Raw genomic sequence first — 72,089 nt, forward strand, 5'->3', positions numbered from 1 at the left:
TATCTTAGATTAGATATGGTGGGACAGATGCATGTAGCTAAACTGAGTTACACCAGCTGAAGATCTTGCCTGGTATTCTGTCCTCCCCTGCTCCTTTTGGAACTCCCCACTGCCAGACTTGGGCAGTATTTTTAACAAATGGTATTTCATCAAAAATATCTTGCTTGAGTTCACAGAACATTCATGAATAGTAAGAAATCAAAAACATCTGAGGTTTTCTGAAGCTTTCATTGTACCTGTTATATTAACTTTGAAAATGCTTTTTCAGGACAGGTTTTGGTTTATTTTTGCATTTGAGATGGATGGACTGTTGCAGTTTTTAACGAAGTCTTATTTTATTTGCTAGTCTCTTGATTATTTGAACCTACACCAAGTGGTCAGGAGGGTTGACAGAAACCACTCAGACTGTTTCTCAGCTCAGAGATGGCACACGCAACCCAGTGAGAATAAAACTACCACTAGCAGGGAGCGCTCATTGTACTTCTTCCCGCTGTGGTGAGAGGGGCTGTCAAGGTTCCTTCCCCACTCTGAACTCTAGGGTACAGATGCGGGGACCTGCATGAAAACCCCCTAAGCTTATTTTTACCAACTTAGGTTAAAACTTCCCCAAGGTACAAACTATTTTACCTTTTTTCCCTTGGACTTTATTGCTGCCACTACCAAGCGTCTGACAGATAGATATATAACAGGGAAAGAGCCCGCTTGGAAACGTCTTTCCCCCCAAAATCCGCCCCAAACCCTATACCCCCTTTCCTGGGGAAGGCTTGATAAAAATCCTCACCAATTTGCATAGGTGAACACAGACCCAAACCTTTGGATCTTAAGAACAATGAAAAAGCAATCAGGTTCTTAAAAGAAGAATTTTAATTGAAGAAAAAAATAAAACTATCACTTCTGTAAAATCAGGATGGTAAATACCTTACAGGGTAATCAGATTCAAAACATAGAGAATCCCTCTAGGCAAAACCTTAAGTTACAAAAAGACACAAAAATTGGAATATATACATTCCATTCAACACAGCTATTTTATCAGCCATTTAAACAAAACAGAATGTAACACATATCTAACTAGATTCCTTACTAAGTTCTAAGACTCCATTCCTTTTCTGTTCCCGGCAAAAGCATCACACAGACAGACACAGACCCTTTGTTTTTCTCCCTCCTCCCACCTTTTGAAAGTATCTTGTCTCCTCATTGGTCATTTTGGTCAGGTGCCAGCGAGGTTATCCTAGCTTCTTAACCCTTTACAAGTGAAAGGGTTTTTCCTCTGGCCAGGAGGGATTTTAAAGGTGTTTACACTTCCCTTTATATTTATGACCGAGGCAGACACATTTTTGTTCTGTATTCTCAAGACTTTCTAGGATTTTAAAGGGATAGTGGCCTTGCCTGGAAGTCTCAACGCCACTTAAGATGTTGGAGGCAAGAATAGACTATCCAAAGATGCTGTTCTTACACGCCTGTTGGTGCAGATGAAATAACTCTTCATGCAGTAGAACTGCATCAGTTCTTCTGTGTTCACAGCTCTGAAAGATCAGAGAAGTGGAAAGACATGGTGGTGAGTGTGACACTCTGAACCTCAAAGTAGTACCCTGGAACCCCCCCATATTCACCACGGTAATATTATTATGATATGTTTTGTACAACGTATGACTTGTCAGGTATCATTTTGTAAGTCTTGATCTGTTGAACAACAATAATCCTTTGGATTGTATGTACTGTCATTGTATATGAAGTTATGAAGTATTACTATATGTGCTACTGAAATATGTTGTAAGATTTGGAACACCCACAGCCAGCCTTTTAGTTTCAGCAAAGGAATAGCCATCAACAGCCAGACGGTAGGATAGAAAGTGGTCCCAGCCTGTACACTGAGGAACTGTAACCTGCTTGTACTATCTGCCAGGGTGAGAAAAGCTGTTTGATTCAACTCTTGATTCGACTAAAAGTTTAGGATTTAGAATGCATGTTTACTTTTCGTAAGGTAACGATCTCTGACCTATATGCCTACCACATATAATCACTTAATATCTATCTTTCTGAAGTTGTTAAACTTATTTTAATGTTTTATCCTTACTAGTGAGTTTGTCAAAGGTGCTTGGGAAATCTGCTCAGGTTATAAAGTCTGTTGCATGTTCACTTTCCTATGAAGAAGTGGCAAACTAGGTAATGAACTGTCCAGGCTTCTGACCAGTGCAAGACAGTAGAGTTCTGGGGTGCTGGGGGGAATTGGCTGGAGCCTCTCTATTGCTGGTTCATGAATAGCTGGGAGATCATTCATGTAGCACACTTGTATGTGTCCCTACCTGTGTATGTCTATGTAAGTGAAGTGCCTGTCAGAGGCTTGGAGTTTGATATCAGCCTCACTGTGTGAGAGGCAGCTCAGGTTGGTGGGTTTGGAGGCTCAGTGGTCCCCCAGCCTAGGTTGCACCCCAGGGACCCAGTCACAGTGGGCACATGCCCCATGCCTTAAGTAAATGACTAAGATACTTCTGGACTGTTTTAAATGTTATAACAACATTTTAGGTTTCCCGACTTTACTTTTCATTCTCATCATCCTTAAAGAATGGGGTGGCCAGAATTTTCAGTAGCGCTTCATCTTTGGCCATGCTACTTTTACAAGGTTCTAGGTGGTAGGTGGAACTACTGTTTGGAATCTTATTTCTAATAAACTAAGCTGCAGCAACTGTGTCCTGTTAATACAAACCTCATATTCTATGTCTCTTTAAGCCAAACTTTTGCTGTTCAACATTTTAAAAAATCTTTTGAGTATAATTTATCAACACCCGAAATGCTAGTGCAGGACAAATAATTGTGGGTGAATATTCAGATAGTTTTATATAGCTACATTTTTTTCCAGCAAATAGAAATTTTTCACATTACTGTGAAACTATTATTAATACTGAAAAAATTTCAACTTTAGTTTAAGGGCTAGAAAATAGATATTATTTTAAACCTTTAAGAAGACAGTCTTTGAGACAGAGATAATTCATTTGGCCATAGGAAAAGAACTGTGGAGAAAATCTGGGTAAGATATACACAATTTCTTCCTAAATGCTAAAGTTTTAAATAAAGGTCTGTGAATTATTTACAATTGGAATTTACTCTACACAAATTATTTTAAAATAATGCTTGCAATATTGCTATTAACAGTTTCTGCATGGTGTTATAGACATTATCTGAAATATTTTCATCTTATGCTGTATAAACTTTGTTCTCATCTGTGTTCATTAGTTGTTTCCCAAATATCAGGAAGATTACAGTCCTGACAGTGATATGTTTTATGGAAGCGGTCCCTGTTAGTTTACATCCTTTTTGCTCTGGGATCTTGAGCAGGGTTTATTCCAGATATCCTTCCTTCATTTCTTCTTTACAAATGTTGATAGTTGCTTCACTTATCTTGGATAGGTTGTTAAATTCCCAAACAGTAGCTAAAACCGATAGGGCTCATGCAGCGGGGAAAGTAAAATGCAGATCTTACCAATATGAGGATGCTCTGTCTCCCCCGGAAGGGGGGGTGGCCTCGGGCGGAAGGGGAGGGGCTGGGGGGCTCAGCATCCCACGGCCAGTCCATCTGCGCTCCCTGGCCCACACCGCCCGGGGCTCCAGTGGCGATTTAAAGGGCCCAGGGCTCTGGCTGGCGCTGCCGCCGTAGCGGCAGTGGCAGCCAGAGCCCCGGGCCCTTTTAAATCGCGGCCCCAGGGCAGCTACTTCTTTTGCCACCACCACCACCCCCCACCGTCAGCGGCCAGGGGGAGCAAAAGGGGCTGCGATATTAAATATATAAATACTTTTTTTTTGAGGGGGAGAGGGATAGCTCAGTGGTTTGGGCATTGGCCTGCTAAACCCAGAGTTGTGAGTTCAATCATTGAGGGGACCATTGAGGGATCTGGGGCAAAAATTGGGGATTGGTCCAGGTTTGAGCAGGGGGTTGGACTAGATGACCTCCTGAGGTCCCTTTCAACCCTGATAGTCTATGATTAAAGTGCTGCCACAGCAGCACTTTAACGTCGCTGCCCCTTTTGTGCCCCCCATCAGCAGCCCTGTGGGTAGGGACCCGGCGGGGCCGCCGATCGGGGGCGCAAAAGGGGCAGCGACGTTAAAGTGCTTTTACCGGCCCTTACCCCCTTACTTTCACCCCGGGCTCATGTTAAAACCAACACAAAATGGTATATACCATTCCACACAAGTGACTGTAACGTCGATACCTGTGCATGTAGGTAACTGCAGTGATGAAGGAAAAATCTCACACTTCTAGACAGTGCATCCTCTTCTGTTTTTTTTTCTTCCTGTCCTTGCGCACATTAGCCAAGCTGTGTGTCTGTGGTCTCAAAGTAGGTGTCCTGATCCACAGCACTGTGTTTATACTTTTCAGGTTCATGGTTAGTTATTCTACCAGCTAGTCCCATTGTTTTGTGTCCCCTTTAAATAATATTTCCAAGGAAGCATCCCATGCTTTCAGGGCCATCTGCTCTTTATTCTAGCCAGTAACTCTGCTTTTATATGTTAATTGCCCTGGCTGAAATGCCAGCCAGAATCTAGCTCCCTGTCCACCTTACATCTGAATTTAACTACATGAGGGTGATGAATAAGATTTTTCAGTAATCCTCATCATATTTGAATTGGGTGTCTAAGGCTGGGTTGCCTTAAGGGAACTGTGTTGTTGGCTTCTGGGTAACCAGTAAGGTATTATAGAAGCTGTTTTGTGCTGGCTTGGTAAACCTAAGTATTGGAATATTGACCAGCTTTGGGGGCTGTTTGCCCCATTCTTTGCAGTTGACCCTAATTAAGTAACCTCAGTGTGGTTACACCTATATAGAATAAGGTAGAAGGGTTAGTATTTTGAAGTCCCTCCTCTCCCTCCCACCCCCGGCTGCATCATTCCTGGCTCTCTAATTACATGTCAGATGGTTTCTGCCTCAAAAACTTACAATACAAAGAGACATGTCTAAGGATGGGAGAAAAGAAGTAGTAATATCCCCTTATTTATAGTTGGGGAAACCGAAGATCACAAAGATTGACTCGTTGAAAATTGTAGTTTGTGGGTTAGCTGGAGCTAGATTGCAGACTGCGAGACTCAATCCGATGTTTTAGCCATAAGGTTATCCTCCATGTCAGACTACTGCAGTCTGTAAATATTAATAAATTTTGTTATGAAAGCAAGGGTTAAAGCTGAATGAGGTACTGATAGCTAGAGTTGGGAAATTGAATCTTTATGTAGAGAGGGTCTTGAGAGTTAACATCATTGGCTTCTGACATTTAAAAATGTCAGTTTCTTTTCTTTAAAAGTTTGGAGACTACATTTAGGATTTATCTTTTGTTCTTGCCTAACAAATAAATAAGTTTATAGGAGAGCCCTTGGGGCCTCTGGTTTAACCACTTTTTTTTAAGTGTTCCTATTAAAGTACTTTAAAGGGCTGTTTTATTTATAGGAGCTAAATTAAAAATCATTAATGCTATTGATTGTCATGGCAATAGGGTGGAACCCTAAGGGCTTTATCCAGCTCAATGTGGCTGAAGTTTTCTGAGTTCTGCAGCCTATCGAAGGCTCTGAATACTGGCTCTGCGGCACACTGATCTATTCATGGGGGAGCTTCAGCATTCTGAAAGTCAAAGGGACAAATAATTCACTCCTATGAATATACTCAAGGAGGGGGAGAGTTTTCTCCAGCTCTTCCCCTATGAGAGCAGGGACTTGAGAGAGTTGGGGTGTGTCTGCCTCCTTTTGCCTACCTTGTGATGCTTCTCAGGGTACCCAGGACCAAAAGTCAGCTTGTTACCCCCTGCCTCTAATGAGAGGGGATCTTTCGTATGGTAGCTGGGTATCAGCTTCCAGGCCGTCAGCCCCTGAAACACTCTCCTCTGGGCTTGTACCAGCCCTTCCTTTACCTCACAGGTTAACAGGTGCACCCCAGTCCCTGAATCCCTTGACCACTTGATAAAGGGACCCCTGTTTTTAGCAAACAGGGCCTGAAATGAGTCTTGTTTCTATTAACAAGCAGGGCGAATCCCTGCCTTGTTGTAGAGTTTCTTGTTTACCACTGAGTGGTTTTTAAATGTTTGTCATTTTCTCTGTTAGTTTTCTGTGCACTGTGGCAAAGGTAGCCAATGAGCCTCACATTACCTTGCTGGCTGACTAGGGAGCAGTGACACCTCCCTCTTGCTTGAATGGGTCATCACTGGAACACATGACCCCAGTGACCAACTTCTACTCTATGTCCCTACAGAATGCTTTCAATATGAATACATTCCTTATATATTACCCATACATCCATCTCTCAATGACTGAGTTTTGAAAAGTTACAAGATTCCTGTTTCAGAGTAACAGCCGTGTTAGTCTGTGTTCTCAAAAAGAAAAGGAGTACTTGTGGCACCTTAGAGACTAACCAATTTATTTGAGCATAAGCTTTCGTGAGCTCAGCTCACTTCATTGGATGCATACTGTGGAAAGTGTAGAAGATCTTTTTATATACACACAAAGCATGAAAAAATACCTCCTCCCACCCCACTCTCCTGCTGGTAATAGCTTATCTAGAATGGGGTGGGAGGAGGTATTTTTTCATGCTTTGTGTGTATATAAAAAGATTCCTGTGGATACCTTACATTTTACTCCTTGAGGATAACTGTACTCTAAGACATGTGTTTGATGTAGTGAGTTTGTCTTAGGTTTTAGGTGGAACAGGGGACCCTTTGTCAAACGGTCTCTGTTATGTTTCAGAGTAACAGCCGTGTTAGTCTGTATTCGCAAAAAGAAAAGGAGTACTTGTGGCACCTTAGAGACTAACCAATTTATTTGAGCATAAGCTTTCGTGAGCTCAGCTCACTTCATTGGATGCATACTGTGGAAAGTGTAGAAGATCTTTTTATACACACAAAGCATGAAAAAATACTTCCTTCCACCCCACTCTCCTGCTGGTAATAGCTTATCCAAAGTGACCACTCTCCTTACATTGTGTATGATAATCAAGGTGGGCCATTTCCAGCACAAATCCAGGGTTTAACAAGAACGTCTGGGGGGGGGGTAGGAAAAAACAAGGGGAAATAGGCTACCTTGCGTAATGACTTAGCCACTCCCAGTCTCTATTCAAGCCTAAGTTAATTGTATCCAATTTGCAAATGAATTCCAATTCAGCAGTTTCTCGCTGGAGTCTGGATTTGAAGTTTTTTTGTTGTAAAATAGTGACTTTCATGTCTGTAATCGCGTGACCAGAGAGATTGAAGTGTTCTCCGACTGGTTTATGAATGTTATAATTCTTGACATCTGATTTGTGTCCATTTACTCTTTTACATAGAGACTGTCCAGTTTGACCAATGTACATGGCAGAGGGGCATTGCTGGCACATGATGGCATATATCACATTGGTGGATGTGCAGGTGAACGAGCCTCTGATAGTGTGGCTGATGTTATTAGGCCCTGTGATGGTGTCCCCTGAATAGATATGTGGGCACAGTTGGCAACGGGCTTTGTTGCAAGGATAGGTTCCTGGGTTAGTGGTTCTGTTGTGTGGTATATGGTTGCTGGTGAATATTTGCTTCAGGTTGTGGGGCTGTCTGTAGGCAAGGACTGGCCTGTCTCCCAAGAGTTGTGAGAGTGTTGGGTCATCCTTCAGGATAGGTTGTAGATCCTTAATAATGCGTTGGAGGGGTTTTAGTTAGGGGCTGAAGGTGACGGCTAGTGGCGTTCTGTTATTTTCTTTGTTAGGCCTATCCTGTAGTAGGTGACTTCTGGGAACTCTTCTGGCTCTATCAATCTGTTTCTTCACTTCCGCAGGTGGGTATTGTAGTTGTAAGAATGCTTGATAGAGATCTTGTAGGTGTTTGTCTCTGTCTGAGGGGTTGGAGCAAATGCGGTTGTATCGCAGAGCTTGGCTGTACACGATGGATCATGTGGTGTGGTCAGGGTGAAAGCTGGAGGCATGTAGGTAGGAATAGCGGTCAGTAGGTTTTCGGTATAGGATGGTGTTTATGTGACCATCGTTTATTAGCACTGTAGTGTCCAGGAAGTGGATCTCTTGTGTGGACTGGACCAGGCTGAGGCTGATGGTGGGATGGAAATTGTTGAAATCATGGTGGAATTCCTCAAGGGCTTCTTTTCCATGGGTCCAGATGATGAAGATGTCATCAATATAGCACAAGTAGAGTAGGGGTGTTAGGGGACGAGAGCTGAGGAAGCGTTGTTTTAAATCAGCCATAAAAATGTTGGCATACTGTGGGGCCATGCGGGTACCCATAGCAGTGCCGCTGATCTGAAGGTATACATTGTCCCCAAATGTAAAATAGTTATGGGTAAGGACAAAGTTCAGCCACCAGGTTAGCCGTGACATTATCGGGGATAATGTTCTTGACGGCTTGTAGTCCATCTTTGTGTGGAATGTTGGTGTAGAGGGCTTCTACATCCATAGTGGCCAGGATGGTGTTATCAGGAAGATCACCGATGGATTGTAGTTTCCTCAGGAAGTCAGTGGTGTCTCAAAGGTAACTGGGAGTGCTGGTAGCGTAGGACCTGAAGAGGGAGTCTACATAGCCAGACAATCCTGCTGTCAGGGTGCCAATGCCTGAGATGATGGGGCACCCAGGATTTCCAGGTTTATGGATCTTGGGTACTAGATAGAATATCCCAGGTCGGGGTTCCAGGGGTGTGTCTGTGCGGATTTGATCTTGTGCTTTTTCAGGGAGTTTCTTGAGCAAATGCTGTAGTTGCTTTTGGTAACTCTCAGTGGGATCAGAGGGTAATGGCTTGTAGAAAGTGGTGTTGGAGAGCTGCCGAGCAGCCTCTTGTTCATATTCCTACCTATTCATGATGACAACAGCACCTCCTTTGTCAGCCTTTTTTATTATGATGTCAGAGTTGTTTCTGAGGCTGTGGATGGCATTGTGTTCCACACGGCTGAGGTTATGGGGCAAGTGATGCTGCTTTTCCACAATTTCAGCCCGTGAACATCGGCGGAAGCACTCTATGTAGAAGTCCAGTCTGCTGTTTCGACCTTCAGGAGGAGTCCACCTAGAATCCTTCTTTTTGTAGTGTTGGTAGGGAGGTCTCTGTATTAGTATGTTGTTCAGAGGTGTGTTGGAAATATTCCTTGAGTCGGAGACATCGAAAATAGGATTCCAGGTCACCACAGAACTGTATCATGTTCGTGGGGGTGGAGGGGCAGAAGGAGAGGCCCCGAGATAGGACAGCTGCTTCTGCTGGGCTGAGAGTATAGTTGGATAGGTTAACAATATTGCTGGGTGGGTTGAGAGAACCATTGCTGTAGCCCCTTGTGGCATGTAGTAGTTTAGAAAGTTTAGTGTCCTTTTTCTTTTGTAGAGAAGCAAAGTGTGTGTTGTAAATGGCTTGTCTAGTTCTAGTAAAGTCCAGCCACGAGGAAGTTTGTGTGGAAGGTTGGTTTTTTATGAGAGTATCCGTCTCTGTTATATAACCCAATCTCATAAATCCATGAGATCCCAGGGTAAAGGGAGACTCAGTTCTATGGGAGGAGCTTTTCCTCTATTCTGGCAGGGCTAATGCATAAGCTAGATTCCCTGAGCTGAGGGATCCTAGACTCTCAGTTCCCTCCATTCAGGAAAGCAAAATGGACAATTGGGTCTCTAAATAACCTGTTCACTAGGGATCTGCAGAGAGCAACTTCTGTGAGGGTCGGTTGGAGGATGCCTCATGAAGTTGCATTCCCTGCCTGATTCCACAACTCTCCATTATCTGTGCTTACCTCCTCCCAACACACTCGGGACAAGTCTACACTTCCTTGCTATACATCAGTGCAGCTGCATCGGTGGACCTGTGCCGCTGTAGCTTGTCTGGTGAAGACAGGCTATGTTGACCGGAGTGGAGAGCACTCTCCGGTCCATATAATTACTCCACCTCCACAAGAGGTGGAAGCTGTGTTGGGAGGAGAGCATCTCCCACAGACATAGTGCAGTGTGGAAAGTGCTTAGGTCACGGTAACTTACTTCACTCAGCATGTAAAAATGACCCCTTTCCCCCCCTGAGCTACGTAAGTTAAATTGACTTAGTGATATTGTAGACCAGCCCTCAGGTAGTGAATTCATTGGAAGGTTTACATCAACTCTTTCTCTGGACAGGGAAGTGTCCCAGAAGGCATACAGCCTTTTTAAAGTAACTGCTTCTGACGGGGTATATCTTCCACCCTAAATCACCAGAGCCCCCCCACCCCCAGTTATTATTTCTTCAGATTTATGTGTCGGGGGAGGGGGGAGAAAATGAATGTGACAGGCATAGTGCTGTACAGACCAGGGAGAATCAGTTCATTTCTTAGAGGGTAATTTACTGAATGCTTGGCATCTCTTCAGAATATTCCCTTGAGCTCAACTGATACGTAACTCTGGCCCCAAAAGGGGTCAGTCATACTGTCTACAGCTATGTTACGAGCCTAAATGAGGATTACAAGGCAGTTTCTGAGGAGTTGCTACCCCTCAGCAACAAGAGTAGTCTTTGTCACTGTGTAAAGTATGTCAGGCTAGTGGAGATTCCCTGGGTCACCAAACATAGAAGATGGTTTTTGGCTGGATAAAGTTGAGAATGGTTCCTAAAATCTACAAAGAAAGAGGAATGATTTTCTTAGGATATGTCTTTGATTTCCCCCCACCTCCTTCTCTCCCCCTCCCGCCGACCCCCCCCCTTATTATTTCTGCGTTAGTTTGAAATTCCTGTTTAGACAAAATGTTTTAATTCCCTTGGTATCTCAGTTTCTTTCCAACCAAGTGAATTTGAGTTCCCTCCTCTCCACATGCACACAAATAAGTTCAGTTACAAAAGCAGTTCAGAGGCAGTAAGCATGGTTCAGTGTGAGTATTATCCCCAAGTTTCTCTAAAAACATAGGCGATAAATAACATCACAAAAACCTTCCTGTGGAAAGTGAGAGAGGAAGACGATTGTGGATCAAGGTTGGGAAAGGATATAAAGGAAAGACTATGGCATACTTTTCTTTGAATTTCCTGGCAAACTGAATCGAAGTCTCAGGGTTGGTGCTTTACAAGGGGCAAATGTTGCAGGGGATCATTAACAGCTCATATATAGACGGTGTGGGGCGCCATTCCCCATCCTCCCAAGTAAAACGAACACAGGAGGAGGTGGTAAATGTGTGTCACTAAATACAAATTGTGAACACAATAAATCAGTAGCAGCCTGCTATAGATTTGCAGTGTTCAGAATTCATATAGTAGCAGGGCATTCTTTTCCATAGTCGCAGTGGCACATGTGCAGACTGCATAGTGAATATCTGACAAGAGGCAAGCTGTAGAAATTTTGAGCGGCGTTTGGGGTGCTGGCTTCACTACCCAAGCCACAGGCTGCAGTACCTGTGGATCACTAACTTCTCCATATATAGATCCAGCTGACGTGCTCCAGAAGGTAGCTAGAGCCAATTAACATAGTCCAGCAGGATTTCCAGAGGACAGGTACAGTGCTCTACAGTCATCATTGCCTGTGGCTTGAGTGGTGAATCCAGTGCCCCAAACCCCACTCAAAATTGCCGCTGCTCACCTCCTATCAGACATTCAGTGTGCAGTCTGTGGGGGAGGAGAAGCTGGAGGGGCAGGAGGCAGCAGTGGAGGGGAGAGGGAATATGGCAGAGGTGGAGGAGGAGGATGATCCTCCCAGGAAGAAGGTCCAGGCCTGGTGCTGGCCAAGATAAGTAAGGGCCCTAGGCAGTAGAGGAGGGCAACTTTCCTAGGGCAGATTTCTCTTTCTCCATGTTTGGAGGTGGATGGTGGCAAGTAGGCATGCTTTTTTTCTGCTATGCCCCAATTGCCTGAAATTTCACAAGTTGCCACTGGCAGGGGTGGGTTTATACCACTTTTCCACCTGTAGGAATTCTGGGACTGCCCCATAATTGATGCAGCTCTTAGCATAAACCAAAGCATCCTTAGGGCTGCTCTAATTTATACCTTTCAGAATGGGTCCTTATGATCCAATCCACTCTCTGAGCATCAGCCAGAGCACTGTGCACTCCAGCTCTGTCCCTTCCATCCCTGGCACATTTCCTCTCATCCCTTCTCTTATCATCCATACTCCAGCAGCACTAAGTGCCCATAATCATTTGAGGATTAGGCACCCAGAGCCTACTTAATGCACTAGCTAAGTGTGCACATGCCTAGGGTACACCAGTATTTCAGTGCAAAGGTGCTGAAGCAAGCAATATTTTGTATATCCACCCAAAAAAGGTTTCAACATCCCCTTCCTACAAACTATACTTCATATAAGGTATTTCTTTCTTGAAGAAAATATTCCATAGTAATCTCACAAAGCACTTTTCAAATAAAGTTATTTTCTTTCCTAGTATCTAAGGGTAAATGCTCTTTAGTATCCTGTTTTGCTACAACTTCTTGTAGAATCAAGAAGCCAAGTCTCTTTAATTTAAACATTCTCTAAGAAGTCCATTTTATCATCTTTTATTATACAAAATGGTCGTCTACTTCTGAAATTTATCTTTAACTATTAAAAAGAGCTCTTCAGTTTAATCAAAATGACTCTTCTACGTGTCTTAAGAACCAATTGGTCTCTTCACAGTTTTGCACATCTGCTACAACACTGAAAACAAATAAAGCTGTTTTCTATAAATTAAGTTTCAGACTAGATCTGTATGAATATTTTTTTTTAAAAAATGAATTCACAAATATTTCTGCAGAAAAGGAGCCATTTTTGTGTTTTTCTGTGTAAGGTGTTTCCATCTGCCAGTTAGTGAACCAAAAAACAAACAAACAAACAAAAAATATGACTTTAATTGGTCTCCTAACAATTCATAGCTAATATTGCAATTGAAGAGTTCCTGAATAACCCTTATCCTGAAAATTATTCATTCCAACCATTTGGCAAATACAAATAGCAAACACATTAGAACAAACTCAGGATGAGTGTGCGAACAACTTGCTAACTAAAAAAAGGACTAATTTGTGACTAATATTATTTGTAACAAGTATTTTAACTCCCTTTAGTCAAAGCTCATGTTCTTCCATATGCTCAGAATTCTGGGATATCATTCTCATCTCATTTACAATAGTGTAAATTAGGAGTAACTCTACTGAAATCAGTGAAGCTACACTAGTGAAAACATTGTCTTCACTCTGCCAATGCCAGCCTTCATTGCCCACTTGTTACATTTTCTAATAAGCATCTTTTCACTTTCTACCAAGTCATCTCTCACATATATGACAAGCTTCCTGTTAAAACCTTAAAATCAGATCAGAGTCCTCCTTCAAATCCCTACTTAAAACTCTTTGTTGTGATGGCTACAAAAAACTTGACACTAGGTAGGCCACTAATGAGCTAAAACCTCTGCCTGTCATGCTAACCAATAAAGTCTTATTGTTTCCTTCTGCTCTGTCATGTGTCTTTCTGCATATACTTGTTGTCTCTTGTCTTATACTTGTAAACTCCTGGGCCAGGGACTATCTTTGTTCTTTGTACAGTGCTTCATGCAATTGGGTTCTGGTCCATGCCTGGGGTTCGTAGGTCACATCACAATAAAAATAATAATAAATAATAAAACTGAGGTGAAAGGAAACTCAGGTCCACTGTTTCTAGAAATACGTATGTAGTCACCTAAGTAGAAATCAGCAGCATTTGGCCTCATTATAAATAATAATTCAATTTGTATAGTTACTTTCCAAGTAGCATATTAAAATGTCATCATCTCATTCCCTTGACTTCATAAAGCAGATGGAGACTAGTAAACAAGGGACTAAGGTGTCAGAACTCCTCATTATCCTTAATTCAAACTATGCCATGGGCTCACTTTGAAGCCCTGGGCAAGTCTAGAAGTCCCAGTTTAGCACATTGCTTAACCGCATGCATACATTTAAGTTGGAGAATAGTCCCACTGAAGTCATTGGAACTACTCATTAGCTTGAAGTTATGTATATGCTATTATGCTTTGCTGGGTAAGGACCTTAATTTCACGGCATTGTTTGCCTCATCCATAAACTGGTGTTAAAAGCTGCCTCATACTGATATTGTGAGGGTTGATTAGTAAATATTTATATAAACACTTTGTGTCTAGTGCTATATGGCCTGAGTATTATTACTGATTTGAATTGTGACACATTTCCCATCAATGGAAAGCTAATATTGTGTATAAATGTTATTTGTGATAGTATGCAATGTTGTTGTAGCCACATCAATCCCAGGATATTAGAGAGACAAGCAGGATGAGGTAATATGACCTGAAGAAGAGCTCTGTATAAGCTTCAAAACGTGTCTCTCTCACCAACAGAAGTTGGTCCAGTGAAAGATATTGCCTCACCCACCTTATCTCTCTAATTTGCGATGATAGCACCCAGAGGAGTCTATCAGGCGTGGGACTCCATTGTGCCTTGGGACTGTCCAAGCACATAGGAGCTTGCAGTTGAAGGACTATTATGCTCCTTAAAATCTCACCATGTGTGAGGGGTAGCACATAGCTATGCTACATCAGGAAGTGCTCCTCCAAGCTTAGGAAAGGAGAGGGAAATCATATTTTACATTTAGCAGAAAGGAGGGAGACTCACTCCCACATGTCTCCCATTACAGCAGCCATTGCTACCATGCAGGGCTAGCACCGTGGCACACGACTCTGTGAAGTTACTGGCTCAGTACCTCTGTTTGCTGGGATGATTTCAAGGGATCTATTTGTGAGATTTCTGGTTGAATATCTGTATTTTGGTGGGGTGAAGTCAAGGCACAGGCCATGGAGATATTATTGGCTCTCACAGGCGCTGACTTTTACTTTTCCCAGTGTGTGCTCTACCTCCACTCTACCCTGAGGCTCCTCTCCCACTCTGCCCCTTCCTCCGAGGCCCCACCCTTGCTCCGCCTCTTTCTGCCCCTGCTCTGCCCCCTCTTTCGAGGCCCCCTACTGACTCACTACTCGCTGCGCTCTCCACCCTCCCCTGAGCACCTCCCGCCAGCTGCTGAACAGCTGATCAACAGGGCTGCCGAACAGCTGTGGCTGCTGGGTGCTGAGCACCCCTCCTTCTTTTTCCGTGGGTACTTGAGCCCCAGAGCATCCACAGAGTTGATGCCTATACTGGCTCTGTACAAACATGCAGTCTGAAACAGTCTCTGCCTCAAATTGCTTGAAGTGGTGGGTTGGAAGGAAACCAGCAGGCACTTCAGTGAGATCATTGGGGTTATTGGGAACCATCCACATCCAAGGACAGAACTTGGTGTTGAGATATTTCACAATTAGATGGATAAGGAATTGGATACTTGGTTCTGGGGAAGGGGAAGCAATGGAGATTAAGGATGAAGACTGGCTCTGTCATGGAGATATTCTGGAAGGGGAGATCTTACAGAAAGCTGGGAAATGGAGGGCAGGAAAGAGAAAGCATGATTGATATCAGGCATTTTTACATAAAGTTTTCAAAGGAGTCTACAGATTAGAGGATGAGAGTAGTGGTAGTTAAATACATGCAGATGCTAAGATCGTCAAGTATATTATTGAGAAAATTCTTCTCCAATGCACAGGATTTTTTACATGGACCGTTATAGAGTCTGATTCAAAGCGCATTGAAAGCAGGTATTCCATTGGTTTCAATGTGTTCTGGATCACACGCATAATGCCTAACTGTTCCAGGCTTCATATGTTTCAGACAGGAGAGGATGAACAGCTAGATATAGTTTCACACAGACCACTTAGACATAAGTACCTTGTGAAAGGTGAGTGTGTGATGAAACAATGAAAGCAGGGCTATGAGGCTACTTAAATAAATGAGACTGACTTTGCAATAGCTCTTGGGGTTACAAATGAAGCCATCAAGAAATGACTGGCCTTATTTGAGAACATACTGAAGACCTGGAGCAGCTCCTTTTTGACTGCAGTAGGAGTTGTGGGTGCTAAATACATCAGAAAATCAGACTTTACACTTGTTTTGAACTACTACATGAAAGGCCATGCCATTATACGAAGGTGTAATTTGTAAAACGTAAAAAAGCAGAAAATGGCTGAGAACTTAAAAATTGGATGGTCGTAGCCCACAAATCCTAGTGATGACTGAACCTGGTGACATTCTGAACCAAAAGAGCTCTCAACCATGCTTGTAGCTGGAGCTAGCGAACGGGAGCAGTAAACAGGTGAGTTTTGTGAGGGAGTTCTCCAGTTGGAGGAGGCGCAATTATGTGACTCTTGGGGTGAGTTTTTTTGTTTGTGTGCTTGCTGCTTTCCATGTGCCCACTTGACTGAAGTTTATAGTGTGGTCTGTTTGGGGGGCCGTGTGCTGAGCCTAGTGGCCTGCTAGGCAAGGATGAGAGCTTCTTAATGAGGCATTGATCCCTAATCCATTTAGGAGCCCTTAACCAGGGGCTGAGGTTACTCAGGGAGAATGGGGGTTTAAAAAGCCAGCTCCAAAGCAAAAAGAGGAGCTAGCAAATGGGAGTTTTGCAAGGGAGTTTATATAGCACAGTTAAGTTCATGGAGTGGTTTGGCCAATGTACATGGTAGAGGGACATTGCTGGCACATGTTGGCATATATCACATTGGTAGATGTGCAGGTGAACAAGCCCCTGATGGCGTGGCTGATGTGATTAGGTCCTATGATGGCGTCCCTTGAATATATATGTGGACAGAGCTGGCAACGGGGTTTGTTGCAAGGATAGGTTCCTGGGTTAGTGGTTTTGTTAGTGTGGTGTGTGGTTGCTGGTGAGTATTTGCTTCAGGTTGGGGGGCTGTCTGTAAGCGAAAACTGGCCTGTCTCCCAAGGTCTGTGAGAGTGAGGGATCATCCTTCTGGATAGGTGGTAGATCCTTGATGATGCACTGGAGAGGTTTTAGTTGGGGCTGAAGGTGACAGCTAGTGGCGTTTTGTTACTTTCTTTGCTGGGCCTGTCCTGTAATAGGTGACTTCTGGGTACTCTTCTGGCTGTCAATCTGTTTCTTCACTTCAGCAGGTGGGTATTGCAGTTTTAAGAGTGCTTGATAGAGATCTTGTAGGTGTCTGTCTCCATTTGAGGGATTGGAGCAAATGTGGTGGTATCTTAGGGCTTGGCTGTAGACAATGGATCATGTAATGTGGTCTGGATGAAAGCTGGAGGCATGTAGGTAAGTATAGCGGTCAGTAGGTTTCCGGTATAGGGTGGTGTTTATGTGATCATCGCTTATTAGCACTGTAGAGTCCAGGAAGTGGATCTCTTGCGTGGACTGGTCCAGGCTGTGGTTGATGGTGGGATGGAAATTGTTGAAATCATGGTGGAATTCCTCAAGGGCTTCTTTTCCACGGGTCCAGATGATGAAGATGTCATCAGTGTAGCGCAAGTAGAGTAGGGGCATTAGGGGAAGAGAGCCAAGGAAGCGTTGTTCTAAGTCAGCCACAAAAATGTTGGCATACTGTGGGGCCATGCGGGTACCCATAGCAGTGTCACTGACTTGAAGGTATACATCGTCCCTAAATGTAAAATAGTTGTGGGTGAGGACAAAGTCACAAGGTTCAGCCACCAGGTTTGCCGTGACGTTATCGGGGATATGGTTCCTGATAACTTGTAGTCCATCTTTGTGTGGAATGTTGGTGTAGAAGGCTTCTACATCCATAGTGGCTAGGATGGTGTTTTCTGGAAGATCACCAATGGATTGTAGTTTCCTCAGGAAATCAGTGGTGTCTCGAAGATAGCTGGGAGTGCTGGTAGCATAGGGCCTGAGGAGAGAGTCCGCATAGCCAGACAATCCTGCTGTCAGGGTGCCGATGCCTGAGATGATGGAGCGTCCAGGATTTCCAGGTTTATGGATCTTGGGTAGCAGATAAAATACCTGTGGTCGGAGTTCTAGGGGTGTGTCTGTGCAGATTTGTTCCTGTGCTTTGTCCGGGAGTTTCTTGAGCAGATGGTGTAGTTTCTTTTGGTAGCCCTCAGTGGGATCAGAGGATAATGGCCTGTAGAATGTGGTGTTTGAGAGCTGCCTAGCAGCCTCTTGTTCATATTCCAACCTATTCATGATGACGATAGCACCTCCTTTGTCAGCCTTTTTGATTCTGATGTCAGAGTTGTTCCTGAGGCTGTGGATGGTGTTGTGTTCTCCATGGCTGAGGTTATGGGGCAAGTGATGCTGCTTTTCCACAATTTCAGCCCGTGCACGTCAGCAGAAGCACTCTATGTAGAAGTCCAGTCTGTTGTTTCGACCTTCAGGAGGAGTCCACCCAGAATCCTTCTTTTTGTAATGTTGGTAAGAAGGTCTCTGTGGGTTAGTATGCTGTTCAGAGGTGTGTTGGAAATATTCCTTGAGTCGGAGACATCAGAGACGTCGAAAGTAGGATTCTAGGTCACCAGAGAACTGTATCATTTCGTGGGGGTGGAGAGGCAGAAGGAGAGGCGCCGAGATAGGACAGATTCTTCTGCCGGGCTAAGGGTATAGCTGGATAGATTAACAATATTGTTGGGTGGGTTAAGGGAACCATTGTTGTAACCCCTTATGGCATGTAGTAGTTTTGTTGATTTAGTGTCCTTTTTCCTTTGTAGAGAAGCAAAGTGTGTGTTGTAAATGGCTTGTCTAGTTTTTATAAAGTCCAGCCATGAGGAAGTTTGTGTGGAAGGTTGTTTTTTTATGAGAGTATTCAGTTTTGAGAGCTCATTCTTAATCTTTCCCTGTTTGCTGTATAGGATGTTGATCAGGTTGTTCTGCAGTTTCTTTGAGAGTGTGTGGCACAATCTCTCAGCACAGTCTGTGTGGTATGTAGATTGCAATGGATTTTTTACCTTCAGTCCTTTTGGTATGATGTCCATCTGTTTGCATTTGGAAAGGAAGATGATGTCTGTATCTGTACGAGTTTTTTTCATTAAGTTGATGGATTTCCACTTCATACTGCTAAATTCAGTGCTGGCTGCTGGGGAAAGCCATGTGCTGTCTCTTTAAGACACTCACTGGAAGTGCCCCTGCTCTGTCTTGAGCCCTGTTGTCTGCCCTACCCTGCTCTGAGGAGATGGGGGCACATGGCAGGGGGAGGGAGAGAGAGAGTGTGTGTGTGAAAGAGAGAGACAGACTGGCTGCTGGGGAACTCTCAGAAACAGTGCACTGTCTCCTTAAGAAAGGCACTCAGACACTCACCATTCAGACTTCAGATCACAGCATCTCTGAGTTCTCCTGAGTCAGGCTGTCCCCTCTGCCCTGCTCTGTGGAGATGGGGTACAAGGGCGGTGGCAGGGAGACACCCTGCCATGGGCACCCTCCCCCACCCCACCCTCCAGCAGGAGGATCTCGGGAGCACCTGCAGGATGGAGCAACATGGGGGGAAGGGCACTTGAACACATGCTGCTGGCTGTGCGCTTTTGCGTGCTCTGCTGTCAGCTGGGTGGCACTTAAATCTCTCCTGCACGGCCGCCCAGCAGCTTACAGGGAACAAAGGGTATGGAACAATGGAGAGATTTGAAAAGACTGCGACTTGTCAGGTTGGAAAAGAGACCACTAAGAGGGGATATGACATAGGTCTATAAAATCATGACTGGTGTGGAGAAAGTGAATAAGGAATTGTTATTTAGACCTCCACATAACACCTGGGGTTACCCAATTACATTAACAGGCAGCAGGTTTAAAAAAACAAAAGGAAGTACTTTTCCACACGGCACAGTGTCAGTCTGTGGAACTCATTGCCAGGGGATATTGTCATGACCAAAAGTAATAATTGGGTTCAAAAAATAATTTGATAAGTTTATGGAGGATAGATCTATCAATGTCTATTAGCCAAGATTGTCAGGGATACAGCCCCATGTTCTGGGTCTTCCTCACCTTCTGACTTCCAGATGTTGGGACTTGATGACAAGGGATGGATCACTTGATAATTGTCCTGTTCTGTTCATTCCCTCTGAAGCATCTGGCATTGGCCATTGTTAGAAGATAGGATACTAGACTAGATGGACCATTGATCTGAGACAATATGTCTGTTCTTGTGTTCCATTGCTTCATGCTGACTCAACAGACATTTTAGACTTAAGAGTTACATGCAGACAGAATGAGAACCAAGGGATCTTATTATATAGATAATAAATGTTAGAATTGCTATATGTCCTATAGGCTAATTTTACTCTGTGAAGGGTGAAAAAGCCAGAATCTCCTTCTGTGTGAATTTGTTACCTTAATTATATCATTCAGTTAGTCGATGGTTTAATCATATAAGATATTTTTAATTCACTAAATTCATAGTGTGTAAGTGTAACAATAAGAATTCCCCACCACCACCACTACTATTTAGGGTCTGACACTCCATGTTCCCCCTCATTGTCTCATCCCCAAGCTAAGATCCTACTTGAGACTTCCAATCCCTCCACCAAATTAATAGAGCGTGACCTGGAATGGGAATGGTGATGCTGAGGCAGATGTGTGCCACCAGGTCCCTTGTGTTCATCAGTGACATGCCCATATCTATAGGAGAGCAGAAAAAAAACAGCAGTCAGCTGTGCCAGAGTATTCCATCCTGATGGGTTCCAAGCAGAACAGGGTTATGAAAAGTTTTTTTTCCTCAAAGGTGAGTGGATGGGGTACAGATGAGGGAACAACTTTTATGCCTACTCCAGGCAAGTGGTTTCCATATGTGTAATGATTTTTCTTCCCATGCTAATTTTTTTACTGAGGTATAAGATTATGTGGACAATACGACACACACAGGTCAAATATTCAAGCAGGATTTTTTTTTTAAATTCTTTCTCATGAAAGACACCAGATTCACCATCCTGGAGATGGAAATTTTCTAGGTGTCCACAGAGCATCAGCAACAGAGGCAGCGGCAGGACATGTTTCTCAATATTAACCTGGCAACATCGCTCAAGCATGACCGGTAGAGCCATTATCTGTTCCTTCAAATTCTTTGCTGAAACTGTCAGTGTGGGTTCCTGTTTTTTCTGTTGACATGGATGCTTTTTCACTAAGTGAAGAATAACAATTCATTTCACATTGGGTGTTGAACAGCTGACAGATAGTAATAATTGTCAACTAGTTTTTAGTGAAGCTTAATTCATACCACAACCTAAAAGTGAAAGTATATCTTGTGAAAGTTAAAGTGAAAGTTACCTGTCTCTGTGCCATCCACTGCCAAGTAGGAATTAATGCCTCATTCATTTCTTTTAACATACTTTTTTGTCTTTTCCTGGAAAACACAAACTAATACAAAGCATAAACAAAATGGGATAGACATTAAATCAGACTAATAAAACACAAAAACTGGATCCCATCTTGATAGCCATAATATATATATATTATATTATATATATATATATATAATGGCTATCATTTATAATCCAATCAGGGTTTTAAATATCATGCAGATGTAGTTTTAGAAGGATAGTTGCATTATATATTTAGATTTTTCAACTGTGCCAGTCATTTGCTATCAGCATGTGTACATTATTCATGTAGAAATCATATAATAAAATGGGACCTATGTCCCCAATTAAAAATCTCCCAATTAAGTAACACTTAAATGTTCCCCCCCACTTCCCCACTTATCTCCCCTCACCCCCCAGTCTCAAACAAACACAAAGCTTCAGAGGATAGATAGGATTTATAACATGCTCTGAAAGTCAGCAGATTCAAGCTCTGACAGGCCAAGGGGAAAAACAGTTTATCATCTGGTCTTTTAAATGTGAATTGTTCTTTTATATGCAATAACACCTACCATCGATTGTAGCTGCTCTGTGCATATTGCCGGTGCATTGGCTTTCAGTGAAAATGATGGTTTTGTTTTTTTTTTCGAACAACCATCTGTTTTGCAAAGATTTGTAGTCTCTTGTTACCCTGAAATATAACTGAGTAAGCCTAATACGGGTTCTAAAAGAATAGTGTATATCAGGGGTGACCAAACTGGCTCACAAGCCACATGCGGCTCTTTTACCGTTAAAAGTATGGCTTGCAGAGCCCTCAACACCCTCCCCCATTCCCCACCTATCGGACTGGCGGTGGAGATTAGGACCTCTGCCTTGCAGCATGGTGGGGGTAGGGGCTTCTGTACAGTGGAGAGGGGGTTCTCAGGGCTTGTGCCCAGCAGGGAAGAGGGACTCAGGGCTTCAGCTCCATGGGCGCACCTGCCAGGGTTCGGGGCTTCCGCAGAAGCGAGGCTGAAGCCCTGAACCCCATCATGTGCCTCCGACAGGGCTGAAACCCTGAGCCCTGGCAAGTGTGTCCCGGCTCTCCAACTTTTGAAGACTGTCGTATGTGGCTGGATGGATTAGTAAATTTGGGCACCCCTGCTGTATATCCTGACTTGTGGTGATTTCCCAATAAATAATTGCTGTGTAAATTTAGTTTTTACTTGCTCTTTATTTTTATGTTGAAAATGTGCCACACAACTAGGAATGGGATGGAAAAAAAAAAAAGACTGCCACTAGATCCTGAAATAATTAATTTGTGACCCATGTATTCCCTTCTCCTCTCCCTCAAAATAAGGATTTTTTATTTGGTGGGGAGCAGGGTGCAAGTGAAAGGGTTGAAATTTGTTAGAAATGAGAAATTTGCTTTTATTTATTAGTTTCTAACTCCTTATTTAACTGGATAGAACAATGTGTATTCTTGCTCCCAGTCCCCATGGCTCCCCCACTCACACATATTGAGTTGCAACAGAATGTATAGATACAGAAATATCACAGAACTACATTAAACTGCTACATTTGCTTGAACAGAAATATCCTAGTGTAGTGTAACTTGAAGTGGAAGGCTAAAGTGTGATTTAAAGGACATGGAGAACTCACTGAGACCACACGTAACATTTGTTGCTGTATGATTTGGACTAGTAACCCTGGGTCCTGAGCCGTAGCCATCAAAATCAATTTCTTTACCAAAGGCTTTGAGCTCACTGCTGTTTCAGGAATGGAATGTTAAAGGACCATAGCTTTATCAAATAACCAGCTCCATTTTAATTATCACTTCTCTAAACCTCCCCCCTCCCCTACATGATGCATGTGCAAATCAGGTTAACTACATGACAGCTGATATTTTCTAATTCTAGAGATGAACTTTAGAACTTTGACTTGGAGCAAACATTTAATTGTTAATTAGGAGACCTTGAACAGTATTAGTTATGCTAATTTTATCCAAACTCCTTTCTCCAGTTAGTCTCCCCAGAAAATCAAATGGCTAATTCTCCTCTGCTTGCTTCCATGTAACTCATTTTAGCAGAGATGGGAGTTACAATCATGCACAGACGGGAGAGCAGTAAGTGCGAGCAGAATAAGCATAAGAGGCTGTGAAGCTGCAGGGATTCACTTTGACAATCCCACTGGAGGGGTTAGAGTAATCTCCTGGGCACTTGTGGAGGGAAGATTGCTTTAATGGCTGCAAACGCACTGTGAATATATGTTAGTAAAATACATGTGAAATTCTCATTTGATTCACTCCTCCCTTTCCCCCATTCACTGCAAATTAATAGCTAGTCTCCTAATTTGGAATTTTGAGTATGTCATGCTACTGAAGTAGTTCACCCATTTATTCACTCGGCAAATATGACAATCCAATAATACTTCAGATATGTTGGAATAACAATTATCCCTACCATTTATTATCCCAGCCCATGGAACAAAGAAGTATTGTATTAAAAAGCACTGCTAATGTCCAGAATTACTGAAACTGAGGAAACACATATAGCTCTTTAGGGCTCAGTTGCTCCTGATAGGCCCAGCCCTGCACTGGATGTGGAGCAGATCTGCCCACATGAAAGGGAGATTCTGGCAGCATCTTCCAAAATGCCTCCAGGAGCTCCAACTGTACAGAAGGAGAGCCCCTGCTGCACTGTCCCTATGATGGCTGAGGGCGCTCCCCTGTTCGTGGCAGGCCAGTTTCCAAAGCTGCCAAGTTTCAGTCAGCTCTTTATGGGACATTTTATGCAAATTAATTAATAAGCAAATGTACAGCTGCTCAATACTTGGCATGGGGTGTGGCTGGGCTGAGGGGGGTGGGTGTCTTTGTGTACTGAGGTAGGTAAGAGGGTGCAGTGAGAGGGGAGGCAGAGGTGTCACCTACTCATCAGGGGCCACTGCAGTTCCAAGTGGTATCAAGACGCTTCTGCAGCTCAGCTGTGTGTATAAAGACTTTGCAGGCCGTGGGAATGTCTGACAGGGCTGGTAAATGTATGAGTGTCTCATATGGACCCTGACATTGCCTCCTCTCTACTCCCACAGAGATGCCTTGCACTGCTAAGGCAGCAGCCTCTGACTCAGGGGAACGCAGAAGTGACATAGCTGGCACCTGTGGCACACCTCTGTACCTCTGGGTGTCAGGGTCCTGTTGGTGGTGTGGCCTGAGCACTTTTGTGCTTGAGCTATTTTTAGCTGACATATTGGCTCCTAAAAGCCATAGCATGCTTTAGATAGACCCAAGACAGCTTTAAAATATTCTGTAGCCAGGTCAGTATAGAACCAGCCTCAGGGTCAGAGAGCCACAAGCGTCACCTTCATGGCTCTCCTTCATTTCAGCTGCATGCACCAGATATGGGGCACAGCTTAGAATCTAGCCCATTCGGTGTTTGCAGGGTGTCACCTCCATGTTGGAGAATGCACTTTGAGGGAGGTTCTGAGGGCATGGATTTTTTTTTAATTGATAAGAGGACAGTTCCTCTGACAGATCCTCTGAGATCTCCCTGGTTCTGGGATCCAAATTCCATGTCTTTTCCAGAGGGGTGGCAAATGCTGGCCCTCAATTAACTAGAAGAATTTATGTACCTCGGGAGATGCGTATCCTTTTGAAAAAAGAAATTCTTGCCCACCCCTCTAATTGTGGTGTGTGTGAGTGTGTGTAAACAAACTTTTCAGTCAGTTTGATTATTCTATGCCTCCACACTACAAGGAAAATGAATATTATTATTTCTCTTATCTGGAACAAACTGTTGACCTAATAATTAATATCCAATAACTAGACTAGGAGTAAAAATATAGTTTTATTATAGAAAAATTGAAGCATAGCATGCTCTACTTTCTATACTTTGGAGAAATGAGGCTAGTGATGTATAATAATTTTTAGCAACTATAAGAAGGTGCAAGAGAACAAAACAGAGAACCTGTAGAATCAAAACATAAAAAATTGCCACTTTACACAACAATTTGTCACCCACTAACAGTTGGGCCTGTTGGCAAAAATGTTCATTATGAAAGATAAGTTGAGAGCTCAAAGCAAAGTAGATATAAGCCTTGAAGATTTGTCCTTGAAGGTTGGTGATATACAGTTTATTGCCTTCCTGTTGTAAAAAGAAGTTTAACCAGATTAAAATTTCTGTAATCAAAAGAATTACAGAAAAAGTAGGATGCTTATTAATTGAAGGACCTCTATGCGGCAAATATTCGTGGAAGCCCATTTTTCAATAAATGTTTTCACAAATACGTTAGACCTGGTAGAACAAGGTGTTGCTGATACTGAAGAACTGGTTGAAATATATGAGGTGAAAACTAAAGTTATCCCAGTTTGCAAGCAGATTATTTTTCATGCTTAATTGGTTTTAAAAATGTGTTTAAGATCAACATGTCCATATTGGTTTATAGGTTTTGGAACCTAGTAGTAGTTACTTTTGTGGGGGGAAGGTGAGGCTTCAAGAAGTTGTATTATCATTGCTCACTGCAGTTTAACATACTGACAGGTGCTGTAGATCAGGTCTGGGACAATTGGGCATTTCTGGGACCACCTATTTTCAGTACCAAATCACAACATATAATGTGCTGATCATTATAATAATGCCAGATTTCTGCAGTCCTCTCACATGAAAAGACTCCCATTAGGTTCCAGTGGACATTTCATACATGTTGTTCTTGAATGTTGTATTGGAGAAGGGGAGGGAAAAAATGGTTCCTTTCAACTTTTTCTCAGTTTTCTCCCTTTTTCATACTCAGCAGCTTGAGAGGTGAAGGCATGACATAACCCTGCCGCCCCTTTCACACTACACACACAGAACTGAAGCACTACATACCTAGAAGGAGCCACACTTGTCTTTCAGTTACAAAACACTAGTGGAAATGAGAATATAATTTGGCTCAATGACTGCAGGAGTAAACTGCAACTTAACTCTTAACATATTTTCCCCCTCCAAAAGAAGTAAAATTTCCAATAACATGTTAACGTCTTCATAGTGAAGAACTTTGAAACCCATGAGGAGTAAAGTAACCCATCTACTGTAAAAAGAACGAGGAGTACTTGTGGCACCTTAGAGACTCACACATTTATTTGAGCATAAGCTTTCTTGGGCTAAAGCCTACTTCATCAGATGCATGCAGTGGACAATACAGTAGCAAGATATATATATACACACACACACAGAGAACATGAAATAATGGGGGTTGCCATACCAACTCTAACGAGAGTAATCGATTAAGGTGGGCTATTATCAGCAGGAGAAAAACTTTTGTAGTGATAATCAGGATGGCCCATTTCAAACAGTTGACAAGAAGGTGTGGGAAAATTAGCATGGTGAAATAGTTTTTAGTTTGTGTAATGACTCATCCACTCCCAGTCTTTATTCAAGCCTAATTTAATAGTGCCAAAGCAATGCCGCTCTGTCATGTACATTGGCCAAACCAGACAGTCTCTATGCAAAAGAATAAATGGACACAAATCAGACATCAAGAATTATAACATTCAAAACCAGATGGAGAACACTTCAACCGCCCTGGACACTCAGTTACAGACCTAAAAGTTGCAATTAGTCAACAAAAAAACTTCAAAACCAGACTCCAATGAGAAACAGCAGAACTTGGAATTAATTTGCAAACTGGACACCATTAAAGTAGGCTTGTATAAAGACTGGGAGTGGATGAGTCATTACACAAACTAAAAACTATTTCCCCATGCTAATTTTCCCCCTACTGTTACTCACATCTTCTTGTCAACTGTTTGAAATAGGCCATCCTGATTATCACTACAAAAGTTTTTTTTCTCCTGCTGATAATAGCCCACCTTAATTGATTACTCTCGTTAGAGTTGGTATGGCAACCCCCATTTTTTCATGTTCTCTGTGTGCATATATATATCTTCCTACTGTATTTTCCACTGCATGCATCTGATGAAGTGGGCTTTAGCCCACAAAAGCTTATGCTCAAATAAATGTGTGAGTCTCTAAGGTGCCACAAGTACTCCTCGTTCTTTTTGCTGATACAGACTAACACGGCTACCACTCTGAAACCTGTCACCATCTACTGTACACATTTTTATTAGTTTATAGTATTTTCCCTTTTGGTTTGGTTCTTGCATCATCCAAATAGGCCTGGACAAGCGGCTACTCCCACTTCCATCAGATCGGGGACCACCTGAGGAAAGCAAGTACCCTAGAATGCTTGGTAGTTGGTCCCCTAGCAACTGGGTCTAAGTATTATGAGACACCTCTGTCCCCACACGTTATTGCTAGGACAAACAGGCCCCAGACTTTCATCTCCAGAGATGATGGCTGTGGGAACAAGTTAGTGGTATTGGAGAAATAACTTGCAGAATACTAGGGAATGGCATAATAGGAGCTCAGTCACTAATTTCTATTCCCTATTTTTCATTAAGCAGGCGGAGACCCCATCTTCATTTATTTTACCTGGAGCCAGTGGCTGCTGATCTTAAAATTCTCTACTAGGCAGAGCCACTCTTCACTCTGTGCTTCCCCATTAACAATGTTTCTTGTTATCTTTTTTCTCTACCCATGGAGATGGATAGTAGATAACCCTTTATTTACAAAGTGTTTTGCAACAGGAGATCAAGACCAGGCTTCTCTGCAGCACTGTTGTGGTCTGAGATCCTGATTCTCTGTGTGTTCTAATATTGCAGATGACACTTTTAATTTTCTCTGTTCTGACAAACAGAAACTGCTCTTCCTTTTGAGCACTGTATTTGTCCTTTTAGCAAATCCTATTTATGGCCCTTGATCCTTCAATGAGCTCTGTGTAGGAGGACAGCTGTCAGTGGAGTTACCCTTTATCTTGCTCATTCCAAAATCAGGGCCGAAGAGATTCAATTTTGCCTCTTCCATCACTCCCCATCTATATTCTCTTCTAAACATTATTACTATTTATTTCTCTGTAAGCATTCACGTTGCTTCGTTATCCATCCTCTTTTTGACACTCTTATAGTTATGGGCTGTATCCTGTATTCTCTCATCAGCTTGAATTTCCTTTCATTCCAGTGGGAATTTTTGGCTAAGGACCGCATGATCAGAACTTGTAAAAGAAAAAAAAAGGGGTGGGGAGAAGAGGAGGATAGGTGGCCAGTATAAAGTTCTGTCTGTTGATTAGTTTGTGGTAAGTAGTTATGGTATTTCAGTGGATTGAAACATGTGAATATGCAAAGAAGCTAGATTGTTTTTTCATCAATATTGGCTCTACACTTGATAGTGTGTACTTAGTTATTAAACTTAATGAATTTCATTGGTAATACACCTCCCACCCTTTGCCAGTGCTGACAGATTTTGCTTGTATATATTAGATGAATACTATATTTACAGTGAGCCAAAATTCCTCCATTTTGTGTGTGAATATATTAGAATAGCAATGGTACATATTTGACCGCACACACATACACGCACCATGGTTGTTCCTTAATTTTTCAAAAATTAATCACTTTCATGTTGTATTTAGAAGCATCTCTAAGATGAGCAGCATGAAATCCATGGGAAAGTCATCCCTCAGATATGTAATAAGTATGTCTAGACTATCTTTATATAAGATATTGATGTGCTCCTGTGGGATTGTCTGTGGCCTTAGTAGTGTTGATACCTAGAAGAGCGAGAATGCAAGTAGACTTCACCTCTCATCCCGTCTTGTGCACTCTGTGCAAGTGTCAAGGGGCAGTTGTTGTCACTCTGCTCTGTGAGCGTAAGGGCTCCAATAATCCCAAAGGAGCAATGGGAGGAGGTGAGACCATGGACCCTCCCATTCCCTCATGCCCAGCTCCAGAACATGGCTGGGCATTTCAGGGGAGTACACTGTACTGTCCAAAGGTATCAGGCAGCTGAAGGGAGGGTTTGTAACAAGAGAAACAATCCTTCAAACTCTCTCTAGAATGGTACAGTACTGCCACTACCCCTCACTCAGTTCTATGGTTATCTGTCAAAATCTAGTCCTATGACTCTGACCACTGTTATATGCTGCATCATTTCAGTTTGCTGCTTTGGCTCATCTTTGAATAACTGGTTCACAAATAATCCAAGGTAAAAAATATAATGAAATCTGACAGTGACTTTTTTCCTCCTGCTATCGACCTAGGGGATGATTTTGTCAGGATTTATTATTGTGGATTGTTTGCAGAAAATGGGGATGATCCTGGATGCAAACGCTTTATTTGTGTTGTCTAACCATCTTTTACAGTACAAAGTGCCAACTGTTAAAACACATCCAATCATTCTGTTCTGTGTACTCTTTTGTGTATCATGTGGAGCCTAAGGACAATAGCTAGTAACAACAGCATCTCCTACTTGTTGCGTAGATTTTTCAGTACACCCCGTCCTTTGTCTGCCAGTTTTATTATGATTCGTTGATCTCTTGATCATTATTCTAATGCTTGTCATTGTTCTCCATGCTTTTCCCCCCTCACTTCATGTAATTCTTATGTTCTTCATCATTTGTCTTGTGTACATTTTGATGGTTAAATTTCTAATAGAAAGCTTGCATCTACTTTCCAATTTTGATGTTAAATAATGTTGTATAGAGCACCGTGATTACTGAATGTTAAATAACTGTCTCCTCACTAGTTTTCATTGCAAGAATTCTAGGATAGTAGGATATATGATGTTAAAAGACTGGCTACTAAGTTCATTAATCTTTTTGAAGTTAAGAATATAAATTACATCTCATTAAAGTTACTATTGACCTTCAAGTGCTAAATTTTTCTCACTCTTACGCCAGTGTCAGTTTCCAAGGAGTTACTCCAGATGAAGAATGGTGTAACTGAAGCCAGAATTTGACCCCAAATAGTCAACTTTAAAGGGCAATTGGGGCACAAAAAGTGCAGAACCGCTTCAACTTCAACTAAAGACACTACGTTTCAGGTTCTTAGTCCTCACAGGGGCCTGCATTGCCCTCGCCTATCCTAGGGGATATGGAGGAAGAAAACTCCCAGAGATATCCTTCTAGGTGTTCTGCACAAATATTTTGTGTGGTGAGCAAGGTTTGTCCTGTAGAAAGAGTTGTGGTTCTGCTTTCAGATGCTGAAGATCCCACTGGATTTTCAGGAGGCAAGGACTATATACGCAGAGGGCCTGGGCGTTAATGCCAGTGTAGGGCTTTCCAGCACTCCCTTCCTGCTGCATGGTAGTGTGAGTCCCCTTGAAGCCCTCTATAGGGAGGTATGCAGTCCAAGAGGCTTTGGTAACTTGGTATCTCCATAGAACAAGTAGGGGTACAATGTGGTCTCACTCAAAGTCCACCTAAGGCCCCAGAACTTGCAACCCTGGTATGTCCTGTTGCCACCTACCTCTGGGTCTCGACCACATGGAGAATGTTCCATTGGGTTTTGGGAAAGCACCATGGAGGCAGTTGACCCTTTGTGTGGACTGAGACAAATCCACACTTGGATCTCGAGAGTTTGAACTAGGTAGGACCAAGACAGGGCCCTTAATTAGTACAATTGATCGGATTAATAGCCTCAGAGTAATGCTTTTTGAACAAATACCATTCCAATGTGTGTATATTTCACTCTCTGTGTTTCTGATTAAACTGACACACAAATAAATGCTTATAATACTCAATTTCAAGTTGACACCAGTATTTACTAATACTAATATTAATAGAATAAGTTCTTTCTGGGGCGGAGGAGGGATGGGGGAATAGAGAGACAGGGTATTTCTCAAGGTTTAGTTTATTTTCTTCCCACATCTCATATTTGCCCAATTCTACCTAGAGGAGCATGACCAAACTCCATTCCCAAATGGCATCCTCAAAATGCCAGCTTATTATATTGCCACTGGGCCTCTGTGCCATTCACACTGATGATGTTATAATGAATACAAAATATCTGATCGGTGAGAATAAAACACTTTTCAGAATATCCTAACACAGGGCAGGTTGAACATCATCTCAGATTCCTTGCAGCTTTATGATTTATGATCACTCTATGTTTTAAACTTAAATATTATAACATGGGCTGATGACAAAAGGATGACATTTTCACAGGGTTTGATTAATATCCATGGTGGAGATAATAATATATCAGTGATATTAAAATAAACAAAAAACAAAAACTGAACAGCTTGTGTCTCCCTAGTGCATCCCCAGTTCCAGCAATATCTTGAAAACATCCTGCTAACAGACTGATGATAAGTTAATGCTAAGCCAGCAAGATAATGTCTTGCCAAAGACAAAACAATGGTAGCATCATTGCATGTTACAAAATTTCAACAAGTCATACTGAAACTCTTTGAAGGGGTGGGGCAGGCTGTTTTTAGTTACTACGTGAGCAATTACTACATATCATAGGTATTTATATGGCCCCAGATACCATAGTATCTGAGGACCTCATAATCTTTAATGTAGTTGTCCTCGCAACACCACTGCGAGGTAGGGAAGGGCTATTATCTCCATTTTTACAGAGTGGCTTATACAAGGTTACCCAGGAATCCTTTGGTAGAACAGTGAACTGAGCTCAGCGCCTACCCATTGAGCCAACATTCCTTCCTACTTATTATAAGTAAGAGTTTCTGATGTGAGTAGTACTGGTGTTCTTACAGATTCATAATACAGATTAATCTAGACCATAAAGACATAGCTAATGACCAGTCAATGCATTGCCTTTCATTTTAACCTCACTGCATACTCCCTAGCAGAGGAGTGTCCTGTATTACTCTCCCATTCAGCAATTTTCCATTTGTAATAAAGCATCATTTAGTACACCATTCTCCTTCCTAACACATTTCTTTATTACAATATAAACCTTCTATAATTGGAATGCCCCTTTAGCTATAATCCTCTTTTTTTTAAAATTGAAAGTATGTGAACTATAAAACCGTAAACTTAAAGATATTTTCATGAAAACCTGTTATCTCCTCCTGTGTAAAATGGAGTGAGGATGTCCTTGTAATTACTTTTATGGACATCTTTTTAATAGCCATGGGGAGATACATAAACATTTAATTATTAAGAAAGGAGTTAAGGCAATGGAGAACATCATAATAACAAAGTTATTAATACATAGAATTCATTAATTGATAATTATGGTGAGAGATAAATGTCACTGAATTGTTTTGCTCGAAACAAGGTGCACATGCCGGTATTTACCAAGAACGTGCAAGAAATCACATTCTGTGTGTCACCTAATGTAACTGGGTTACTTCTTGTGCCTGTAAAGGTCTTGGCCTTTGAATATTTTTTTTCTTTTTTAATCTTGAAAATATTATTACTATTTCTTTGCATAAATAGCGAACGTATGGTCAAAACAAATGTAACATAAATAACAAAGAATAAATAGGCGCGGCCTGTTTGCAGTGTCTTATGGCATCAAATACAATTTGAGAAGGAGGTGTAACAGCAAGGCAAGATGGCTGTAACAGCTGCCATTGTGGCTCCCTGCTCCTTGGCTTGCAGAGCTTAAGGGGTGCTCCACATTCTGCCAGAGGCAAGAGGTTCCAAGGGTTAATTCTTGGAGCCAGAGATCCTGGTGTCCAGCAGTGCTCCAGCTAGTTCCCTGAATGCATCCTGTAAACTGGGAGTTAGGTAGAACTAGGCAGTTCAGAGCTCTGGCTTTATGGCAACTGGGGATTACCATGTTTCCACAGTCTCCCCAGGTACATGGTTAGATTGGTTTTAAGGCTGCTTTGTACTGCTAGTCACTCAAAGCTGCCTTAGCCATTTCCAGAATTAGTTCCCATGTGTAAAATACTGTATTTTTTTTTTTTAGAAAGCAGTAGATAAATATATGCATCAGTATAATTCCATCTATTATCTACTTATGCAGCATTATCTACTAATTTGAATTAAATTAATTCAGCCTCAAATATAAAGCAAACAAGCTTTTAGAAGTGTGACACTTAGGAAAACTAACTGTACAATTTACAAATTGGGAACTCTGTATCTGCATCAGGCTTCAAGCTTCATTTTGACTGTGCAGCTCTTTGCCTTCGCTATTGCTTGCTTGCCTCCATGTTGGGCTGAATTCCTAGCACTTACAGATACAGGGCTGACAATAGAGGGCAGCTAATTTTAAAGTACCCAATTGCTGGAAAATGGTTCACGCTAGGCAAAAGCCCAGAAAGACTGGTTTAGCAGGGTGTAGGCTGGGGTTTCTGCTCAAGTGGGGTAGTTGGCAAGGTGTCCACTGACATGGGGCCATTTTCTTCCAGTCCATGTGGGAGAAGGAACACAGTATGTGGCAGCCTGTCACGAGTAAGGCCCTCAGCTGTGCCTGCTCAGTATTTCTGATGCCCTAATTAGCCAGCTATCTTGCCTGGTGGACCACCCTGCCTAATTGGCTAAGGAAGCCAGGAGGTTGGTTCTTAAGCACTTTAAAAATAACTTTCCAATTGTTACTTTCTGTTTTTCATTCTATCACATTCAGAAGTAAAACATATTTAAACCATATAGGAGAAAGATAGGGAATTGTAGTCACTAGTACCTGAATGGGGGGATTGTGCCACAGTTCTGGGGAATGTATAGAGGTAAATTATGTGAGGACTGGGAAGATCTAGTTGTAGTGGGAGGTGGAAGGGACATGGATAAGACACAGAAAAAGTTTAAAACACATAGCATTAAAAACAAACAGGAAAAGTAAAATGAAGCATTTGTGCTGTTTCATTGAAACTGAAATCACTGGGATGAACATGCTTAAAATTAAGCATGCGCTTAAGTGCTTTGCTGGATCAAGGACATAGTGCTCAGTACCTTACAGGACCAATCTATATTTTTGTAAAGTGCACTATATAAATGTAAAAACATTGTTATTAATGATCATCAATAACTTTGATCATAATAATTACCCCTTCATGCCTCACGACAAAGACACATATACCTCCTCAGGAAGAACAAGTTGTTTGTATCTTACTCTTTGGTAGCATGCCAAAACAGCAGCAGCAGCCACCATACCACTGGGTTACCAAATGTGGGCTGTATGAATTGTTAGTTAAAATAGTAATGGGGTCTGTCTTCTACCCTCAGCATGTAGAGCACACTAATATTTACATGTTCCAACACCAGCTTATTAAAGTGTGGCTTACATCTCCACTTGTCACCTCTGAATTTGCCCAACAGAGTTCAATTGATAAACTTTTTGTGGAAGATGAGAAAACTGCTTGGTTGAAAACAAATCACAGTGGTCATTGTATAATGTATAAGCTCTATAAAGTTGCTTTTGAGGAAGCGCGTAGTGAGAAAATTGAGGAACTGTAGCCATGGTGGATGACTTAAGTAGTTATCTCAAAGGCTATTTAAGAGCTGAAACGCCTATTTCTCAAGCAGGAACTATGATTTTTGTCAGCATGTAAACACAGGGCCTGATTCTCTACTGCCTTATATTTTTCTGTAATCATTTAGGCCCTGATCCTTGGATAAGCTCCCTACAGACAGACTCCTGTGACCTCACAGAGCCCCACTGAAATAAGTAGGGCTCTGTTTAGCACAGGCATTTACCTTCACAGATTTGCTCATGTGGATGCAATTGCAGGATCAGACATTATACCCATGCAAAGTGAGTGTAAAATGTTACTCCTGATGGGCCAAGGATTCTGATTCAGAAGTATTTTGCACCAACTCTGCAAATATACAAAGAATGACAGAAATTGCAAGGTAGTAATAGTTTCGTGCCCTATCCATCCATACCATGTGTGTCGGAAGCACATACACAATGCACAATGGTGGTTAGCTGACCATTGTCAAAGCTGGACTTCTGACTAAAAGCTGTATTGTGGTTTTATGTAAAAAGCCTGTATACTGGACTTTTAGATGCATCAGAGCCTCCTACAGGTTTATGAAAAAGACTCCTCTTGAATTTCCCTACTCTGTATTTACCAGGCTTCCTTTGTAGTAAATACATATTGTCCTAAACGTATTGAAAAGAAGTTCTAACCAAATATCCTGGTAATGCAAATGATCACTCCCATTATGCTTATACACTGTCACAATAACTATCTTCCACTATCTCATCTTTTTTTCAATATCATGAACAGATGGCTCTGAGCTTTATGTAGGTGATTAATTAAACTACACACAACAGGAGTATTTTGTGCATGAACAAATTCCTTTTAACAAGATTTTAAATTCTTTTGGCAACCAATCTACTCTAGGTTACAAAGTAGCAGCCGTGTTAGTCTGTATTCGCAAAAAGAAAAGGAGTACTTGTAGCACCTTAGAGACTAACAAATTTATTTGAGCATAAGCTCTAAGGTGCCACAAGTACTCCTTTTCTTTTTGCGAATCTACTCTAGGGGACAGGAGTGTATTTTTATCTTTTCCACTTTTCTTTTAAACGTATGCAGTACCTGCCTTAAAACCAAGATGCATATATCTCATTCCAGGAATTAGAAAAGGGCTTAGGGCTTGATCCTGCTTGTTAGGGGGCTTATTTCTTCACCCACTTACTTCCCTGGTCCTTCTCACATGAACAAAGAGCAACAATACCCAAACTCCAAAGGTGCAAACAATTCAATGTTTATTGGGGTGAGCTTCCAGCAAGCATGATTCCAGTTTCCTTCCTTAGTGTCCCCCTTTCCAGCTCTGACACCACAGAGCCTTACCTTTGTCGCTGTTCCCATTTCCCCCCCTTAGCAAAACATGATTCCAATTTCCCCACCCCCATTCCCTGTTCCCATTTCCCCCCCTTACTTCCCGATTGACTACAGGCTATATAGTAAAACATGAGTTCTGCTTAGCTATAACTTGTCATTTTACTGAAATTTAACTAACCAATCCTAACATATTGTAACATGATTTATTAACCAATTATATCCCACCACCTTAATTAGCTTACACCCAGCAAAATTAATTGTACAGCAAACAGAAACAATCACAGAACCAGACAGAGATTATACAGACAAACAATAGGGAAATGGGGACTACAGTGATAAAACAACAAAGAAATGAGGATTTCACATCTCAGCTATTGATAAGTGAGTTCTTGCCAGACAGGATGCTATCAAACTAAGTTTCCTTTTACATCTTCTAGGCACTTCCCTTTCTCTGGAGGTGATAGAAATACAATCCTGTCCTGATAATGCCTAACAGCCCAATAGCACTTTTGTCAAGGTTCCTTCCCCACTCTGAACTCTAGGGTACAGATGTGGGAACCTGCATGAAAACCTCCTAAGCTTACTTTTACCAGCTTAGGTTAAAACTTCCCCAAGGTACAAATTAATTTTACTCTTTGCCCTTGGATTTCCACTGCCACCACCAAACTTTATCTGGGTTTACTGGGAAACATAGTTTGGAAACGTCTTTCCCCCCAAAAAATCCTCCCAACCCTTGCACCTCACTTCCTGGGGAAGGTTTGGTAAAAATCCTCACCAATTTGCATAGGTGACCACAGACCCAAACCCTTGGATCTTAGAACAATGAAAAAGCATTCAGTTTTCTTACAAGAAGACTTTTAATAGAAGTAAAGGAATCACCTCTGTAAAATCAGGATAGTAGATACCTTACAGGGTAATTAGATTCAAAACGTAGAGAATCCCTCTAGGCAAAACCTTAAGTTACAAAAAAGACACACAGACAGGAATAGTCATTCTATTCAGCACAGTTCTTTTCTCATTTAAAGAAATCATAATCTAACACATACCTAGCTAGATTACTTACTAAAAGTTCTAAGACTTTACTCCTGTTCTGTCCCCGGCAAAAGCAGGATACAGACAGACACAGACCCTTTGTTTTTCTCCCTCCTCCCAGCTTTTGAAAGTATCTTATCTCCTCATTGGTCATTTTGGTAGGTGCCAGCGAGGTTACCTTTAGCTTCTTAACCCTTTACAGGTGAGAGGATTTTTCCTCTGGCCAGGAGGGATTTTAAAGGGGTTTACCCTTCCCTTTATATTTATGACAACCTTATTTCAATGTGACTAGTTTGGAATGTGAGGATGTGACCGGTTGCTTCCCAGTTTATGGCTGCCTCTGCTGCATAGCCAAAGGCCTTAGCCTAAGAACAGGGCCTCAGACTGTCACAGTAAGAGAAGGCCCTTACACCGGCAGACAGTGATTTTGATTCTTTCTTTTATACTTCTATAACTAGCTAAGTGATAAGAATACCACCTAAATTAGAATATAGGCCTTTACAGACAGGCCTGAATATCTATATCCTAACACTCCTGGCTAGTGACTGCTACTGAAAAAGGAGCAGAGATACAAAGCAGTGCTGCTGAGCACTCACAATACTGCTAGGGATGCTCTGAAACAAATTCTGATGAGTATGGGAGAAAATGACCATGGAGTATTGGAGAGAGGGCGTGGTCGGGGCATAGGGGCTTGCGTTCAATACTGCACATTCAAATGTGTGTGGCAATCATTTTTGTTATTTCCACCATTGCTGTACCTGAGTGTGCAGAAAAGATGCCCTGAGGGGAAAGTGAGAGTAGAAGCATTCATGAGAATGACTGATGAACACCAGCATATCTTTTAGACTGTTGTTTCAACTTTATAAAGGTTATCTGCATGCTCGTGAGCCAGGGATCGTATGCTGACTAAGTAGAGAGGGTTACTGAGCTTCCCCCAGGAACTATAATCAGTGGGGGGAAGGAGGGTGATGGGGTGTTGGCCCCACACCAGCCCTGTGAAGGACTTAAGGCAGCACAGATAGGGCCAATTAACTTGAAAGGCCACAGAGGGTGGAGGGGCTGGCTTGATTGCAAATGACTAATAGATGATAAAACCCAGCTGATGGGGAAGCTTGCTAAAATAGGAAGCTAGAAAGTGTGCTGTAGACAGGGGCTGCAGTGTAGAAGCTACTTGTCACTCCCTGGGCTTAGAGAGGGAAAAGGAGGTAAATCAAGGGAGCGAGCGAAGCCTTGGGATCCTGGCCCTGAGGAAAGGGTTTACCAAGAAGCGTGTAGAGGAGAACCTATTGGAGGCAGAGTAGGAAGCAGCCCAGGGAAAGAGAAGTGAGGGTTGAAATTGTATAGACATTGGCGGCTGATTATATGGTCCCTGAGTTGCAACCTGGAGTAGTGGGTGGGCCTGGGTTCCCCTACCAATACTGGGAAGTGGCACAGGGTTATGGGAGACAGCTGGAAAACTGGTCTGGAAGGACTTTGATACTCCAGAAGGGAGGAGTACCTAGTGACCTAACCAGAAAGCTGAGACACAAAGAGAGAGAGAACCCTGAGTTGCAGAGAAAGAGATGCGGTGGGGTGAATGAACAACAGAAGGGGAGAGCTGATTCCCCAGACACAGCCACAGAGAGGCGCACCAATGGTGAGTGAACGCTGACCGGCGGGGGTGAGTAAAGTAATTAGCACAGACCCTGGGACTGGTAAACAGCTCCAGAGAATTACTACCCCTGGGGGGAATTGCATGTACTGGTCCAGACTGCGTTCAAGAGACTCGGAGAGATCCTAAATTATAAAGGGCTATCTTGAACTGACTCTGGGAGGCTCTCATTTTGATGAACCTTTGATCAAGGTGTGTGGGGGGGCAGACCAAGCTGAAGGGTTGAAAGGACAGTGACCTACCACACACCTATGTGGAAGATGGGCACCTTCTGGTACATTTAGTATGTATTTAGACCTTTTATCATTTTCATGAGTGTTTTATCTGTAATGCATTTGTCTGTAAATGTACTCTGCTTTGGAAGAGCTGTTTGGTTACTTATAACCACTGACCTAGACTGTTCATAGCCTTTGGAAAGAATGAAAACTGTTGGTGCTGAGTGAGGTGAGACCTGCTGGGGTAGTCATGACTTGCAGCAGGGGTGCAGCTCATAACTCTGGCCTGGAAGAATAGGGACATGGGTCCTTGCCAAAGAAAGGTGACAGCTAGAGTCCTGATACCTGAGAGGGCATTCCTTGAGCAGACCACAGATGGGGTCAGAGTTGCATTTACACTTGAACTGGGACAATGGGCTGGTTCAAGACATAGAAATGCTTCCAAATATTCTCATGAAACGGTGCCTCTCACAGACTTCAACGCTTGATGCATCATGGCATATATGGGGGGAAGGGACTTTTTAGCCAGCTTCTCAGTCTGCAGTAACCACTGTCCTCCGCTTTCTTCATGTTTTTGGTTGTGAGTAACAAAAATAGTTTATCTAAAAATTCTTCTGTTGGTTCGGCATTGCTCTTTCATTACCCTCATTCAGGCTTTAGGTTTGATTGCCCATAATAATAAGAACTAAACAAATATTGCTCAACAACTTAAAATAATATAATAACATTTCCATTTTTTAAAATTTTGCTTCTGTTGCATTTGTGTCCACAGAATGAGTTCACTGGCAGGAATGATCATGGAAATAATTAATTTTAAGTGAATATTGTGGAATATTCACTCTGAAAAGTCTATTTCTTGAAGTTTTACTCGTTCAAACATGGAAAGAAACGTTCCTATTTTGGTACTATGGACAAAATGTTTAAAGTTGGGGACCTCAAGTTAGACATTTAAGTGCATATTTATGTGGCTAAGAAGTGGCCTGATTTTTCAAAAGTACTGAACTCCTGCAGGTCCCAGGGATCATTGCCCAGATTTCGGTATCCACATTTTGGCATATGTGTCCTATCAAAACAATTTGAATTTTGAATACTGAATACTCAAAACAAGCTGTTTGAAAATGAGTTGTGGATACTAGTCAAGACTTATTTGTGGAAATTACTTAGCTAATAATGAAAAACTTCAAGAAAATTGTAATTGATTCATGGACAATTTACAAATGGTGAAAAAGGTGAAATTGGTTAATACTTTACCTGGTAACTTATTCAGATATTTCAAATAACAGTAATGCATTATTTTGCTGTGCATTTTTTTACTATATAATTGAAGCACGGCATCATCATTTTAAGTACCTTTATAAAATTAGGTGCTATCTTGGCATTTGGTGTTTCAGTGTGCCTGTTACAGCAGTAGGAATTGGTTGCAGGCTGCATGAATCCAATGTTAAGGGGACACACACACACACACACACACACACACACACACACACACACACACGCTCCTTCAAAGAGGTCATTCAGCATTTCTGACAATGTAACAAAGAGAGCTAAAGGGCAGCTTATCTTCTTAGAATAAAGGCTAACACCAAAAGGGGATTGATTCTCCTCTGAGATACATAGTCAAGAATACCAGATATCTTGAAAAATCTGCTAGTGCATTCTATGGCTTTCCTGTATGCCAATGAATAGACATCCATGATATCCAACTGTGGATGCCCGCAGAATTAAATCCTGTGGGGTTAATCCGTTTTAAACCTCTGGTTGACATCTTTCCCATCTGTTTCTCAAAAGTTTTAGACTCAACGGGAAATCCTCACACAACCTATTTCGTTTGCCACTGATAAGACTTAGCAGAGTTTAAATGTTTTCAGGAGGCAATAGCCGTTGGAAACCTTCCTTTTCCTCTTGTTGGCTTTTAGGGGTTTTTTTCCCCTCTTTCTTCTTCTAGACAAACTTTGGATATTATGAGACGTAAAATAAGATGCAGTTCAACCTAAGAGAAGTTTGGCCTTTGTGTGAAACGACTGCAGCAAGGTTCAGTTTGGGAAGAAAGGCTGAGATTTAAACTGTGAAAATGGAAGACAATTGTTAACGGAAAATCTGAAATACAGAAATTCGAATAAGAAAAGATGTGCAATGGTTGCAGTTCTCATCTTTGTCATTTAAGTGACAAGTTACCAAGCAAATAAACATCCAGCCCTAATCTGCTGGCAGCCCTCTGCATTTGTTTCATACTTTGCTGTACAGTTTCTAGTGGAGAGGCTTGTTTTATATCTGGCACATCCTGACCTATTCTATAGCACCATATATAATTGCACTATAGAAATAATAGATCTTCCTAGGATATTTTCTCTCTAAAATTGTAAGTAATTCTTATATTAATCAGCATTATTGATAGGCCATCTCTACAACCCATATTTGCATTGGGGTGAATGTAACTTTTTAATCCAGCCTGAGTGAAGGATGTTAATCTGATCTCTGCTTTCCCCTTGATCCTAGAAGGAGGTAAAATGCAAAGCCCTCTTGCTCACTTCCCATCGTGCCTCATGCTGGCCTGACTTTGCACGCTGGCGCATTGGTGATGTGGAGCCAGGACTCCACATAGAATCAGAGAAGATTAGGGTTGGAAGAGACCTCAGGAGATCATCTAGTCCAACCCTAGCTCAAAGCAGGACCAACCCCAACTAAATCATCCAGTTCCCCATCCCTGCCTGCCTATTTCTCACCTACCTGCAGAGGCAGGGAAAACTAGGCAAGAAGTAACCTGGCAGCTGTAGTTTTCCCTGTGTGTCCAGGGAGTCTGGTTATGTGAGTAACCCACCCCAAGGGAGCAAAGTAGACCACTTGCAACTCCATACTCTTTTACAGATCTGGTTGGGAACCAGAAATTACATTTTTCAGGAAATTCCAATATTTAGAACATACAATTTGTTCACGATCCGTATGAAAAGGAAATTCCACATAAATTCAGTTCAGGACGATTGAAATGTTCCATTTTGATCATGTTGTTCAATTAAATTTTTTGCTTTGTTTCTTTAATATTAAAATACTAAGCTCAATGTTTTCATATAGTATAAAAGTCTAAATGTAGTTAATTGAAACAACATGATCAAAACAAAATGAATTGAAATGTCACTAATTAAAACAATTAAAATTTTTTTTAAACAGAAAACTCGACACATACCAGCAATATATTTCAACTTTGACAAACCTGCATTTTTCAATGGAAAACTGTACTTCCAACCAGATTTTCTCTTCTCATAGCACAGGTCTCTAGATCGAGTCCACTGAGTGGTTCTTTCTTGTATGAGGAGCCCCACTGAAATGAATTGCCTCTCATTGTAAGTAACGGCAGCAGAATCGTGCTCTTAACATTACAATTCTTCCAAAAGGCCTGATTTGATATTTTCATTCTACAGCATTCAACCTTAAAAGGCTGTGAATGTTTTCTGTTAAAATATTATATGAAAAACACGTTTGCTTCTGATGTTTAGATTTAATCTCTTTGCTGTAGTTTCTCTGTAGCAATAGATTCCAAAGCCAGAAGGGAGCATTGTGATCACCTTGTTTGACCCTTGGTGTAACCCAGGCCATTAAACTTCCCCAAAATAATTTCTAGAGCATATTTTTTAGAAAAATATTCATTGTTGATTAAAAATGGTCAGCGATGGAGAATCAACTGCAATGGTATGTGGGGTTTTTTCCCCCCAATTTTTAATTATTCTTACTGTTAAAAAATTATGCCTTAAACAAACACATAAATAATCTTTTGTTTATTGGAACATTAGTATTTCAAACTTAATGGTCCTGACAATATGGGGCAATACCTGAAAAGAACTTTGCATAGTGCAAGATGTCATGAAGCAGCAGCAAAGTGAAAATAGCCATTAGCCTAGACTATAGTGTGACTGGCCCAAATTGGAACGCTTGTAGTACAGAAATTGCCCACATTGCAAATAATTCAACCTTCCTAAAAAAGGATTACAGTGGTCTATTTGCCAGATGGATGGGTAAGATGGCCTGCTGTAACTAGATACCTGATTTAAGTAGAACACTCTTGTTTAATACAAACCTCTTTTTTTTTTTTTATTATCTCATTGGTATTGTCAGGGCAACCCATTTTGTCTCAATTTCCTTCAAGCAGCACTTCTTAAACAATACTATAAAAGTAGCAAGTTCCATTATGCCTCAACAAAATCATACACCTTGGGTTTTCTAATCTTTTAGATTTCATACAAGGTGACTATCTTTCTGTCTTGACTTGTAGAAAAATTAGCATCCCCATGTCTTGAAAAAAATCTTTGCTTTTGGATGCAATGTCCTATATTGGCATGAATAACATTTAACATTCCCAGTGCTACCAACGTGACTTCCTTAACTAGTGTAAATGACAAACTATCATATGATGGGGTCAGTGTATTAATATTCTTCACATATTAGAAATGCAAACTTCATTCTGACTTCTGGAGTCCCACTTCTGTCGTGATTTTACAGCACAGGAGACAACTGAATTATTCAATAATCTAATAAAAATTTTCAGATGGGAAATTAAAAGAGCATAATTCTCTATTTGTTTTAGCAATAAATTAATATTCTGTGTATAGCAGAAATAATACTTAACATTTTATTATAAAGTGTTGTACTCACAAGAAAGTGTTCTATTAAACACTTTATGGTGTTATTTCAAGCCTTCAGCAGTTATGCTGATGAGTCTCTGCCTTCAAGCCCTTGCCTGCCAAAACAGCTACTATAATGTATCATAATTCACCATTTAATTAAGGCATCTGTCTAGAAAAATGTGTTTTCAGTATTCATTCTTCTTTTCATATTTACCAATATACAGAACACAATAGCATGGGGTCTGAGCCTCCATTCTATTTGACTGTTCCTGTGAAGTACCAAATGCCCTCACTCCCACCAATCCCTGTAGGTTTTGAGGGCATTAGGTTCTTTGGAGTAGATGCTCAAAATATTTCAGAATAGGGTTTGTATTTGGTTGCTGGGGATCGGGCTATCACAGATCTGTATTTTTTTCCTATACATGACCCCATAACTCTAAAACATAAATGTGTATTGGATTTATTTATGTGGTTCTTCAGGGCAGAGACTGTCTTAACTCTTTTTATGTATAATATAGCGTCCAGCACAATGAGTCCCTGATCCTGATAGGGGTCCCTAGATACTACTGAAATACTAGTAACAGAGTGTGTGAACGACCCGTATAGACCACTACTGGTTTGTGGAGCTTTTCCTGGTGGTCCACAGAATGAAATACATTGAGAACCAAGTAGAGAGGGGATTGGGTGTTGAAGGAAGGTGGGGTCCATGAGAGGATCTTATCCATTTTGGAGATTTCAGTAGATGAAAGCATTACATGAGCATGCAAGCTCTTAATTGGCATCCTTGGTAACAGCTGAAATGTGTTTGACTGACAAGAGATTGAACATATCTAAAGCTTGAGGCCTAGATAGAGAAAGACAGAGTTGGATAGGGGAAGAGCATGTTTAGATAAAATCGGTGATATTTGTTTTTAATACGGGGGTCAAGCTAAGTAAGTTGTTTTATCCTGTCCTCTGCCCCCGACTAGTGAGAGTGCTTGAGCAGCTACTAGAAGTTTAGTGTCATGCTACGTACTGAAACTCAGGTTTCTGGTTCTCCATGCTTACACCTAATAATGGATTAGAGAACAGTATACAGTTTCCTTTTCTTTCTAAAAGAGCACAATTCACCCCGCATTAGAAAGACTCCTAATGATTTCAGTGTGAATTAAATCCTCAAACAATTGGTTCAAAAATATTAAAAGAATAGATAAGAGACCACTTTACTCATCTAGACTGACCTCCTGCATAACACAGGCCATACAATCTCAGCAAGCAATTCCTGCATCAAGCCTCCAAAATAGTGGTTGAACTGGAGCATACCTTTTATAAAGGCATCTAGTCTTTAGTTAAAGACCACAAGTCATAAGGAATTTGTCATATCTCTTGGTAATCTGTTACACTAGTTAGTTACCCTCACTGTTTTTAAAAGAAATTGTTTCTTACTTCCAGTGAATCTTTCAGTCTTCAACTTCCAGCCATTAGAGTGTGTTGTACTTCTGCTACTTGACTAAGGAGTCGAGCTGGGTGAGTAACTGTTTGTTTGTTTGGCAAGAGTGGGGGGAAATTCAACAAATTTGAAAAGCTGCAAAAAAATCATTTCAGGTTGGATTTTAAATGATTTTTGTTTTTAAAATCTACAGAGAATTGAAAAGTCAAAAACAAATTTATTTCAGGACAAATGAAGCATTTTGTTCCCATAAAACTGAAACATTGCGTTTGATTTTGACCATTTTTACATATGGGGGGGGTTAAAATAATATTTGAGGAGATTTTGAAACAAAAAGTCCTTCAAACATAATGTTTAGTTTCAAAGATGTTGAAACAAAATGTTTGGGGCTTTTTGGGGAAATTGGGTTCTGCTCCTACAAACACACAATTTAACGAAACTGTGAAATGTTTCAGTGTTGCTGCATTTGCTCTTTTTTTCTTCCAAAAAAAAGTTTGGGCTCTCAAACTTTCCCCAGCTCTGCTAAAGTGTACTCAAGTATCAGATATCATGCCACTACTGCATTTTGAAAGGTAACACCTGCATAGGATGCGTGCTACCATGAACACTTTATTTTTTGAGAACACTAAGACACATGGAAGATCAGCATTTCTGCCCCAGTATAACTGTTGTCCTGGGATTTTTCATGCTTTCCAACTTCGACTCTGACGTAGCTGGGCCCAATTCTATTTAAATCTTGCGCCGGAGCTCATTGTTGTGCTTTGCTTTGATTTCGTTACATAGCTTTGATTATCTTATTGATGTAGTGGAATTGTGCCTATTTATACCAGTGAGGAATTTGGCTCAATTGACTTCAGGCAGGGGCAACTTCAACACAGAATATTTTGGCTTGGTGAGAAGGAGATTTGGCTTTGCTATGAGAGTCCCAGTCTGAGTCTCCAATGTGTAGGCTGTGCACACAATGAAACGAATCCAGCCAGAGTTTTGTGAACTTTACCAGTTGATTAAGTCTGAGGCAGTGTCTTGCCACCTGCTGGCAGAGGCAACAGCTGTAAAGTATAGATTAACTCCAATATCAACTCAGTTCTTTAAAGTAGTTGAGTACTTGCTGAATGTACATAGTGTTAGATCATGTAACTTAATTTTCTGTGGATAGTATAACTTTGCATTCTCTAACCTCTCCCATAATATCAAAGGTTTAAGTATTCATAACTTATCTAGTCAGTCTATGCTGCTTCTTTTTTTTTAAAGAGCTTGTTAAATGTGTTAGTTTTATTGCAAAAAGAAAAGGAGTACTTGTGGCACCTTAGAGACTAACAAATTTATTTGAGCATAAGCTTTCACGAAAGCTTATGCTCAGATAAATTGGTTAGTCTCTAAGGTGCCACAAGTACTCCTTTTCTTTTTGCAAATATAGACTAACACGGCTGCTACTCTGAAACTTAGTTTTATTGATCATTTAACAACTCATGGTTTGTGGCAAAACACCAGTACAGATGGGCACACATTGATGATATTAAAATATGAATTACTGCTAGTTAGGGACACCATTTATTATCATTTTACAGGAAAATAATTCCACGCAAATCAATCTGTAGCATATTGGGGGCTGGGGTGGTGGGAGGGGGTGGGACAGAGACCAAAAAACCTCAGCCAGTAGCAAGCCAAATTGGCCGCTGGTGATGTGCTTGAAAAACTGACATTTTTATCAACCTGTTATCATTGCAAAAGATGTCTCTAATTTTTAACATCTATCTTACATATGAATCCTGCACTTCAACTGCCAAACTGGCAGGCATATGAATTGTATTTCTGTGCAGTACAAATGCAATGAGTCATATATGAGAATTACCCCATGTATTAAACAATGCCAATAAATATAACAAGTGCACTGTGCAGTATCTGATAATGAGTGATCATCCCTGTGAAGTTATAAATAATCATACTTGAGATAATTACTTTGGGCCAGAACCTCAGTTAATGTAAAGTGCTTGGTGCTGAGTCAATGCAGCTACATTGATCTATACTAACTAAGGATCTAGCCCAAATTTCTCTGTGAAATTGTCATTTATGTATGTTTCTTCTCACAGTGAGCCCAAAATATTGCCCCAGAGACCAAACTGAGTAACTCAGTGCCATGGAAGAAAGATCTTCCTTCCAGACAGAGCTCCTCTTTGGCTGACAGTTCAGCCTCAGGGCTGGAGTACCCTTTGTGAAACTAATGTGTCCAGCCCAATACAAACACCCAGGAAGAAGGACTGGAAAATCAATGTAGTTGTGAATCCTCTCACCTCACTCCCAAAGGGAAATTTTGCATGGACAGACAAGGAACTCATGTGGAATATGCATAGAATCTGCAAAATGCAGGGAATGAATGATACCTGCCGGGTATCCAGAATCCTATCCCTATCTCTTACCACTTCCCACAGAGAAGAATCACAGCTGTTCACATTGTGAATCACATTCTGTTCTTCATTCATGGAGGCTGGAGAAGGATTTTTGTTCAGTGGTGAATACTGTAGCTATATGGAAGAAAATAATCATATAAAGATATATACCTTCTATAAGGTGAACAATGTCTGGAATGTTGTCAGCCAGCCATCTTGCATATGTATTTGAGTGGAATGAGGAGTTTATTAATTTTTGTTCCCATTTAAGCAACCACACCTCATGTCTGTAACCAAATAAGAAGGTAATACGATGATGGTGGCAGACCAGGTGCCAGCTCAAGCCAAGGTCCACATGCCTCAATTGAATACTGACAAATACATAGCTGGAATCAGTCTGGCTCCACCTCCATGTTAGTATTGGTTTTAGAACAATAAGGTTCTAAATAACAATTGGTTATACTTTATTGAATGCTTGGCAGTTGCTGCCTTCATTAATCTCACTGATAACATCTGTATCCTATATTATATAGTAACATTTGAGTGTTTACATTGGAAGCATCTATTACTGTGTGTAAATCATCAGACAGGAGAGAGACATTAATTAGTTAAAGTGCTGATCTCAACCAGCAGGTGTTAAATCCTGGCTGACAAGAAAGGCCCATTTAATGCCAGATGGACTAGAGTGGAACATAAAAGAGGACAAAAGACTTTGTTGTGTACTCATCTCCCCTGCCCTCATGAAGATGAGTGCTGCAAGTGAATTCCCCCCATCAGCTGAGTTTGCAGCTCAAAGCAGAAGGGAATTAAAAAAACCCTAACGAGAAGGAATTGTATCTTTTTGCTGCTTTGACTCAGGAAGGGGAGTGGGGAGGATTACTAGGCATAAGCAAAAGATCCCCAGTGTTTAGCCTGGGTTAGCCATTAAGGATTCACAGAGCTTGCTTCTTATAGAAGCTTCTATTACTTTGTGAAACCTAAGATTAGAACACATTTTTATATATATCTATATATATATCTGCTTTATCCTTGTAAAGAACTCATTTGTTTCCTTTTCCTATATAATAAATCTTTAGATAGTTTATTCTAGGATTGGCTACAAGCATTGCTTTGGGACTGGGAGTAACCTGAATATTGCTGTGATTCTTGGTGTAAGGGGAAATCCTATCACAAAGGTGGGCTCACGTAGGTGGTGAGACTGATTGGAGTACCCAAGGGGACTGCATATGACTCCATGGTTAAGCTGTTATAGTGCCTGAGGCACTTACACTTGATGCTTGGTTAATAAAATATAAGGATAGACTTCACACCCAATTTGGGGTTTGTGCCTTAGTTCTTAACTGTCTGCCGTGAGGTTGGTACACCCTCTGAGTCACTGCAAGACAGCTTGACAAATGTCAGTTATGGAGCAAAGTTATATGAAATGTTCTGTCCAATAAATAATTAGAGTTTGCTCCTGAAAACTGGTGGATTTTGGTGTCTGCTTCTCTGGGGACTTTTTTTTTTCTTTAAATACACATACAATTCAGTGTAATCTGATTCCAAAGCCAAAAATTTGCTCTGAAATTTAGTTTTATTAATTCCAGGGACAAGTTCTCACTAACAGGGATGATTTAATAACATCAAGAGAAGTTGACTCCATCAGAGGTAGGGAAACCACCCCAATATTCCCTTCAGTGTGATGGTGGAATTATAACAAAGGCCCCTCAAGAGACTCCTCTGAGTCATGACAGCAGCTGGATTCAGTTTTTTTTCTGGACATCTTATTTCTTTGTAAAAACTGCAACATTTCTGAAATTCATGGCCACGGAGACTCATTTAAAAGTTTCTGATGAAGACATTCAGAATGTATGCAGTAATACACTAATACATATTCCTATTACAGCTTGAACATCAAGACTTTTCCCATGTAGTGCATATTGGCTAATTTTGGCCTTTGGGGTCAGTAAATCTTAATACTCCAAATCTCAGTAGAACACAGGCTGGACTTATCTTGTATTTATATTGCAGTGTGGTGGGAAACATGAAGCACACAGCAAAAAACATCAAGACCAGAAAAAGTTTGGATCTGAGAGTTTCAAATTTTATATCACTGCTAGCAATCCTTTTAAAACTGCCCCAACTTTTCATCTTAATAAACTAGATTCTGTAATCTTTGGGTCTGATCCAAAGCCTACTGAAGTAACTGAGAGTCTTTCTGTTAACTTCAGCATACTTTGGATCATGCCCATTGTGAGCATAAAAGAAATCTGCTTCCTTGCGAGCTGTGTGGCAAATGTGGTAATCTATAGTTACACAAATTTAATTAATTTTGGGAAACTGTCACCAATGAATGAGCTGGCATGAGAGTTCAACGTCTAATGGAATTCCAGTTGATGAGTTTCATTATATATTTTAATGACCTCAGAATGCAATGAACATCTATGTAAACTTTTTTAACTCCATGAAAACCAGATTGTTTGTAGCAAAATTATTTGCAATGGCCACCAAATGCTGCAGTGAAATGAGTATAAGGGAAGGAGTGCCATTGAGAGCATGATTATCTATCTATCTCCTGTAATTGAACTGCAGTACTGTGCACAAACACAACCTGTAAAAAATAGCTCTATGGAGAGCCAGTAAAGTCTAAATTAGTGTTCTGATGGTTTTACTTGAAATGCTTTTCCAATCTCATTAGCATACAGCAAGAGAATAATAGTGATTCAATTGAACTTGGGAAGTTATTTAGTTTTTTCCAAGATATATTAGGCTGTGCATATCGTCAGTACTGTGCTACCACACATCAGAGTTAATGATGCTGTTAGTGTGATCCGTCATGCCAAAAAGGATCCTGAAAATAATTAGAAAGTGACTATGAATATGTAGATAGGGTACAGATTAGATATGTCACAGTCTCTTGTAGGAGGTACAAATTTGCACTGAAACAGTCAATGACCTCCAGCTTCAGTTATACTTAAATGAAATATCTGGACTTCATGTCTATTATACTCACAGTATTGTCCTAGTTCAATAAAATATCTACTCTTCTGAGCTTCTGCAATGCATCCCCTAAGGAGGTGCAGTATTCATTTAAAAAAAAAATCTTTGCATAGTCATTGTTATAGGATGTCAATATTTTTCCAAATGGATTTGGCAGGAGGATTTTCTAGACTTTTTCTGTACCTTTTTAATAGCTAATAGTAAATAAAGTGTTATGGAAAAGAGACTGCTGAAACTGACAAAGGGAAATTTAAGATAGGCAGTACATGTTGTCAGCTAATGGGATTGCTTAGGTTATATTTACAAATGGAATGGTGGAAGAGAAAGGTGGTCCTGGCATAACAAGATATAGCAATGTGCGTTAAGAAGGTTGGTTTCATTACTGAAGACGGATTTCAGGTGATGTTTTCATTGTACATGAGTTTGGGTCACCCTGCCCTGATCTGATGAGAAAAAAACAAATTGGTGAATACAATTACATCTTTTTCATTGCTTTGCTCTGCCTCCTAAGCACAGAGGGAAATTGTAGCTAGCTTGCTATAAATGTTTACTTAATGTTGCTTGGGGATACTTGAGAGAGACACATTAGGATTTAAAAAAGCTACTTAATATAGGTACTTGTGAGTAAAGCACTGAATAAGCCATTTTCTATTCAGATTATAGATGGCAAAATATATTGTATGGATAAACATTTAACATAGAGTAAACTGGATCTTAAACTAATCAAAAATGCATTTGTTTAGGAAAATATGATATAGTGAAATCCCTGATGAATGTGAATCTCAACGTTGTCATTTCAAACTAATATTATGTTGAGTTTACAATGTAGTGATGTACACAGCATATTGATGTTAAATAACATGGAAAGAAAAAGTCACAAAGGGACAAAGTCTCAGTATGTCTTTATGATAGGGTATGAATTCAGAGGGTTACGGAATGCATATCAGAGAGCTATCAAAGCAAATGTACCTCTCCTGTAGTGATCCACAAACTGTGCAAAGGACATGGATGGATCAGTGGGGGATGTGGGTAAAAAAGGGAGGAATGCTCCTAGGGTCTAGGTAGTGGACTAGGATTCAAGAGATCTGGGTTCTGATTCCGGGCCATCATATAGATGTCTTTTGTAACATTGGCTCAGTTTCTCATCTGTTAAATGGGGACCAGTGATACTTCTTTAGATGTCAGGAGTGTTGTGGGAATAAATTCCCTGAAGCTGCTCTAATCTATGCCAAAAACCAAATCAGCTCTTGAGTTGCCCATGAGATTGGGGATTATAGAAGGCAGTTGAAATGTCAAAGGATGTTGATGTCCAGAGGATTGGAAGTATAGGTGCTAGTTTCCTTCAGGATAAAAAGGTAAGAATACTATACGCTAGAAAAGTGCAATGCAAGTATAGGAATGCTAACTAACAGGGACAAATACAGTTGGTTGAAAGATATGGTAAGATCTGAATCTTTTAAAGGCCAATAAAAAGGTGAAAGAGTTTAATCAATGAAGATTGTTGTTTAGTGATCAGTAGGAAGAAAGTTATATAGTAGTCACGCCACTATTTATAATTAACAAGAGCCAGAAGGTCATTTTATGGAATTCTATGTGAATAATATAAGGATGAAATAAACACATGACGTGAAATCTGTGGATTTTTTTAAAAAGGTAAGATAGCTAGAACTGCAACTTCTGTCCTTATAAAAGAAAACTGGTATTGAAACTGGTAGGAACACGTATTCGTGTTTAGTGTTTGTCTACATTTACATGTATAACCTTTCAATAATTATGAAAGTGTTTTAGAAATGGAACCAGAAAGGTAGTCCAAGTCCAGATCCTGTTTCATCTGCCTTCCAAAGATGAGGGAAGTTGCATAGAGGCAGATAAATGATTCCATTCTGGCTCTTACCATAAATCCATACTCCCATAGTTCTGTTATGATACTCTACAGGATTAGAATTCATTATGAGTAGTAAAAATCATGCTCTGAGAATGCATTGGTCTTACAAGTCTAAATATCTCTCATATTAGTTCTTTTTTTAGACACAAAAGAACACATAATATTTGGTGCTAAATTTGCAAATTAAGATTTGATGAAAACAACAAGCGCATTTATTTTGAATTTTCACACTCTACTTTTATGCAATAACGTTTTAGCAACTTGTTAAATGCTTTTCTATGGGAAAACAGTTACTCTCCGGAATGTCCTTTGAAAAAGAATGTTACCTGTGAAATCCTTTCATATACCAAACCTATAGTCATTAAAGACTCAGAAAACATAAATTTAGGCTGCCTAAGGGTGATTTAACTTATCCATAAACAAATAGCATCAGTGTTATACATGTATTGAATATCAGGGCAAGTATGAAATCCGTTACCATAGTAACGGACACACGGTAAGGCTGCATTTTTAAATGCCAGGGCCCAGTGAAGGACAAGCTCAAGCTTTGGATTTGGTCAAGTGGCCTCAACTTTACAACTTAATAAAATAAATGTGACCCATCCTGGGTGCCGAGAAGAAGGTTTGGGGAACAGACAACAGCCTTCTTTTTATCCAGTGTTCAAATGCAGAGTAGCCTCACTGTCCAGGATCTAACTAGCCTACTTCCACCAAAGGCCCTGAAAGACCAACATATTTTCAAGGACTAAATTAGACACTATTAGACACTATGAGGACTCTCTAAACACCTCCATGAAAGCTTGGTCACTCTTGCAAATGTAATCACATTTATAACAGGAGATTGATTCATGCTTAATCAGCATGAGAAAACATTGGACAAATCTCTTGGGGATTGACCACTAATAGCTTTCCTAATTAAGTCGGGGTGTAATTGGATTGCTGTTGGCCTGGAAATATCAAGTCCATCCATGAATACTTTGTGTGTGTGTGTGCGCGTGCGTGCATGTGCCGAATAAAATACAACACACAACTTTGTTAAAACAAAATTAAATTTCTACTTGACCTACTGAAAAAAGGACATGATGTTTAAAGCTGCTATTCCCAAACTTAAGTCTACTTCTCCTGTCCGTATAAGGCCATTGTCTAAAATCAGTGACTGATATTCCGAGTAAGGATGAATGAACCAAATTCCCAAAAGTTTGATTAGCTTTTTTCCCTGTTGATCTCTTTTCTTGTTGTAACTGGGATGAATAAGTGTTGAAAAGCAGTCAGGAAAGCTTTTTTTTTCCCCTTGTCCAGATCTCCAGTCCACTTTGGATTACAAAATAAATCCATGTAGCATGTTTAAAAGCCAAAACTTCATGTGAACCAAATTTCTCTGGTTATTATGAGGTTCACAGTGGCTAATTCTGAGCTGTATCATTTCTGCTACACAGTCCTCTTCTGCTCTATTTGGGGCTAAGTTGTGGCCCCTCTGACAGCAAGAGCAATCCCTGCCCCCCAATTGTTTTGTGTGCAACAGGTACACAGGACAGGCTTTGAGGCTAAGAAAGAGATACCACATCATAACTAGAAAGCTCTCCCTCTATATAATGGAGATATATATTCTTAAAACACCCAAACACCACATTCCTAATGTTCTGGTTATTACACCAAGTCTTCTGCTTTCTTTTCCTGCTCCTCTGAGGCTTCTCCAGAACCACTGCTACTTTTGATGTCCGCACAATCAGGATTATCCTTCCAGGCACACTAATTTAACCGCTCTTTCAGTAGGAAAGGGAAAATGTCCTTTGGTCACACAAACAATATTACTTTAAAAGTGACATTGGGTGGTTCCTCTGCATACTCCTTGTTTTAAACAGGGAGTGAGAATTGGGGTCCCTGCAGAAAGACTGTGTAGAATTAAATCCTCAGTGCTACTATCTCAGTACATGAAGAGAGCAATTGATCAAAGTTTTAAATATATGAGGACTTAAAATAGTAAATAACTTTAGTTGAGAGAATACCACTGATCTTTTAAGGGAGATGATTGGAATATAATTATCACATCTACTGGTCTCCATCCAGTAGAATAAATGATGATGGAGACCTTGGACAGGCAAGTCATCTAAAATGAGAAGAGTAAATCCAATTAAAAGTAAGTGGTAAAGTATCTACTACAAAAGAGATAAACAAAATGGTTCCTCCAAATAGAATTTTTTTTTAAGGAAAGAAAATATATTAGTAATCAAAAAGGTTAAAAGCATGTAGTGATGGGGTAACATTGCAAATGCAGCACTTGAATTAAACATAGAATAGAGTCATAGAATATCGGGGTTGGACAGGACCTCAGGAGGTCATCTAGTCCAACCCCCTGCTCAAAGCAGGACCAAGCCCCAATTTCTGCCTCAGATTCCTAAATGGCCCCCTCAAGGATTGAACTCACAACCCTGGGTTTAGCAGGCCAATGCTCAGACCTCTGAGCTAGCCCTTCCCCCACATCAGAATATCAATCCCATGGAGTGAAATATATTATGCAAAGGCTTTTGACCTTTAAAAATATGTTGATGATTTTCTTCTGCATACAAAAAAATGTTAGCACTTGTATGTATAAATGTCACTAAAATTCATTTTTGCATTCATCTTATATCCCCAATGACCAAGTCTTATTGCTATTCAGACACCTGTATGGGGAGCATTTGAACTGTAGAGAGAGTGAACTGGGAGAGTTATCTGCGTAAGCTGTCTTGGATATGGCATAGTGACTGAAGTGTATGGAGCAACACACACACGTGCGCTCCTTGTGCCAAAGAGCACATAGTCAGGAGAGTGTGATTTTTAGTAAGGATTGGATCCTTTTGAGGTGCATCCAACTGTGTTAAAGTTTGTTGTATCTCTGCTCCTCTCTAATACATCTTCAATAAACTGCTGTATGAAGCTTTGTAATGATGCATAATTACATTTCAGAGCTGTTACTATGTTCCTGTCAGCCTGCATGTATAAAGAGGGTTGTTTGTTTTTTAAAGAGATCATTGACACATTCTATACTCTACCAAGTGGAGATTAATAAGTGACTCTTTGATTGAGTACTTCAAAATGGCTCCTTTGTAGCTGTTTATAAATTATTTCAATCCAATGCATGGTTTAATATGGATTTGAGTTTTAAAAGCATAATAAAAAATACTTCTATACACAGCAACTGATTTTTTTTAAACATTAATAACTTGACCATTTATTTTATATCCAATGCACCTTTCCTGAGTCAGGTGTTTTTGTAACCGCACGTCTGACTTCTGGGCTTAGTTTTGTCCCTGGCTCCTTGGGCTGGGAGCGCTATGGAGGCAGCCCATTGAGCTGCTGAGCAGAGAACAAGTATGTATTGGTCTCTGGTGATATTCTCCTATCAAAAGAAATTGCATAAAACTCTCTATCGCTGGAGAAAGTGATAATCCACTTTTCTTGGAGGTGATGAAGATGGCAGTGGAGTGTGGGGAGCTGAAGTGTATACAAGAAGCCAGCCTGCAAAAAATCTACCTTGATGAATTAAGGGAGAGGCTTGCAAAAGCACCAGAAGGATTTAGGAGCACAATTGCCATTGTTGTAGACACTCCTGTGTCAATCCCAGGATATTAGAGAAATAGGGGACAGAGGGGGAGGTAATTTTTTTTTTTTTTTTTTTTTTTTTTTACTGGACCATCACTAGTTGGTCAAATAGAGGATATTACCTCACCCACCTTGACTCATATTGATAGTCAGTAGGCCTTTTGCTTCCTAAATGCCTTTGGTGCTTTTAAAAGTCTCTCCCTCATTTGGTGCACACTTTTACTTTTAAAGAACTTAATTTCTTACAAGTGTACAGAAATAGAATAATTCCTCTCCTTGCCCCTTCAAAAAAGACTGAACTCATGTATTGTAATGTTTAAGTCACTAGAGTGATGGGAATAAATTATATGTCATTTTTTAATACCAAAATGAATGATTACTGCTGAGCCTTAAAAATCCAGCTCAGAACAGTGTTAGTAATGACAAGTTGCCACAACACCACTATCTAGTGGCAGCTGCAAACTCTGCCAGAATGTCAAATATAATTGTCAACAGTTTATCCAGTGAGCTTTAAAAAAAACTGAATCTATCTTTGTGGGGTTTAAATTAGAGATTGAGGAGAGACTCCGAAGGGGTTCAAAGTTTTGGTTTGGATATTTATCAAAAAGCATAGCCTACTGTTTGGGTGTGAAAACTGGGCTGGAAATCACCTTCTTGAATAAGACTTTAAGGTTTAATGTGTGAATGTCCGCATAGAACAGTGTTGTGTTCCTCAGTACTTTGACTCTGGGAACTTTCAGTGCTAGGCCTATACCTTGGGACATTTTTTTACATGCAAGTAACCTTCAAGGCTTTTTTCTTGCCATGATGCAGGCATTGTTGGTCAAATACACAATTAGACAAATTAGTCTATAGTTTAGGAATACTCCTGTACTGCTCACAGGCGCTGAACTGTCATGTATCTGTATCCATCAACATATGTTCTACAATCTCTGACTGGCTAGAAAACTCTGTCCCATCCTTGCAGGAGATGATGGTTACCTTGCACTCATGTAACACTTTTCATCTGTAGATCTCACAGTGCTAATGGTGGGCAGTATCATTATCCCCATTTTACAGATGGAGATACTGAGGCAAAGAGGTAAAGTGACTTACTCAGGTTCACCCAGGAGGCCAGTGGCAGAGCCAGCAATGGAAATCAGGTCTTCTGAGTCCTTCAGAAGTTCTGTATTCAATAGGCCACATGCCCAGTATATATTTTTGTGTTCCTGCTGGATTTACAGCAGTGCAGTAATCTACCTGGTTTTAAAAACTCCATCCCTGATGGAACTACAGAAAACAGAAGTGCATCTCAGATTCCCTCATTTTTTCGGGATTAAGACTGTACTCATCAGCTTTGATTCTCTGGGACAGTGGGAAAATCTGCCACAAAGGTGAAGCTTGATTATTCGAGAGAGAGACAAAGCATACTTGGGTACTGGTTCAGGACTGTGGAACCCACTCCTACAATAAAGAAGAACTATGTTCTACCACTTTCCAAGGGTAAACCACATTTCTTTAATCCTGCCTTTGCCAATAAAATCTCATAGCACATCAGAAGAGTTGGACCAGTGAATGAAAATGAGATACACTGAGGAGAGGAATGAAGAAAGATCCAGATGTATCAGAAGCTTATTTTGTGTTGTTTTGCTTAATTCATTATTGGAAGGCACTTAGATACTACAGTCACTAGAACTCACACTCCCTCTCACTCTCTCCTCCTACCCTCACTTCCTGTTTCCTGGGCCAGGGATCCTTCCCTCTCACATGGACAGGAGCCTTCAGCACTTTGAGAGAGCTTTCTGGATGAGTGGATCTGTGAATGTGAGTGTGCGCATGCATGCAACCACCAGTGCTCCCTCCCCACCATCACATTCAATAAATCAGCCCCATGTTGTATATCTGTCCTTCCTATCTGCGAAAAAGCTACAGCTTCACTGTGCTGCATCATCATGGTGTGATTCATATGCAGTCATGCTGTTGTCATATAGTATCAACAGGTTGTGATGCTGTGTCACAATGTGCTGAGGAAACACCATGACATGATACAAACCTTTAATAGCTGGAGATGCTAAGCTTCTGGATCTGTTCTTTTTATATGATCCTGCCTCACTTTTATGTTATAAATAAAGCATTCTTACTTCCCAGCTTTTCCATGTATTTTCCTCAATTAGTAATAAAACTATTAGAAATGGTAAGTAACTTAGAAGGAAATTTGAGGCACATTATTTTTAAATGACTTTCCCCCAGTTTCTTATAATTTAGTTAAATGCATCATTTGGCTTATTTTTTTTAATTTATTTTTTCTCAGTGAACTTACTCCCACGACAAAACTGTTACACTTGTTTTATAATGGAAAGATATGGAGTAGGTCCTCTTTATTTGCATCAAAATCATTGACCATTTCTTTATAAGTTAAGTAGTAGGTAGAGGCAGGAGATTAACGTACTATGTACTTTGTTACAAGATAAATACATGATTATTTCTGTCTTCTGCAACCTCTCCTTTTGGTGAGGGCCTACTACACTAAGCATAGTTATCAAGTAATGTGTGGGAATGTTCATGTAATTTGTAGTTAAACCGTATTTTCCAAGTCATACCTATTAAGTAGTTAGTATTTAAGGAAAAGGTCTATATACTATATCTGTGCCATTGAATTTCAAGCATTAATCCAATCTAGTGGGTAAAAAACTTCTCTAGTTTCCCATACCTTTACTGATCATAAATTTGTATTGGAGTGAAACAGATGTATTTTTCTAGCACAAAGCTAGGAAAACTTTAAAAAAAAAAAAAAAAAAAAAGCCTATGTGATAAAGAAATGAAAAGGCCCAGTGGCCTGTTTTCAGCTTGAGTTTAAAATAAATAAATCAAAATGTAAATGACATTTATCAAGCTGTACAAGTGTGTTTTTACTAGATGACTTTCTTCCATTCGGTTTTCTGCTATGAGCATTTCTGTTTTGACCTCTTTCAGGTTCACAGTATCACATGGATCCTCAGTGTGAGAAAGTAATACTTTTTAATCAGTGAATTTCACTGTTATGCATTGCCATCTTCACTTGTCAGACTTCCAATCCTTTATAGCCCTTCTGCTATTATATCTCTGTAAAATGCCATTAAATAAATAAGGAACAGGATCAAATTGTCAGTTCTCACAGCATCGCAGTAGCTATGGCCCAGCTGCACTTTGAGTAGTGGTTTGATATTATTCCTTTTTTAAATTATTTTTTTAAAACAGGATCTTGCAAAAAACCAAAACCCCACCCTCAAAGCAAAACCAAAATCCCTCATACAGTTTCACAGTATAAGTAATAAAACATAGTACACAATCAAAATAACTTTTCAAAATAACATCATCATCCCAACTGGAAATACTTAATATTTGATAAAGGTTATGGGAATCTCTTGTACATTTTATTTCCTTTCTCCTATTTAATTATTTCCATTAAATAACTATTTTGAGTCAAATCCAACAGGTGCTAATGTGGTGTAAGTCAGAATTAGCTCAGGTTCATGTGAGCAGTGCTTTATCTATCCCCAAAGGGCTGATCCAACCCCTTGGGATAGCAGCAGTGCAAGGCACTCTGGCCATGCCTCCTTTCTGTCAGGAACACTTTGCTGGGAGTGGACCTGAGAATTCCCTATATTGTGGGAAACTCCTTAAGGAGCTGATTAAGTTGAATTTTTATGGCCTCTTTGCACTACTGGGATATTTGGTCATCAGTGCATAATTGCATTTTTGTAGGTGCAATCAGGTAGTTAGATGTTTAAATTCTAGTTGATAAGAAACTCAGCTCTAGGCCACTTAAAATAATTAGGTCCTTTATTATATTGTTTCATCTTGGGAATGTTTTTCCTTGTGTGCAAAGTTTTGTTTTTTTAGCTGAATTATGACAAACAGCCATTTTGGCCAAACCGTTACTAATAAATTGCTTGTCAAAAAGATTATTTGAAATTTAAATGTAAAGGCTACAGTTTATTAAACAGTCACTGAACTATCCCAGCTAAACTGGAAAGTCGGATAAGCAATGTGCTTTTTCAGTTTAAGAATAATTGTGACCAGTTAGCACCAAATTCACATCCGGTTCAGGTGGTGGGTTTTTGGGGGGGTGGTGGGAATTGGGGGTGGTGTAGGTTCAGGTGGGAGTAAATAAATAGTAATCCTGCAAAAACTGTGCAGGGTGGGCCTGTCTGACCTGGCCAAAGGCCAATACAGATTCCCTTATGCAGTTTGTCCATGCCAGCGACAGGAGTCATATGTGTGAAATATGGTGTCAGGAAGCAAAATGCACTAGCTATTTATTCATGTATATTTCAGTAGTACCTAGGGACCAAACAAGAATGGAGCCCCCTTTGCATTAGGCACTGTACAGACAGAATAGTTATTAGACAGCCCCCGCCCCAAAAGCTTACAATCTAAATAGGTTCCATCTGATCATAGAATTCCAGCTGTAGCTACAGAGGACCATGAAAGTGTAATCTGTGCAGCTCTGGGAGAGCACAGAGATGTTCAAACAGTTGCACAGTAATTCTCCTTTCCTGGACAAAACTTTTCCTATATGTATTTGTAGAAATGGTGATTTCAATTTGACCTTTAGTGTTTGTGAGGCACCTGTCTGTTGCATAAAATGCATTATTTACTGTATATTGTGGGCCAGACGTTCAAAAGAGCTCAGCACCCAACATTTGCCATCTGGACACCTAAATAATATTGCTGGTTTGAAATAAAAGGGGAAAGGAAATTGCAGCATATTTTCCACTCTTCCCCCTCTTTGTTTGTCCTTATTCACCTTAATCTTGAAGTTCCAAAAATGTCTAGCAGCTGTACTAAATAAATGGCCAGATTTTCAAAAGTGCCCAACACCCAGAAATTCCTATTATCCCAAGTGCCTGGTGCACTTTTGAAAAACTGGCATTGCGCCCTACCAATACTAATGCTCACCTAAAAGTTACATTAAATAAGATAGGATTCGTTATGATGACAACCAAAGCTAGTTGAACTATTTATCAGAAATAATAATTTCTACGTCGTGAGCCCCTTATTTTAAATACATCCAGTCCCTGCTGGCTGGAGGAAAGAGAAAAATAAATTTTGTGGCTATATTTTAAGAGGTGCTCCGATACCATGTTGATTGACACAATATAAGACCTGAGACTGGTTGATTCTGTGTGGTAAAGATGAGAGAGAGACACTGCAAACCTCTCTCCCCCACCCCCCCCCCCCCTTTTTTTTTTTTGCATGTATTTGAACACTCTAAAATCTTGCAAGCCGATAGCTCTGCTCACAGGGAGAAAAGCAAACAAGGATATAGTTCTTGTGTTATTATATCCTCTCATTATTTACTTAGGGTAAATTTCATATGTGAGTGATGTAGCTTATTACAAGGAATCTTATTGGTGGAGATTTGTTGTAGGACAGCTGCTTTTTTCATACAAATAGGTTTAATTTAGGAGTAAAATTTTTGTGTCTCTTTCACGCATCAACTGTCACTCTGAATCATCCAAAATAATCTCTATTGATTGATTTGGTAGCTGTGGCAGCATGAACATTTTTATCTGTCCATCTATCTAGATCTGTCTCTGTTTACTCCAGCAGAATTACTACGTGACCTTTGAGTATATTAGGAAAAATGAGTATCCACTCTCAGCTGATATGAATTGTTGCTATTGAAACACTGTGCTCTCAACTGTGAAAATATTGTCAAAGCCATTGGACTTTTTTTGAATCATGATGTGATACACACAATGCCAGGTACTTTTTCAGACAAATAAAAGATCATTTGTGAAATATTCACATTGGCTCTTTTTTTCTCCATGGTTTGAAGAAATTCAAGAGAGTCATTGAGAAATATTGAGTCTCATGAGGAATGATAATAAACAAACTTTTTCAATATCAAATAATTGTGAAACCATTTGGATGATAAACCATAATTACATACTTCGATGCAGTGTCCCAGTTTCATATCTGTATGATGTCTTTGGGTGCTCATTCTTCAGCTCAAATCCATAGAGAACTTGTGATCTAATAGAAATTGAAAATAGTATTAGAGTTCTACCTGAGCAGTCAAATAAATTTCCAGTTGTTATACCTTAAAATAAAACTTTATGTGAATCCTTTAGTTCTTTTTTTACAACTAAGATAGCTCATTCAGACATTACAGTTTTTTAACAATGGGAGACTATTAGTCATCCAAAAGCCTTTTTAATGTGCTTATTTGCTCCTATTCACTTTCCTGTGTTTTTTCTAATATAGAGTTTGTCACACTCTCTGGAGTGGCTCACAACCAAGACTGCCAACCTCAGGACAGATTGTCAAAAAAGCAGGGCAGATGCCCCAAATTGGTTTTATGTTCTATAATTGGATTTCACCAACCCAGTTACAGATGTGAACTTCCAAAGTAGTACAATAGTCTTATAATGGAGTCACAGACAGTCACCTTGGACACTCCAGTCTATTTTGCCATTCAGGCAAGCTGGACTATGTGATCAATGTTCATTTATACCAAAGATCACAAAATATTCAGGTTGTTCCAGTCCCAAGAGATCAGTCACTCACCCCAGGTCAATTTGTACCTTAAATCTCACACCAAAGACAACGCCTATAGCCAATAATGTAATAAACTAACTAAAGGTTTATTAACTAGGAAAAAGAAATTGGAGTATTTACAGGTTCAAGCAAGCAAGCATAAATAAACAAATGAGTTTGTCTGTTATTCAAGAGGTCACAGAGTTGTAGTAGTCTGTCAATTCAAAATGTTTTTCAGGATTAACCCAGGCTAAGTACCATGGGGATTTCTTTGCTTGTGTTTTAGAATCTTTGTCCCTCTGAGTCCACTCAGCATGAAAGAGATTCAGTTTCTCCTTGTCAGGGAGTTTTATCCCCTTCACTCCAGAGTCCAAATCGATGGGATGAGTTCATGTGAAGGTCTCTCCTTCCTGGAGGGAGTGAGGAATCCAGTCAACAGGCCCTCTCTCCTTCAGTACTATACAATATCTCATTTGCCTTCAATGGGCCATCTTGTATGCGGGCTAAGCACTTTACGTTAATGAGTGCTGCCTTTCCTCTTCGGTGAGTTACACAAATTACAGAGGTTTATAATGCAAATACTCAATATAACTTTATATATGGGCATGGGCAAGATGCATGGGCTATAGAACTTATAAGATCAGTATATGCAGCATCCTACAAGCATTTTATAAAGCCAAAACACTAAACATATTCTTACCATCGTAACATCTGATATCTCTTTTGACAATGCTAACACACAACTCAGCAAGACTGGTTTTCAGCTATGCATTTAGAAGTGTTCAGTGGGGGCTTTGGCATGAGCTGGCACCTGGTCTGCCGGTGTCACGTTTGCTGCTACTCACTTTCCTGTGTTTTTTCTAGTGTAGAGCTGTAGGCTAAATAGTTGATTTTACAAGATTTGTGTGGAATTTCTTACCAGAATTCATTTAGAACATTTTTGGGACCTTCGATTTTTTAAGTCACATTTCACTTAATCAAAACAGAAAAAACAGAAGAATACTGTAACTTAGGGTTTTGTAAAAACTATGCAGTGAGTAAAAGCTGATTTCATTGTTTCTGCCAGAAGTGGACATGGGAGAGCAGCTATCTTTGCAAATGTTTTCAGTGACTTATTAGGTTCCAGAAGCGGCTACTGCTTTATTTAGGGAAGATAGACAGATCAATATAGATATATAATACACATATGCAGTGAATAGGGCACTGGGATTTAGGAGACCTGGGTTATATTACTGGACATGCTTTATAACCTTGGATAAGTCATTTCACCTCTCTGTAAAATGGAGATGAAAATTACCTTCCTTTGTCAAGTATCAGAAGGGTAGCCGTGTTAGTCTGGATCTGTAAAAGCAGCAAAGAGTCCTGTGGCACCTTATAGACTAACAGACATATTAGAGCATAAGCTTTCGTGGGTGAATACCCACTTTGTCGGATGCATGTCAAGCATGCAGTTCCTTTGTCAAGTGCTTCGAAATCTTTGGATTAAAAACTCTTTACTGGGTTTTGGATTAGGTCACCATAGTTCATAGAGGTCTGAACCAGGACCTTTAAGAGCTGTACATATTATTAGCCTTTACATACACATGTTTCACATTTGGTAGAATAGAAGACTGTGATTGCAGCTGATAGTGGGAGGAATAGGGCAGAGTGCATTCCAGATTGTGGGGCTATTTTATAAGTGATGAAGATTGGTGAATGCAATATGGCCAAAGCATGTGTGGACAGTAGGAAGGAAGGGTGAACCAGGATATTGGGGCATGGTAAAAGACCACAAAAATATAGATGCACATCCAGGGAACCGACAAGCAGCTGTACTCCACCTGACATTAATATTGGCTTTATTTAACAACTTCTTTAATTATTAGGAAGTATTTGTAACCAATGTATTCAGGGCCTGACTGTCATGCTATTCTGTTCATCCTATTTATTCTGAGAGTAATCCTGACTTCATTGGGACTACTCTTGGCATAACATAGAGCTCAGCATGATTAAGGGTGGAAGAATTATGCGCTAAATTACTAGATGATAAATTCGGGGAAAGTAAGGGGATCTTGCAAACATAAGTGGGGACAGTCATGGCAAAGGATTCCTTCCCACCCTGGTTTATGTTCCATGAACTGGGTTATAGAAAGCCCTACGCTACTCTTATTTTGTGAAATTATTATATGCCCTGGAAAGGGAAGACTTTCTATAATTTGGCCATATGCCCAAACTACCTTACTGGCTAGAGGCAAACAGCACAGAGCCAGGGGAAAACTCAAGCAGTAATTGGACCCAAAAGAAAGAGGTAAATCACTTGTCCACAGTGTGCATAACATTTTAGCAAAGTTTAGGTTTTAAAATAATTCTTGTGACACTTCAGTTTACTTTAAACATATTTTTAACTTTGATTAAAGCTAAGCAGATTGTTTTAAAATACTATAAAACTAGGGCATCAAATTCTCTGCTGACCTAAATGAACAAAACAGCACTGAAGTAAATACAGCTGCACCTATTTTCATCAGCAGAGAATTTAGCCCAGGATTTCTAGGAGAGAGCTGCAGGTTAAAAATCTATTGGATATCATCTTTATGTATCCTTTTGGCTTATGATATCTAAACAAAGCCTAACACCAAGAGTTTTTGCCTTAGATAAGTCAGTGGGCCTACTCCCTTCATAATAAGCCTTTGCATGATTGGGGTCTTGGAGATAAAGTGGTAAATGGTGATGGTTTACTGCTCTTCCTCTTTGATCTCTCTGATAGATTTTTGGGGGTTGTCTCCCCCACCCCTTTCTCAGCATCTGATGCAATACCCATTGATGTAAATGGAAAGAACTTCTTTCTATTTCAGTGGGCATTATATTAGACCAGAAGATATTTAATATTGCAGAATTCTGGAATAACTGGACAACATTTTAAGGTTTTGCCTGTCATTAAGTTCCACTCCCATTTTGGAAGCTGCCTTTTAAGGTGGTGTTTGCAAGGCATAACATATGCTGACGTTCAATATTTATAGTAGAAGTCATTAGGATGTTAATATTTGCCAGGCCATTATCACACAATAACCTAACCGTGTTCTTAACACTGAGGGCCACATAAGTACCTATATAAAAATCATTGTGTGATAATTCATGACAAATGTTGACTTTTTTCTAATGAGGATCATTGCATCTTTCCTTGACTTTAGGACAGTTTGAATAATAGAAAAATCTATCTTCTAGCCTTATTCCCATCTTTACGGTGTTAGCTCTTTGAGTCCTCTTTCTCCATTCCAGTCTGTTAGAAATCAGTTCCTCAGAAACTCTGCAACTAATCAAATCCTTTTGTATAACATCCACCCACTTAGTTTTGATTCTTCCAACCCTTCTCTTGCCTTCCAATTCTAAGTTTAACACCCTTTTTCCTATATATTCTTCCAATCTTCTTTTCACATGCACAAGCCATCTAAATGTGGATTCCCTCAGCTTTTCTTTAATTGGTACCACTTTATGCTTCCCCTAAGTTGTGTGTTCTGGACACTGTCCATCCATATAACTCCAAGCATCCGTCTTAACATTGTCATTTCTACTGTATTCAAGATCTGCTCCTATCTCTTCCTCAGTGCCTAGTATCTGGAGCCAAAAGTGCACAGATCACTCTGCTCACTTCTCTCCATTTAGTCCATACTTTTCCTATTCTGCATAAGTTCATCACTGAACTTTCAGCATTACCCTGTACTTTCAATTTCTCTGTAGTGTGGTAACAGCACCCTCACATACGTCCTGGACAAGTCTGATTTAGTCCTCAGGTATCTGTTTCATTCTGATACACCACAAGATGATTTCTCTGGGAACATGGTTATAAGCCTTCTGAAGATCAATAAATACTATTTGCAGGGGTTTTCCTCTTTTGTTTCTATTTTTTTTTTTTTTGCACAAGCAATCTTAGAGCAGGTATACCATCCATTGTTGACTTGCCTGGTATGCACCCAAACTGATTATCAATGATTACTTTTCTTCATAGTATGTTATCAATTACTTTTTCAGAGTTTCATCATATATTTCATGAGTTTAATGCCAGGGCAGTTACCATAGTCTTGCATGTCTCCTTTTCTCTTAAATATTGGTACTAATGTGCTCTTTCTCCAGGCATCAGGAAATTGCTCAATCCTCATGCTGAAAGTAAACAATTGTGTCAATATGTTCTCCTCTACTTGCCCCAGGCATTTCAATACTTCTACTGGTATGTCATTGGGGCTGCAATTTTTCTTATTTTTCATGTTGTACAATGCTTCTGCAACTTTTTCTTCTAGGACTGGTGCCACTAGATCCTGGCTTGGTTTTATAATTTGGCTGGTTCTCTTGGATTCACTTAATTCATAAGATTTCAAATTAATTTTTCTTGTTCCTTAATCTGATTCTTATTGATTAATGTATTTCCAATTTCATCTTTAATGACTGAAATCTCACTGATGCCTTTAGTTCTCTTATTGTATGTATTTGCCAGTCTATGTACTTCTTTCTCACCCTCTTTCATTTCAAGATGGGAATAGAAGTTTTCCATGACTTTAGCCGTAGCAGCTGCCACCTCTTTCTTCACTATCTTTTTTGGCTTTTTAATGCTTCTGAAAATCCTGCTGTTGAAGTGCCACTTGCCAAAGTTTAAAACACTTTTTCTTTTCCTTCACAGCCTCTTTGGGGGAAAAAGGCTCTTGCTTTTTTCATCAAGAAGGCTCTTTGCACATTCTTGAATTCTGCTTGCAATATGATTCCACAATTGGCTTGTATTTTCTCTTAATCCTTCTACACAGATCTTCTCGAACATTTTACTTTTAAACTCCTTGTTAACTTCATTAATTTTCCACCACTTGGTTGCCTGTACTGCTTTTAGACCATTTTTTCTTACATACAATATGTATCCATAGTCAAAAACCATCATGCTATGCTGCATTGCAATACTTTCCTCTGGGATGACCTTTCAATTTTTGGTTTTTCAGCTCAGCTTGGTTTATAAGAAAATAATCTAGCTGTGCTCTCATACTGTCAGTCTTACAGGTAATCATAGTTTCTTTCTTCTTGGTGAAAAATGAATGAATGGCAACCAAATCGTATGTCTTGGCTTTCTTGTTCCTCTGTCCATATCAATAGTTGTCATGGTACCTTTTGAAGCCTTTGCCATCTCTCCCCATGTGACCATCAAGTTTGGCTCCTTCATTCTTTATCCCTCTCTGTATAACATTGCCCATTTCCCCCCAGAAATCCTCTTTTTCTTGTTTGTGACATCCCTCTTGGGGTGCATATACACATATAACATATTACATTTTCAAGAGCTATTTTACCAAAACAACAAGGAGTCCGGTGGCACCTTAAAGACTAACAGATTTATTTGGTCATAAGCTTTCATGGGTTAAAAACCCACTTTTTCAGATGCATGGAGTGCAAATTACAGATGCAGACATTATTATATTGACAGGTGAAGAGAAGGGAGTTACCTCACAAGTGGAGAACCAGTGCTGACCGGGTCAATTCAATCAGGGTGGATGTAGTCCACTCCCAATAATTGATGAGGAGGTGTCAATTCCAGGAGAGGTAAAGTTTTTTTTGTAGTGAGCCAGCCACTCCCAGTCCCTATTCAAGCCCAAATTAATGGTGTTAAGTTTGCAAATGAATTTTAGTTCTTCAGTTTCTCTTTGAAGTCTGTTTCTGAAGGTTTTTTGTTCAAATATGGCTCCTTTTAAATCTGTAAAGTTATCCTGTCATTTATCCTATTCCCAGCTACTACACATTCCCACATCACTTGTCTAAAACCATCCAAACTCCATTTCTCTTTTTCAATGTACCATAGTATAGTAGCTTATGCCTTCCCCAATATCTCTTGCCTTTGCTCCCTTCCATTTGGTATCTTGAAGCAGGCAATCTGTACTTTCCTTTTCATCAGCATCTGAGCCAGCTCTATGCTTCTTCCAGTTAAAGTCCCTGTATTCCAAGATACCAACCTTATTTTTGGGACTCTCTTCTTTGATGGCACCCAACCAGAATGCTAGAGATATCCATCTTTGAAGTAGCATTTAGACGAGGGCACTATATTTTGCTTCTGAGGAATCCCCTAGTTATATAGGTCATACGAAGGACTCATTTCATGGATTTCTTTGTAAAGTTTTACAGCTGGTGGCCAGACTGATGCCAACCCTCCTTTTTCAACCAGGCTTGGGAACGGCTATGGTGGAGTTAATGGGAAAAACTTAGTTACAAATAACTTGTCAATGAAGAAATGCCAAAAATCTCAACACTTTCTTTTTACAAAAATAAAGAAAAAGTTACAAAAATAAAACAAAAGAAACAACAACAACAACAAATCAAGCTACATAATGAACCAATAACACAATAGTCCAGGGGTATATAACAATGAGGTATCTGTCTGGTGTAATATGGAGAGAATATTTAGGTGATATACAGTTATAGGAATCCAAATATTGCAATTCATAGATCTTAAGGCCATAGGGGACCATTAGATCATCTAATCTAACCGCCTATATAACATACAGAATTTCACTGTGAGACTGTGATGGAGCATATCAACCCTGCACTGGCAACAAACGGGTTAACAAACTGTTGTGGGCCCAAGAGGCCACACCCCTTTCCCTTTGCTGGGCATGCTCCTGAGCATATAAAAGGAACATATAAAATTTCATTATGGACTGACTGAAGAGGAGACCAGACATGCACTGCAGGCTCCTGTGAGGGAGCTGGCAAGACTCCAGACTGCCAAGGTCAAGGCCCCTGACTCCTCCGGGGGGAACCAGTCAACTGCAGGGACGCTGAGCCACTGCCAGCAGAGAAGATATCCAAGGTAGGCCAAAGGGTAGGAAGCGACCAGAGGATGTGTTTGGGGACATAGAGAACTGAACCCTGCATGCGGGTAATTGATTTCATAGGGCCCTGGGTCAGAACCTAGTATGGCAAGGTGGGCCTGAGTGCCCCTGCACTTCCTGCTAAGAATGGTTATTCTTGGAGTGGGTGGTCCTGTGGACTCTTACTGTTAGGCATTGCTGCCCAGAAAGAAGGTTGCCCTGTGGACTCTTGCTGCTAGGTGCCACAGCGACTGTAGAGAGAGTGACCCCCCTTGAATCTCTGCTGACCCCCTTGACAGAGACGAATGATTGAATCTTCTTATTGTTGAGTATAATGTCTCTCCAATTTATAAGACAAGAAGATGGAATAAATACAGTGGTCTATATGAAACTCTGTGGTATACTTCCAGTACTGAAGGATAATTTTAATAGCTATGGTTAATATGTAAACAATTTCTCTCATCAAAATGTGTATGCTCAAAAAATACCTCCTCCCACCCCACTCTCCTGCTGGTAATAGCTTATCTAAAGTGATCACTCTCCTTACAATGTGTATGATAATCAAGTTGGGCCATTTCCAGCACAAATCCAGGTTCTCTCACCCCCCCCAATCCCCCCCCCCACAAACCCACAAACCCACTCTCCTGCTGGTAATAGCTTATCTAAAGTGTCACTTCAATGTGTAGCCTTCCTAATGTCTACATGTGTTCCGAACTATAGAAACATGACAAAATTACAGAGAAAAACCAACTGTCTTTCTACATCTGAGGCCAAACTACTTCTATGGGGTTGGTTCGTCAACTTATGCTCTATAATATTTAAACTTGCATATGATATTGACAGTGTAATTAAGTAGATCAGGAGTAGGAGGAGTTTGGAGTTATGTGTGTGTATGTTTGTTGTTGTTTGGCCCATTTTATTATTTTTATCCAAATATATTGAATCTGCTTGACTTAATTCTGGGATGTAGGATGTAGATGTAGATGAAAGGATGTAGTGGGTTTCAGCCTTTCAAATATGGCATGGACAACTAGTTTACTGCACATTAAAAAAATAAAAAATGGGTGGTAAGGGAGAGGGGGCAAGAATACAACAAAATTAAGAGGCGATTTGTCTGTTGCTGTCAGCAGGAAAGATATGCCCATCATCTAATTTCTTGTTACTTGGTGTTTTGGCATATTCCTATACATCTGAATTTGAAGTGTAAATTTCTTGGGATCTAAATGCAATTTAGAAAGTAATTACTATAACCTGACTAAATTTCTTGCTAGAGATTAGAATGCTGCAAACAAGATTCTGAATGCTGCTGCTTGACCCTTTGGGATTGTGATGAAGAAGGGGTGAGGCTAACTAATCTGACAAATCTTGTTACTGAGCCACTGCTCCAAGTGAAAATGAAGCCAATGAAACCACATGTTAATGTTCATTTTATGATTGCATCTACATGATTCTAGGGTGTGTGGGTTTGAGGTTTTGTGTGTGAGCTGGCTCTTTTATCACAAGAGCAGGAGAATACCATCCAGGCCCATATAACTGCATTCCGCTCTACATGCAACTGCCCTCCAGTACTCTGAGGTTTGTCAGTGAGGAATGCAATGGTCCTCCTTATGTGCAGATTGAGGCATTGTAGCATCAATGCCTTATACTCCGCACTGGTTATCTGTCCTATTTGCTTCCAATTACATTTCAAGCTCTTGGCTATAGTCATGCTTAGGGTAACTGCCCCTCCTATTTCTGCGAATGCTTTTCCTTATGTGAAGTGTGCAAGAGTTCTTAGGAACCCACCACGGTCTAATACTAGTGCTTGAAGCATCTGTAACACTTACCTCTTCAGCAATGGTACATCCAATGCACTTCCAGACACCTAGTGACAGTGCTCAGAGGGACACACTGCTGTGAGGTGTTACAATAAGTACCACAGGTCCTGGGTTTTGTAGGACCAATAGAACTTGTGTGTGACAAATGGCCTCTCTGCAACTTTTCTCATCACTTTTTAATACCCCTAGGCCCAGCCAGATATTTTGTAGCTATTCACTGGTCCAAATTTTCCTGCTGAGACACAAGGGGAGAGGCAGTGGGGTATTTACCGTCTCTCTCCCTATTTTACATTTTCAATGCTTCAGGAGCCCAGCTGCTGTGGACTAGATGTTTCTGTTGCTTCTGAGGGATGCTGTTCTGGCAACCCTTGGATGCTGGTTGATACTGCCTACTTCTCGTCCCTGACTCCCCAATTCTCTCCACCTTCAGTTGGTTGTTCTCCTGTATTCTCTCTCAAACATTTTTACGATGGTTATGTTGTTGGGGTTGGGGGCAGGGAGCGGAGATGAACTAGAATTGGTCTGTATAGTCCCCTGGATGTGCTTAAACCAGTATGCTGCCACCACTCCTCTCCTCTGCTTATGCTGCTGTGGGAGTGAGAGGTCATCGTATTTTCTCACCCTTTGATGGCTGCTGTTCTGAGGTAGGAATTAAGACACAGTTGTGCATATATGTTTCATAGTGTTCCATTCTGCAACAGCAGACAGTGGAGCTAGTGGTTACTGCTCTGCCACCCTTGTTTGGATTAACACCTGACCACTGGTGTCAGAAACTCACCACTCAGTTATGAGCTGCTTAATGGGTTATTTCTGATGTCAGAACCCTACTCCTGGGAGGACAGTAGGGAGACTAATCTTTAATGGCACCAAATTTCTAGGAGGTGCTTAGAAACTCCAAGGACCAGCCCCATGGAGATGAGCAGTGGGATGGTAAATTGCCTTACCTGCACCTATGTTTGAGTTGTATGCACTTCTGAAATTGCCCCTGGGTCCTTCTGTGGTTGCCTAGCTGTTATATGAAGTCCTTCAACAGAAGCATTGAAGTCCTCTTACTCGAATGTGTGCATGTACTGCACAGTTGGAGGCACTTGGATGCTCTGTGTGGAAGAGCCCATCTGTTAAGTTAGCTATTGAAGGACGATTGAATTAGGACAAAAGTAAGTTTACTCTTCGTTCTCACTTTTTCTGAGTGGTGGGTCAGTGCCACTATTGAATCATAGAATCATAGAATAACAGAATTGGAAGGGACCTCTGGAGGCCATCTAGTCCAACCCCCTGCCCAGAGCAGGACCAACCCCAACTAAATCATCCCAGCCAGGGCTTTGTCAAGCCTGACCTTAAAAACTTCCAAGGAAGGGGATTCCACCACCTCCCTAGGTAACGCATTCCAGTGTTTCAACACCCTCCTAATGAAAAAGTTTTTTCCTAATATCCAACCTAAATCTCCCCCACTGCAACTTGAGACCATTACTCCTTGTCCTGTCATCTGCTATCACTGAGAATAGTCTAAATCCATCCTCTGTGGATCTACCTTTCAGGTAGTTAAAAGCAGCTATCAAATCCCCCCTCACTTTTCTCTTCCGTAGACTAAACAATCCCAGTTCCCTCAGCCTTTCCTCAT

At 40.5% G+C, this 72,089-nt stretch overlaps 1 long non-coding RNA gene across 1 annotated transcript; it reads left to right on the forward strand.

The window, feature by feature from the left end:
• The first annotated feature begins 37,729 nt into the window (after positions 1–37,729).
• Positions 37,730–47,105, forward strand: LOC122462194. The gene is made up of 4 exons (XR_006284608.1): positions 37,730–38,230; positions 41,727–41,798; positions 44,508–44,582; positions 46,596–47,105. It is a non-coding gene; the product is annotated as an uncharacterized LOC122462194 (long non-coding RNA).
• Positions 47,106–72,089: the final 24,984 nt, after the last annotated feature.

The sequence above is a fragment of the Chelonia mydas genome, chromosome 1 (assembly GCF_015237465.2).
Source record: "Chelonia mydas isolate rCheMyd1 chromosome 1, rCheMyd1.pri.v2, whole genome shotgun sequence".
In the NCBI taxonomy this organism is placed as follows: Eukaryota; Metazoa; Chordata; order Testudines; family Cheloniidae; genus Chelonia; species Chelonia mydas.